Source organism: Lutjanus erythropterus, chromosome 17, assembly GCF_056507025.1.
Source record: "Lutjanus erythropterus isolate fLutEry1 chromosome 17, fLutEry1.hap2, whole genome shotgun sequence".
Classification (NCBI taxonomy): Eukaryota; Metazoa; Chordata; class Actinopteri; order Lutjaniformes; family Lutjanidae; genus Lutjanus; species Lutjanus erythropterus.
In genome coordinates, this window is record NC_139333.1 from 7,726,235 (window position 1) to 7,798,323 (window position 72,089).

Genomic DNA, 72,089 nt, shown 5'->3' on the forward strand with positions numbered 1-72,089 from the left:
GACATTTTTATTGACAATCAGCTGTAATACAACCATATAACTCACACTATGCACATGAAACCCCAAATCATGTGTCCCCTGTAGATCATTAGCTCCGGCGCTCCATGCGAACTCTTTCTCATAAACTATGTTATACTGAACAGATTTAAGACCAAGCTGCCAATACCCAGATACTCTGAGCTTGCAGGAAGTGATTATTCGGCCATGTGGGGTCAGCACAAACAAGCTGTAAACACAACACTGACATTTTATCCTCTTATAAAGTTGAAAAATTTAGCAAAGAGTTGGTTATTTACACATCCAGCAACACTGGCGTTCATGTTTCTGATCACTTGACTAAGAAGTCCAGCATTCACTCTACTTCACGTGTCAAACTGAAGGCCCATGGTACGAATCTGGCCCAGCGTCTCATTTTGTGCCACCATCAAGAGCTCGCAGAGAACATAATTTGTGCAACATAACTGTGTATTGAAGTACAGTGTCCATACAGTACAGTGTCCCTGCATGCATCCTGCACTAAAGGCATCTAGGTAAAGTATACACTATATACTTATATGCTATATACTATATATACACAGCACAGCAAGGATGCAGCAACATTCACCACTTTGTCAAAAACTGAATGGGCAAATAGTCCAACAGCTCAAGAAAAATGTTTCTAAACACACAAATTCAAGGAAGTCAAGGATTTCACCAACTACAATCCATAATATCATGAAATTTTTCAGAGAATCTGGAGAAATCTCTACACATAAGGGGAAAGGCTGAAAACCAACACTGAATGCCCATGACCTTTGACCCCTCAGATGGCACTGCATCAAAAGCTCACATAATTGTATAAAGGATACTACATGGGCTCAGGAACTCTTTGGAAAACCATTGTCAGTAAACACATTTTGTCGCCTTCCTGCAGTCTAGACATCTCCCAAACTGTGAGGTGCATTATGAAGTGCAAAATGCAACAGCAAAGATGCCAGACTGTTGAGCACTTGAAGTTGCACATCAAGCAAGAATGTGGACGAATTTCACTTTCAAAATTAGTGTCTTCAGTTCCCAAACACTTACTGAGTGCTATTACAAGAAAAGGTGATGTATCACAGTGGTAAACATGCCCTTGTCCCAACTTTCTTAGAACAAGTTCCAGGTATCAAATTCCAAATGAGTTTACAAAAAAGAATAAAGTTTGTCAGTTTGAACATTAAATATCTTGTCTTTTTACTGTATTCCACTGAATATAAGTCAAAAAGGTTTTGAAAATCATTGCATTCTGTACGTATTTGTTTTACACACTGTCCCAACTTTTTTGGAATTGTGGTTGTAAAAACTTACATATGCTGTTTTTTTATCAGCTAAAATCCAGTATTTTCAAGATTGTATGTTATTAATTATTATATGTTAAATATAATTACCTTTAAGACTTTGTCCATTTATGTTGGGAAATAAAATTTACAGACAGTGTAATGGAGCAGTAACAGAATAAACAATACAAAGAGCCATTTTTAGTTTCTAATCAGAAGTATATAGAGAGGGTGGGTGTATGTTGGATGGATTCATGACCTCATTCTGTTTACAATCCAGAATGAATATCATTTGAAGAGGAATCCACCACAGGAATAATACTGACCCATTTTAGTCTAAGCATAAATGGACAACACTCAGAAGTCCATAAAACTCCCATTTACACTAAACAAGCACAAAAATGACATTGTCATAGTGTTTGTGTATAATTTTCCTTTCTTTGCTTGTGGTTTGGCATTGAATATGCCTGCGCATATATTCCACTGAGGCAAACGGCTTAATTTGATGCCTGTGACAGATATTGTTTGAAAAAGAATCTACATAAACACTTTAATGGTGACCAAATGGCGACACATCAGCCGGCTGTCCTCGCCGTCTTTGATGATGCTTCTCACGGCTTTGTCCGTGTCATTAGCGCGCCGAGCCGGCGTAAAAGGCAACATCAGCGGCGAGGATTTGTGGCGAGGGGAGGAGGCGCCGTTAGTGAGGTGACAAGGGAGGGGACAAATGTATGGGCGATAGGAGAAGGACAGGAGGGGTTAAAAGAGTTGCTGTTAGTCGCTGGTCGAACTCCAGGGGCCCGGAGTGCATTTATAAAACGTGAGACAGACGCAGAGTCCGACAACTAAAGGCCACATTGTAAACACATGTACGTCATGCTAGAACTTGTGTCATGTCTGTGTGTGTCTGTGTGTTTGTGTGAAATGAAGTGAACAGGGAGCTGAGGACTGCAGCTCTCTGTAATGTTTGTTATTGTAGCACATTGTGTTTTTTTTTCCCTCCCCTCCTCCATCACTGTTCTCACTCTCTCTTGATGCTACATAATGAAATCCATCCATCCCAATTAGGAGGTGTCGCAGTCTATTGTGGTGTGAGGGCTCTGAGAATGGCACACACACACCCTGTGTGTGTGCCTATGTGTGTGTGTGTGAGGGTGGGTGTCAGTCTTTTGAACTGGAGCAATACACATGACAAACAACTGTACCAATGTGTATACAAAATGGATTCAAATCAGGACAAAAACCTTGTGTACAGTCATATACAGGGATGTATGTGCTGCACACACACACACATATACACACACACAGCCCAAGATCAATCACCCCCACACATGCTGCAGGAGAGTGTTTTTGTTTTGAGAGGAAGAGGGGTTAATTACTTGCATTCTTCAATCGGAAACATCTTTCCACCTTCCCCCTCTCAGAGCCTTTAGCTTCTCTTTCATTCTACACTCTAAAAACATGGGCTCCAGCTGGGTTCCACGCATGAAAAAGGAACATTAGAAACAGGTTCCTATAATACAAATCAACTCTTTTCAGGGTTTTCCCCTTTAACCAATCCATACTTTAAAACCTGGGTGTCAAATATATGGCCCATACACCAGAACCAGCCCACCAAAGGCTCCAAGCCAGCCCACTAGATGACTCTGCACTAGGGTTGGGTACCAATACAGAACCAATACTGGTACCTGCAATTTGGTACCTGGCAGGACCTTTTTTCGATACTTTACTCTCTCTGTAATATCATAAATTAATTGCTTTTGTAAAAAAAAAACAGTAAGTCTATTTATATATTTTGTTATTCACTTATTTATTATTTATAACACACAACACAAACTAAAATCCATCCCTCTCTCCTCTCAAACTCACCTCGTCTCGTCTCAACCTGCAGCTGTTGTTTATGTCACAGAGGAAACACGAGATATGCTTCCTGTTATGTTCTGGTTCTTGTTACCACTGCTGTGCTTACATACTGTAATATTTCCCCGTTAACAGTCAGCAATTCAAAAATATTCATACCAAGGTTTCGGACAAGTCAACCAAGACTAATAACTTATCCAACAACTAGTAATCACCTGAACATGTTGATGTCAACCTGAAGTTGTTGCTGTCAACCCACTTAAGGTTTTGTTGTCCATGGAGAGTTAATTTACACTGTTTAGATGCTGGCTGCAGGGTACCATTAGCTGCTGTAGGGTATTTACCTTTGAGGTTATGAAAACAGTTCATTCTTTAGTTTTGAGATATACTGCATCAAAATTTGGCGCCAACTGATTTAGTGTGAACTGTACCAAGCTGGTACCATTAAAAGTACAGAGTTCAGTACCAAACTCTGCTTGGCACAGTGTGAAAACTGCAGAGAAGTAATTAATTACAATAAAATAAAATGCACTTCCAAATAAGAGCAACAGGACCTATACTGGCTACAATATTCTGAATCCCATGTCTACATACAGGCCATATGATTACATATGACCCAACACTGCCTAGCGTTGCTGGTTGAAAATTTTCCAAGAAATATAGATCACTTCCTATTTCCTCCACAGAGGTCAATGAGAAGCCAGTGTGCTTGTTGTGTTCACAGTAACATTCAGTCACCAACAATATCTGGCACCACTATCAGCCTCATCATAGCGAAACATACAAGAACTGTCAAGGACAACTGAGAGCAGAGAAGATAAATGAACTGTTGGCAGGTTTGAGGAAACAGCAATCTGTTTTTAATTGTAACTGAGAGATCAGTGATGTAGGTGTGAAAACTGATCTTATTGCTAATGAAATAGCATCAGCATCAAAGTCTTAGCCTACTCTGAGGGTGAGATTGTGAAGAATGGCTGCAGAAATTAATAATTAATTGCAAATGTTTTCATGTACTTCTTTAAAGTAAAAGACAGGTAAACATTTGGAGGTATAGTTATTCATAGGGTTTTATGTAATGACTTTAATGGTGCAGCTCACTTGAGATCAAATTGGGTTGTATGTGTCCAATTAGTTTGACACCCCTGTTTGAAAAGACACAACACTCTAACATGTGGTGGTTAGTAATGAAGTTTCCATTCGAAGAGAAGACAAAAGGATGTTACGTGGTTATGTTGATGAACCAACTGTGGAAGAAATCTTAGGCTGATTTTGGTGGTTTCCTCACTCCTTTTTTGACTTTTTAGAGTGTAAACTACTTGTTAGGAGGGGAAAAAAGGGGGAGATGAAGAGGAGATGAGGGGGTTAAAAACCCAGGGAGACTCAATGGGGAACAGCTGCAGGGTACTGGGCAAAGGCCAGGGAACGTTCCGGATGGATAGAGAGAGGACGAGATACCCCCAGGAGGAGAGGAGAGGAGAGAAGAAATTATTGGAGATTAGATTTTTCTGTCTTTTTTTCTTTTTTTTTAAGGAGTAATACTGCAAAGATGAGAGAGGGGTAACACTACACAACTACATGAATTCATTCATGTAGCACTTCATGATCTATGTGATACATATGTACACATGTGCAAGAATTTGCAATTCAGTCAAAATATTATTTGCCAAATCATATATCCGTACTAAGAAATCATGATTACTGAAACATCTTTGTTGTTGCATTAATGAGCATATTGTTCTTGAATTAAGTCATGCATGATATCCTGTTCATTCTTGCACATTCCCCATAGTTCATGAAGTCCTACATGACAATTCATGCTTTTTCTTTTATAAAGTCATGTATGAATTTATAATAAATCATGTTCCCTCACCATGAAGAGACACAAACAGTCAAGAAATGTCAGAACGGGGGAAAATAAAATGAGAGAAACCAGATAAATTTAGAAAGGTAAAGACAGGATGCTCCCATAGCTCACTTGGTAGGGCATTTGCCCCCTGTACTGAGGCTGTTGGTCCTCTGCAGTGGTCGCTGGTTCAGTTCCCACCTGTGACCCATTTGCTGCATGTCATTCCCCCTCTCTCTGCCCACTTTCCTGTCATATCTTCAATTGTCCCTATCAAAATAAAGGTAAAAGCTACTGTAGAAATGTAGCAGCACAACACTGCAGCCACCATGGAAGAGGACCCGAACCCTCTGTAGTTATAAAGGGCTCATTCTAAATTAGCAGACAGAAGTTGCTCCGGTCCGGACTGGTTCTTCCATAGGAGAGTATGCTGGTTGTAGCATTGTTGTCAGAGCATGTTTCCTTCATTTCTGATGACAAATCATGTTCATTTTGTGACTTAGTACAGTAAATATATTACAGAAAACTATAAAGAAAACTCTGCTGGTTATAGTTATTTACAATTGCTTATGTGTTGTCTTTTCTTTTATGGCCACATACAAAACCTGGGGGTGACTGACTGACTGACTGTGTTAAATGAGCAAATGATATCTTCTCATAATGATCACAGACCCCTGAATCGAATCAAATTGAAATCATATCGTGGCAGACTCTTTAACAGAGAGTCAATATAATATAGTGTGATTTACACTGCTAATAAATACCCATCACCAAAAGGAGAGGCAGAAAGGTGCCAAAATATGATTCAGTCTCAAGTTTTCACATCAAGAGAGACCAGGCATGAGCAAATATTTTCAACATTGTCTAAGTGCTGGGTAGCCAGACTTTTAAAACTTGACAAAACCTGGCTAATCTCACATTTTTTTTTATTGTGTCAGTGTGAAGAGTGTCTCATAGTTGCAGGGAAGGATTGTGGGTTTCACGTGGACCATACTGGGGTCACAGGTTTCAGACAGAAAACAGCCCTGTGTTTACAAAATGCAGGAGGTCGTGTTGGTTTGGGTTCTTGTGAGGTAATGAATCATGATCCAGGAAGTCCAGTTTGAGAGATAAATTCATTTCATTTGACGCCCTATCATAGATTCAATCACTTCAGGAAGATGTGATGTTGCAATTGCAACAATTACCACAAAGGCAACCAATCCTTGTGAATTCTGCAGTCACTTGCACAAATGTCATCTATGTTCATCTCAATGAACTGACACAATGCTTCATTATTATTATTTATTTATTTTGCTTGTATCTTGTATCTTTATTCTCCTTGGAACAAGTTGTTTCACTTGCTCCTGCAATTTCCTTGCAAACACACTTGCTAAAACATTTCTACATGCATCACAAATTTTTGAAAACGCTGCCTTGAAATCAGGTATTTTATGCTACAAAAAAAAAAAAAAAAAAATCATCAATCCAAAAGCAATTTTCTTGAAATGTCTTCCAATTAAACGGAAGAAATATATCTGAATTACAAAGTAATCCGGCAGGAATGTGCCCTTGCACATTTCTGATTGAGTGATGCAGTGCCTTGCAACAGCTGCTGTACTGTTTAGCCTTGGAGTGAAGCACTTCGCCTCCTGCTGCTTCAGAGAAGCTGCCCAGGTGCCTGAGGGAAGAACTGCATCTTTATCTCGCACATTCCAGTGTGAGATGACAGCAGGAAGGTTTGAAGATGAAAAGTGAATGAAAGGGTAAAGATACTGAGAAAGGAAAACACTTAAGAGATTTGGTTTGGCAGCGATAACTAAATAAAGATATCTCTGAATCCATTATGTAAGAACAGACGAAATCAACAAACACATAAACATAAGCACAGCCTGTCATCGCTCACTTCCAACCAGTGGAACTTTGGCAGCGTGTTTTGAATAAAAGGATTGTGGTTATCTAAATAAACACCTACCATGTCGGTTCAACAAAGGCAGATTTATGCTGAGGGCACTTTATTTGTGGTTAGATTTATTACCTGTAGTGACAGATCAGCAAAAAACTACCTTTCATTAACAACCACACCTTCCCTGAGAGAGAGGACATCATTACCTGTCAAACTTGACTGAATGTAAAGTCTCAAGAACAGAGTTTTCTGTGTAAAATACAGTGTAGACAAGAAGTGAAGAGTTTCAGAGGCACTGGACAGATGAAAGAGAGCTGTCATAGCCTTGTCTCTTCGAGCTCTGATATGGGCTGAACGTGAGCTCAGTAGTCACCAGTATTGATTAACACTGTTGTTTTAGTGGAGCGTTGCTGCCACCATGTGCTGTGAATCTGGAAGTTTTTGTAAGGGGCAGCCTGAGTCAAATAATCTGAGAAGTCACTTACTATATGTGTATATTGTCAACTTAATATTTCTACTGACCACCACCCTTATTAAATGTATTTGGACCACTGTTTTTGTGAAGGTGACAAAAGTACACTTGGAGTTTTGTAAAACTTCTGGAAAAGAGGTGAGAAAACTCATTCAAGGGAACTGCATGAACTAGAATTTTGAGTTTTGAATCAAACTCAGCCTTTTAAGTTTTAATAAACTCTTGAACGAAAGTTTTGCAGAGCTGTAATACTTAGTTGACAAAATTAACTTTTCTTCTTTATATAAACTTGAATCTTTAAATTAAAAATTGTTCAGTGAGCTGTGAACCTGATTTGTCATTATTTGGGTGCTTAAAAATTTAATGGTTGACACTGCAAATATTAAATAACTGACCATTATTCACTTTCATTTCAATTAATTTTTAAAATACTAATTTATAACTCAAAGGTTCAAGTTTGTCTGAAGAAGGAACATTAATTTTCTCAAAAAAACATTAGTTGGTGAGACTTTTCCAAAACTCAATAATCTATCTATCTTTTATGTTTTGCCCACTTTTTAATATTTACAATGTAGAACAACCACAAAAAGGTGGGTTTGTGTTGGGCTGTTGAGGCTTATATAGCATTATATTGTGCAATAACAGTTCTGTGACCAGCAGAAACAAGCTGCAAACACAACACTGATGCCTTCTTTAAGTTCACACAGCTAACTTGTTAGCAAACAGTTGTCTAATTACACATCCAGCGCACAAATTGCAAAATTAGCATTCATCTGGAGTTGTGTTTCTGGCCACCTGATAAATGAATGTGAGTCCAATATTCATTTCCTTTTAGCTCTGTTTTCTCCGCCAACTCCTGGAGGAAAGATCTGACTCTAAAGGTTCTAAACGCCTAATTACATTTATGTTCACCGGCTAGTTGCTAACTTTGTCAGTCTGTTTGGTACTAAGCACTGCAGTTGAAAACAACACTATGGAAACAGTGAGAGTAAACCAAAGAATTAGATTTGCGGGCCAGAAAATTCAGACAATCAACTGAAAGATGCTGCAACACTGCTGTGGACTGCAGAGTCAGGTGATAATTGTGGGTTCTTCCTACAAGTGACCCCTTTTCTATTTCACATAGTTACATGATTCATTGGTAGTACAAAAAGTATAGATCATAGCTGCTTTAAAATTGTCTCTATAAATGCAGGTTGAGGGGCAACATGACAGTAGTGACACATGATGGAACCTGAGCCAAATAAATAAGACAGCATTAGTTAAGGAACCAGTGTGTAAGTTTTAGGGGGATCTATTGCCAGAATATGGCAGAAATGGAATAAAAATTTCATAAGCATAGTATGTTTTCATGGGTATAATCACCTGAAAAGAGGACTTGTTTTCACTATCTAGAGAGGGTGCAGGTCCTCTTCCACAGAGGCTGACATCTTACCCAGTAACCAAACGCTGCCTCTTGATACAGCCTGTTTTCTGCAGCCACTGTAGGTTCTCCTACACACCAGGACAATGATGCCAATCAATCCTACTCACCGGTCCGCCTGCTTTCTGCTTAAATTTGAAATGACAGCTCCGTGATACATTAATTAATTCATTCATTCATTCATTTTCTGTAACCGCTTAGTCCGTAAGGGTCGCGGGGCTGCTGGAGCCTATCCCAGCTGACATTGGGCGAGAGGCAGGGTACACCCTGGACAAGTCGCCAGTTCATCGCAGGGCTGACACATAGACAGACAACCACTCACACTCACATTCACATTCACACCTACGGGCAATTTAGAGTCACCAATTAACCTAGCATGCATGTCTTTGGACTGTGGGAGGAAGCCGGAGAACCCGGAGAGAACCCACGCAGACACGGGGAGAACATGCAAACTCCACACAGAAAGGCCCTGCTCCAGCTGGGGAGCTGGGGGGATCGAACTCAGGAGGCAGCAGTGCTAACCACTGCACCACCGTGCCACTGATACATTAATATGTAAAGTAAAAAGATCATCATCATTTGTGTGGACACATGAACAGCTGAATTTCAGGAAAAGTGGGAAATGCAATTACAGCAAATGAATGAATGAATGATCAACTCGTTGACAGAGGAAAGGAAACATTAACTAATCCTTCTGTACGCAAAACAGATCATTTTGCGGTGGCAGTATCATTAACCTGCTGGATTTATGTTGCAAAGGTTCAGTTGATGGGATCATTTTGTAAAGTAACAAGACATGGACAAGTTTCTGCACTGTAACCACCAGCCAAAAACTTTTAAAAACTAGGTGATAGTGCCATCTACTGGATAATTTCTGCATTACATCGGTAGGAATTAATTGAAAAAATTCAATTAAGAGTATTTAGACTGCCATTCCTCTTACTTCTGCTTATGCCTGAGGTAGACATTTTGTATCAAACCATGGCTGTTCATTTTTAGCTGGTGTTCTCTTTGTAAATCACATGATAGACCCTCAAGAGCCCCCCGATATCAGTGTTTTTCATCCCAATACACTCAAAATTTATGACAAGAGAGAGAGACACACCGAGGGGGGGAAAAGTTGTGTTTCTCAGGAAAATGTTACATGCTGCCTCCCTTGACAAAGGTATCAGGCTGTTTCTTTGAAAAGTGTTATGTGGGCAAGTTGGGCTGAGTGCCTTTCTGAAACAGCTCAAAGTGCATCTGAGAGACAAACAACCCACTCCGTCCTTACACCCTCTCTACGTCTGTCTGTTGCTATTTCAGCAAGTGAGAGATCTACTTATATCACCGACTGAGGCAAGACTCAGTTTCTGAGAACGCGCCCTCCAGAAATCTAAAGTGTGACGAAGGATGAATACCAAGATGCAACTATTTTTTGAGAAACACGGCAGGGAAGAAGCTTGAAAAACAGAGCAGAGTGAGAAACCAGAACCAGACAGATAAAAGCATGGGAGAGAAACTCAAAAATCATACCAGCTCATTTTAATCTTATTATTAACTTTATTATTATCCCTTCAAATATTTTGCAGGTTAAACTGTGAACACATTTTAATGGGTTCCAATGAAATATTAAGCTACTTAGAAAATATGCACCATCACATCAAATACAGTCACTCCAGATGTATTAGGTCTTATTTTAGACACATTAAAGGGGTTGCTCGTGGTGATAAACCTACTGAAAATGATTACCCACCTCTGCAGTTCCCATTTTTATGTCTTTTAGCTAACTGACCCTTTGCTAAGCGCGTTCTCTCAGCAGGAACTGTCCAACCATAGCTTTGCAACCATTACTAGGAACCGCAGGCCTGTCAAGGTTTGCATTTCTCTTGAAGCGGCGCGCATGGGGCTCTAAAAAGTGACTGTCTTAAGATTGAACCAGCCCATGAGTTTGGACAGTGGCATCTGGTCTGGCTGAGTAACTGTCTCAAGGTCCGCTGCAATTATTACGATCCCTGTGCTTCCTTTTCCAACATTAATGAGTGTATTTCTGTCATATATTTACCATAGTATTTCACCATCTGACCAGTGTTTGTTGGGATGCAGCTTTAGGTTCAGTCTTTTAACATTAACGTTATATCATGAATGCAGCTGTTAAGTGAATGTGTCAGACGAAAACATGAAAAAGTCAGCTGGAGAAAGACTTCTGGGTTGATTGAAGGAGAATAAGCATTAGCTTAGATTGGCTAGCTGCAATTATGAAATCTGCGAGAGAGAGTCATCATTAAGCTGATAAAATCCACAGTCGTGAGCTAGAAATGAGAAGCTGCTTTTGTTTACTTCACTGTGGAATCAAAGACCCAGTGTTTCAAAAATTACTGCTAATTTTGATATTAACTCTGTCACTGTCTGCCACAAAGTTTGTGACTAACTGGTGAACATACTGCGGGATTTATCTGCTAGAGATTTTCCCCAGGAATTGGTGGAGACCAAAAACAGAGCAAAAAGGCGAGTGATTATTCCACTGTATCAGTCAGGTGGCCAGAAGTCACCACATACATGACTGTAAATCAGTGGATGTATAACTAAGAAACACGTTAGCCATGTCAACTTCAGAAGCAAAATTACCTTTTAAGCAATTTTTATTATTTTTTTTTACTAATGTTTGGTTTGTGGAACACGCTTTAACAAGTTTGTACCTGCTGTTTCCATTCAGTTGATTGGTGTTGAATGAGCTGTCTGTTGTATGCAATAGCCAGTCTTGTTAAGTGTGCTAATTGGTTAAATCAGCTGCTGTAGATGTCTGTGAAGTTCAGAGACTTAGACATTTAGATTGGCAGCCCGGAATACTGACTTCCAATGGATTGCAGCTTAAGCCTCAAGATTGTAAGTAGAAATGAAATCTTCTGAAGTTTGACCAAAGCTTTTCGCACAATAAGTGTTCGACAAATTCACACATGGCCAGTCTGACTGAGTGAGTGATTGAGGTTAATTGAGAATAATAGTTTAATTTTGGCTGCAAATAGGGTTGGGTGATGTCTACCAAATCGGTGCATGGTGATGTCCACCATGAAAAGGTACAATTGCTGGGTCTAAATGGGTCTTTGTCTCTGTAATTTGTTGTGTTTGAAAAAGAAAAATAATAAACACAACATAAAGACATAATGCAGTGAACAGCATCAGCAGCCTCTTTTTATTTTCTCGGCACTTAGGCAACAAATCTATGACAACTCTATGGGGGCACACTATCTCAAATTCAGGCAGCCTTTAAATCACAATCTCTTACGATGTTAGAGGGCTCAGTGGTCGATGCCTGTCAGCCATCATGATGGATGATGGCACTGTCCCATTGGTCGAAACCTTGGTACAAAACCCATTTAGTTTTGTCTTTCTCAGGTTTACATTTGCCCCAATCATTTCTAGCGCATGCTGCTTAAAACTCATCTAACCCCAACCCCCTAACTGCTTTCCAAGACACCGTTAATAAAAGGACTTGACAATAAGAATTGGCAAGGTGACATTGGCTGAGCTGTGGGTTTCAAGCATGATTCAAAAAGCATAGCAGCGCTCAGCAAAATAAAATTACCATAAATAACAACCTCGCGCCAAAGCCAGTGAAGGCTTTATGTTTACTGAGATGGATTATGTCTCTAAGTGAAAGCTGTTTCTCAAACTGTGCGGGAATTAACAGTGGCTTCTGCTAAGACGAGAAAACCAAGCCCGTGTTCCTCCAACTACTGCTCTGAGCATTAAAACAATGTGAAGGGAAAAGAAGAAAGCAAGACATTTACACTGTGCAAAGGCAAATTACCCGTTACAACCAGGTAATTCTGTCCTAAGTCATCATTAACGAGGAGCAGGGACGCTGGAGACGCAGACGCAGAGCTTAGTGCTGACAGGCTGATTTCACACACTTCGCACCTTGTAATTGAAGATGACCTGGAAAAACACCAGATCACAGCTAACTACTAATCATCCCTCCGCCGTGCACAGCATGCTAATCAGCAAGAGATACGAGATGATGAGGACTGTACGCAGCTGAAACCAAGGGGATGTTGCTATGTCAAAATGAGTGCTGCAGTCTCTTATTAGGCCCAATAAACAGCACAAGACACGCTTCTCATCCAAGTTAAAGAAAATTGAGATAGACAGAGACATAACTACCACACACACAAACACAATGTTATGAAGATTATAATCTGTGTACATATACGTATAATTAGCAGGCTTAACTGATCCGATCTTACATGCAGTCATACAGTAAACAGGAGGTAAACAATCTGTTCTCACTTTCACATATTAAAGTGTTTACATGTGCACTTACATAATTTCATTTTCAAATTACTTTTCTTACACGCGTAGAAATCAAGGTGCTAACTAGAACTATTAAAGGGTTCTTCAACTTGTACCCATAGGAGAATGCTTTTTGGCTCCAGGTAGCACCGATTCGAAGGAAACCTTTCCAGGTGGGCTTTTTCCACCAACATGGAACCAGCCCCATTCAGGCTAACCTAATTTTGAACCATTCTGAGCATTTACTAAACATAAGTTAGTTTGGAACCTAAAAACCTAAAAAGGGATCAGAGCGTTCTACATCAAGGGTTATGCATATCACCATCTGTTCGAGGTTTTCACCCAGAAGAGGTTGTACAAAGAAGCTTACTGTGGTTTAATAGTTCTACCCAGAACTCTCCCTATGCCGTTTTCCACAAAAATATTTTTTTTCTTAAACTAGTTCCATTCTCAATGACCTGTAGAATATGACAAACCCATCTGGGTTCCCAAGGGTATTTTTTTTTGGTTCTAGCTGAGAACTAACTTGTCATTTTCCAACCCTTTTTATGTTTGGTGGAAACACTCTAAATGGTTCAAAATTAGGTACTTGAACCAGAACTGGGACAGTTCCATGTTGGCAGAAAAGGCCCACCTGATGGATCTACTCTGAACCTTTATATCTTCTACGGGTGCTAACAACAACCCACTAAGGGCATTCTACTGAGAATCTTTTCATATTCCAATGGTTTAAATGTAGAACCCACCCTTTTATGTTATGGTAAAAAATAAACCTTTAGAAGAGTTCTTCAAGGCTTGTTGAAATCCTTGAAGAACTCTTTGAAAAAATGTTTTTTTTGGATGAAAAGAACTCTTAAGGGATCCCTTAGTCTTCCAAAGTGCTCTTCCAATCAAACTTCTTTGAAAAAGAGTTTTTCCTTACCAAATGGTTTTGGGTTGAACATCAGCTCTTCAAGAAGAACCCTTTTGGAGCCTTTTTTTTCTAAGATTGTATGCTGTTACAGCTCGCTCATCCACACCCATTATAATATCAGGTCTAAATCGAAATACCTTTATGAGGTGAGCGTGAGTCATGTCGTTGGGCTTGGTGTTGGTGCACTCAGCTATGTTTGGGCACTAAATGTGAGCCAGCCCCTGGCTGTGATAGATAACTGCCATGTTTGGTTAGGTTTTGGTGGTGTGTGTGTGCCTGGGCTGAATGTGCTCAGGTTATCATCATTTCAGCTGGTAGTGGGCCACTGGATTTGGACCAGCATACTTGGGCCAATTCTTGGCCGTCTTCCTGCACCGACTGGCAATTAGTTTCGCAACCAGGTGGACACTGCATGTCCTTCCAAGAAAAATGACAGCATCAGTTGTTTTTGGCAAATGCCTAATAACCACATATGTTTCAGTTGGAGGATGTGCCTTACTTGGCACAAGTAATTCTGGCTCCATGGGTGCCCACCACCACCAACAGGTCAGTCTCTCAAAAGATAACATTAAGAATCATATTCTATTTAGATCATTTAGATGCTTCACATTTTGGACTATGTCAGGTGCAGGACTCTGAGTTCAACTTTGATTTCCAAGACACACAGACCAGAATACATCTGGACACAACTGGATAGACCTACAACCAATCAAAGCAACAAAACATGTGATGTAGCACTGAGCAACACATGCAAGTCTTCAACTAAAATGTGTTTCTGAAAACATTTGAGGAAAGAAATCGGAAATGCAGCAACAGAATCTTCCTCATTTCTTTGTAGTGGCTGTAGAGTTCAATTCCAGAATGCAGCCTTTGCTGCATATCATGCTTCTCTCTGCCTGTTTCCTGTCCTATCTTTAGCTATACTATAAAAATAAAGACTTAAAAAGGTCCCCAGAAAATGGGATTGGCTAAACCAGATCCAGGACATGTGGAAATCTGATTGAACCAAAGGGTGGCCAGACGGATCTGCCAGAACAAACAAAACATAAGCTTGCAGATTTGTCTGGTTTCCAGGCTAGTATCTCTGGTGCCAGAGGCTAAATTCCCATTTCTAGAAACTTAACCACGACTCCAAAAGTTCATTCCTTTTATGAAATGATGTGTGGTAGAAGCAGAAGATCATGCCTTGAGAAAATAGATACTAAAATCTGCAGCTTAAATTAATTATCTTTGGCTGTAGCTAGCAGACTAGCTGCCATTAGGTCAGCTGGCATGCAACTAGGGAGCATGTTCTGACTTGAGTCCGACTGGACCTGCAGAATATTTTGCATTTACATCACAGGCAATGGAACCAGGCTCAACAGCCTCTCAGTGAACACGACTGAACCAGGACCAATACAGCTTCTGAGACTGACGGGGGTCTTGACAGGGAATACAGTACTGAATTGATTGACAGCAGCTCCGACCAGGACTCTGATTCTGGAAGCGATGACAACTGTCTAATTCTTAACATTCTATTGATAATGTTATTTCAATTTTCATTTTTAAAAATTCTGGCAATATTTTACACATTGCTCCTTTCAGGGTATTGTTTAAAAAAAGAAATTGAAATTGAAATACAGAATGTGGAAAAACACTTCAGAACACGTCTCCCCTCCTACCCCGCAACTCCTTATTTTGGACACTGCTGTGGCCTGTCGACCAGTCCTGCGCAGGTCACCCAGTGCATACTGGGATCATACTGCAGTGATCCTGAACAACATAAAAGCTGGAAAACGGATGGAGGTTATTTTTAGTGCTTTTCTATTTCCAGAAGAAGAGAGAGTCAAAGGTTACAAAGAGCTTATGGAAAACAGTTAAAACAAAAGTAACAAACCATCCTTTAACAGAATAAGTTGTATTATTGATGTAATGGGCCTCTTTGCTAAATGGGCTACTTAATTTTTATCTCTATTATACATCACTTCGGTCCAAAATAGTAGTCATGACTTTAATTATGCAGCAAAGCCGCTCAGGCACCCACAGGGACACCTAATTAGGTTTGGTACCACTTAAGTGAATATTAAAGTAACAGTGTGTTCGTCACTTTGGATTTCATAGCCATTTTCACCCACTGTACTGAATAAACTGACAAAAACAAATGGACTGACAACACGCCATGTAGTTTTTCAGAGCTTTAAAGAGGAGTGGGCGGCTTGTTTGGAAAACCATCTCCTCATGCTATAATTTTCTTCTTTTATCAATACTGCATGTGTTGTGCATTGTAGTAATAGCGTGGATGAAGACAGCTGGATACAGATGGAGCCATCCATGCTGTCTGTAATAGACTGCTCCCGGCGAGTGTGACTCATCCTTCAACCTGCAGCCCCGTGCTCTTTCTTGTATCATTAGATTATTATCAGTAGTGATAAGTTGCTGTCACTCACTCTTTTAGACGCCACATTCTGGAGTTTCACTTGCACCTTCCCTCCGATGGCTTGGGTGGAACAAAATGCCAGCAGTCCAAATGGAAGAGCCTGAGAGTACTGAGGTACTTATTGATAGTCAGAGCATTACCTCTGGCTAATTACCAGTTTAAGTGTACGCTATATTTAGAATATTTTCACAGCTTTACCTTGCCATCAGACAGCCTTTTCTGATGGCAAAGTGCTGTTATACAAGTCAAATGTTGCTCTCTGCAAACCAACCAAACTCCATGGGTGAAATTAGTGATTTTACCTCGCAGAACACACTGGAGGGGCACTGGCCACCCCTGAAATCTGAAATAAAAACTACTTTTCAAGGTGAAAGGCTGAGGACAAATTTAAGAGTCTCACAGCCTGAGAATAGAGGAAGAATGGAGGCACAATTTCTTCTTGAGAACTAAGAGAATAAAGTGTGGAAGATTTATATTATATTTTAATTGTGTCACTCGGTGGTATGACTATTTATCTTTTAAATGAAAATTTTATACTAAGGAATGTAGAAATTAATGCTTTTGCTTGCGTTTTGTACGCTCGATCAGAGTAGGTGGAGTTTTTTTAAGTGGCTAAAATATCTTTATTTGCTGATCCCAGTAGTACCTCATTCAATCCCACATTAAATAATCAAAACTATTAATTTAGAGAGATAAACTGTTTTGACATTGTAAAGTCAGTTTAGATGCAGAGCTTTTATGAATGCCTCTGTGACAGGCAGCAGCAGTGACTGAATGTGGGGTTTTCTGGGAATTTTCAATTGTTCTCCTCTTTGCTTTGCCAGCCAAGGACGTGTTTGTTGGCAATCTATTCTGATTCCTATTGATCTTCTGTCCCTCTGTGGTTTGTTAAAATATGTTTCACAGAAGACCCTTCAACACAGAATAACAAACAGTTTTTCTCTCTGATGCTACACAAAGTGTGTAATACAATATACTGATGTTGATTTTCTGTTCCATTGTGTCAATTAATTGTTTAGAACTATAATGAATTTCTTCTTTCTCTGCTCTCTGAAAATTAATGTTGTCATTTAGCATTCTGATTAGTTGCCAGGAGCTCTTTAGAATCACGTCCACACAGTTCAGTGAGTGTGTCGTGTCGGTAGCCAGCAGGTTTACAGCCTCATTGCCCGAGGGCACCTCAGCTCTAAATGTTGCTCAGCCACATCTTTCAAGCCGAGGACCTTTCGACCGAACACCCACTAACTGTATCTGCATGCCCACACAGACACACACGCCCACACTCACCCTCACACTGTCGAGATCCAAGTTGAAGATTCACTTTATTTCAAGTTTACCTTCGACACCAGCAAGTGGCGCTGTTCTCTTTCTATTTCCCCTGCCAGCTGCATGCTTTATGATTATATCATATACTGTTTGAGATCATTACATCAGATTACATTGAGCCAAACAGAAGCATCAATGGGCATGCCCCTGGATATTTGTATTCATACGTAGCAAAGGTCCGTATACAACATGGTTATGTATAATGTTATATAAAACCAGGGCCAGTGTGTTCATGTGTAGTGCTTTGACGTAGCCAGGAGCTATTTTTATTCTGATGATACTGTGCAACAACATTAACCTTCCTCCCTTTTGGAGGGAGGGTGTTTCTTGGTTTAGTTTGTCTTAATGTGATTAATCCATTAGCCACAATTACTGTTTTAGTTAACATCCATTTGTTATTAAATTGTTACTTAACTTAATTTGATCTTAATTTAATTTGAATCTCATTTATTATATTAAGAAAAAGAACCGTTCTTTGAACATTTGTCTCAGTTTCCTTCCTTCCTTTTTCCCCTGGTCGCTTTTAATTGTTATAACACACCTCAACCCCTAGCCAACCCTTGGGGTCATAACACTGTTGCCCTATCTATTATTAGCTCCTCCTCAGGTTATGCAGCAGCAACTAGGCTTCTTACTGGTTTTAACAGACTGGCTTCCCGCCACTGGCTTCCATTGCGTTTTAGAATTGACTTTGAGATTTTACCAATCACTTTCTGCCTGGCCCCTAATTACATAGCTGAAATGTTAACCCTTTATGAGCCAGTATGCAGCCTTAGATCCTTGTGCGGGGCTCTCCCAGCTGTTCCAAAGTCAAGGCTTAAATCTAAAAGTGACAGCGCTTTCTGCATGAGGGTCCCTTGCCTTTAGAACGACCTGCCCGAGGAGATAAGGCTTGCAGGATCAGTGACATCTTCTAAATGACCTCTTAAGATCCATTTTATACACTTGCTTTCATGTGATGCCGTTGTCTCTTTTTAATTCAATCAATTTTATTCTTTAATTTGTACTTATTCATACTGACATTACATGATGTTGTCTCATTCCATCCTTTATTTATATCAACTTGACAACATCATGTTATGTCTCTGTAATCTCCGCTCTCTTTATTTTAATTTATTATTAGTGTCTCGTTTTCCTAGTTTTGCTGTTCTTATCTGTTTTGTATTGTTTGACTATGTTTTTTGTGTGTCTTTTGTTTGTGTTTTATTTTACTTCAATTTTTGCTTGTTCCTGTTTAGTCTTGCTCCTGTGTATCCTGCTCTTGTGCTCTTTTGTTTTGTCTGTCAAAGCACTTTGTAAACTCAGTTTTTAAAGGCGCTATATAACTAAAATTGTTATTATAGTTATTATAATTATTAAAGTGCTGCAATTGATAGAAATTTTATTAAAATTACAATATGGCCTACTACAATTTTACAATTACAGGAGGCATAATGAGAGGCAAAATGTGTGTGAAAGTACCATTTTAAGTGAAATATTCTGCTGTAGAAATGTTCTGGCCTACCTACAAAATTATAAAACCAAATTAATGACTAGCTGGTGAACATACTGGAGCAGAAGAAACATATTTCCCTCCGAAGTTGGTGGAGACCAAAAATAGAGCTAAAAGGAGAGTGTATATTGGACTTGCTTTCACTGGATGCGCAGAAACATGACATCATTGACATCATTGTTTTGACAGATTTTTTTCTTGCTACTCCAATGTAAAATGTACATGTTGTGTAATTACATTCATAGCTTTATTACACATAATTAAAGCCACTGCAAACCCAAATCCACAACAGCCTTCTGTATAATGTCTTATTTACATGATAGAAAGCATCTAAAAAGTTTTTAAATTTTAAATACTGTCATGTAAGTTTTGGTACACTCTCCTTATACTCAGTTTCTACTGGGTTCTATTACTGGGACATTTATTACAGAAAATTCGACAAACCAACCATAAAAAAAAAATCCACTTCAGTTGTCCCACTCAGAAAAGTGCAACAAAACGTCAGTGCTCCTGCTTCATTTGCCACCAAGAGTCTGAGTCAACTCAACAGGGACCTGAAGCATTTATATCACTCCAAACTCCCTTTAACAGCAAGTCCCGTATTCTGCAAGGTTAAATTCAGGGCCACAGCTGGTCATTTGGATGACCTAAGCGTAATTGCTGTGTCACACTATGACACCAAGACCTTGTGAGAACATAGTAAAATTCATGCTGAGATTTGGTATCGGAACCATTTTTTTACACTTTGGATGGCAAGCACTTATGTGCTCCCCTTATTGTCAATATATCGAGGGAAGCCATGCATGCTCTGAATGTTCTAGGTCTCTAGTCTGTGGTTGTAAAGTTTCAAGAGGGTTAGGGTTATACACGGGGAGATCAAGTCTAAAAAATGGTCTCATTACAATGAAATATCTACTATGGGGACTAACATCAGGACAAACAAATACAGTTGGACTTCTTTGAGTCCACAACAGTCTCAGGTTTCCAGTCAGACCAAAATTTATGATCTTCCAACAGTGTGCAGATAATACAGAACTACTGAAAAAGAATAGACAAAATAACACATTTATACTGCGAGAAAAGAACTGCATAGTTTTTGCGTTTAACGTGGGTGTGTCTGTAAAGGGGAGACTCATGTATATATACACCCATTTTCATTCAGATATGTTGATGTGAGAGGTCAAGGGACCCCAAAATGGTCATGCCAGTTTTTTACCACACCAAAATTAAGCTTCCCGACAAGCTAGCGTGAGTTGGCACCAATGGATTCCTTACATCAGGGATACTCGACTTGCTTTTCCTGAGGGCCACTTCTGCAAAATGACTAGAGATGAGGGACCAGTTAATAAAGATTAATTGAGTCGGATTAGCATAATAATCGGTGGGTAGGTTGAGAGAAGGCCATAGAGTTCTTTTACTGTAAGTACAAGAGGAATGTTGTGAAAAAGCCCTCTCTTAGCGAAGGTATGAGTCATAAAAAAGTCTTAATATACAAAGTCTCAGTCCCCTAATAGCTTAGGTTTTGGTTGTCAGACAGTATAGTAGTTCTAAGCTCCACAAATTAGGAGGTCTAATAAGGCAGATAAGTTATATCAGGCTGTTGTGGCTGTGACACTCCCTGCCCATACACTGCTTGTGATGTTTGTGATTCAGATAATGAAGCTCACTCTGCCGCTGCACTGTGTGAAAGTGTCAGCTAAAAAGCCTAAAATAGAAAAAAATAAAAAAGACAGACAACCCAGCCAATTAGTCCAAAGCACAAGCAGCAGCAGCATTCAGGCGATGATGGCCTCAGCATCACTTACTCACAGGCTGTCTGACCCTAGTGTGACCAAAGGTGTGTGTGTGTGTGGGACATATCTTTGTGAATGTGTGTGTGTGTGTGTGTGTGTGTGTGTGTGTGTGTGTGTGTGTGTGTGTGTGTGTGTGTGTGCCTGCTGCAGGCTTCTCCCTAAGTCGTGACCATTCGTCTTTTTAAAATTTAGAGTATTAGATGAGTCATAGTGAGCGTGTGTGTGTGTGTGTGTGTGTGTGTGTGTGTGTGTGTGTGTGTGTGTGTGTGTCAGTGTTCATCAGCGTGTAAGTGACAAGAGAGAAACGGAGATGGACTAACTCCATTGGGGACTATGTGTCTGTCAGTGTGTGTAGTATGTGTGTGCTTTGTTTACTTTGCTCGAGCCTCATATAAGTCCACTGATTCTCATTTCCCAGAGTCTACGAGATAACACATAATGGAACAATAAGTGAGCCTTTAATTAAATGAAGCCAGCAGAACCAATCCATAATTGCCTTCTGGCTCAGACATTGAATACTGATGATAACTGTGTAGAATTTTTAGTGCGTCCATCCAAAGAAGACTGACCTTTCAAACATCGAGAGAGGCAACACTAATTGACAGGGATCTATAAAAGGCCTGTACATTCATATATTTAAAAACGTCATTACTGTAACCAGGTAACGCTGAGTTTTTTTTTTTCCCTTTTTGTCCACATAAAGAAATCCCTGCCAAATGTCATTTTCTATCTTACTTTTCTAGTCTACCATATTGTACACATCTGCTGTGAAATTCATACTGTATATCGGACCAAGTTCTCCTCAATATTTGGGGTCAGTTTGCATCAAATTAACCATGTGCTCATCAAACAGCGTCTGCACCTGACCTCTTTTAGTTGGGTTGCACCAACAAGGATTCATTTATAAACTCAATTAAATGAAGGTTTAAGTTGCACCAAGCCTTTAAACTAGTTTAGAATTAAGAAAGATTCATTTTAAACCTCTAAACATAGATTGAATTGAATAAAAAGTTAGACAGGCTCAATACAAGAGTATTATGATGCGTCTTTATTTTCTTTCACTCCAGGTTTTTCTCAAAAGACATGAGGAAATCTGTTTTAAGAGACACGAGACGTCCTTTCCTCTGACGCATCATGTGAAGCAGTGACTGTTTGTGATGGTAGCAGCCGATCACAGCCGGATCAGCTGTCAATCAGCTTTAACAGCTGTTGAGACTTCTGATGGAGCTTGCCTCCGCACACGTGTGCTGTGTTGATACTAATAAAGACTCACAGTTATCAGCGTTTTCTCGCTGTGTGAACCTGTTACATTTCCAGCAGACAGTTGCACATGAAGAACGGCCTGCAGTCTGTATTTATACTATGAACTGTGTCCTCATGCAGAAAGCATTTGTATTATTTATTCATCACTTGCATCTACAATTAACAGATTTTTAGAGTGATACACTTTAGTTTAATCAGTTATTTGTCTTCACTCTGGTATAAAACTCCAGTAATGTTGTGATATATCATAGCACTCTGATCAGATTCAGTGTCCAAACAGTATATGATGTCAAATAAGCTGGTGTGTTGACCAGTTCTGGTTCAAGCAAAGATCAAGGAACAAGGAAACGACAAATAAGAGACTTGGGAGGTACCCTATAATGTTTTAACTAGCTAGCAAACAATGCAATGTTTTGTTAAGGGATACAGAGCAGAATGCAGAGCATTTTTCCTCATTTTCTTTTAATTACTAGGTCTGCACTAGCTGACACTGATTAGCTTTTATAGGTCAAAGGTCACTGTGACCTCATCAATGTTTTTAGCCATAACTCAAGGATTCATAGACTTATTTTTATGTTTCACACAAACGTCTAACAGGATAAAATGATAATCAATAGATCAAAGGTCAATTTTACTGTGACATAATATTCTGCTCTCTATCAGTCCTCCTCTGTAAAAATACTCTCCAAGTGAGGACAGCATACATATCACTGGAATCACACATCAATATGGTGATAGGTTCCATTTTGCAAAGAAAATACACTTAACACATTTTATTGAATTCAAAGTCTTCACTACATACATTATGTGAGTTGACAGATATGGATGTAAACTGCAGTTTGACTGGCTGGTGGGGAATACAACGGCGAGGCAGTAATTTTAATTATTAATTCATTTTAATTTGGGTAAGAATGCATCTGCATATTGGTTTGGCTTATATCACTAAACCTGGATTTACTTAACTGAGATTAGTGTTTTATTATTGTACAGGAGAGCTCTGCTTAGTTTTAAAACTGGATTTACTCATTTTAAACCTAGTTTTGCTAAACTCAAATCTTAGGTTAAGTTAATCTTTGTTGGTGCCATCCACTCTTTGTCACTTTCTGAAACCAACACTTGAACAAGCACAGCTACTTCATATATAAAACTGTTCATGCATACAGAGCAGGATTTGAGCTTCTCTCTCGAGCTCTATTTTTTCCATTCTTTACTCAACTCCATCATTTTTTCCCGGTGTCCAACCAAGCACAGCGCCACAAATGCTTTCAAAGAGACACTCTGCTAAAGTGTGCTAAATTATTCCCATTCGTACGATCAGTGTGAATTGCTCCTCTCTGTGATGACAGGCTGGTGCCTCGACTTCAAGTGTAGGGTTCAGACGTGGTCAGACAACACTTTTTAAAAAACAGTTTCAAGCATACCCCACTTATCAGCCTTTTTTTTTATCAGTGCAAGTGTGAATAATTACATTAATTAATTATAGAAGATAATCTAATCATTGTCACTATCATGTCATCATAATTTTCCATTTACAGAATGTATAATTTAATTGTTGTTAAGCGTTGGTCAGTGTAAAAAACACAGGGTGTGATGCAAATAGATGATGCAGATCCCTGTGTGTGGGGGGGTTGTTTGTGCATTGATCTATAGGTCATCCCTGTGAGCTCCAGTAGGGGGGATCACACTCCTTTCCCTCAATCAATAAGAGACAAGAGAAGGTGACAGCTGTGAGCTATTTTCTTCATCCCTCTGCCCTCACTTTTTGTTCTCTAAGGTCATTACCACCTGAGGTAGTTTCACATGGACACACTTCTCCACTGTACAGGTGTTTATTTTAGCACTGTTGGTTAGTTAAGTCTGATAAATTTTAAATAGATTTTATAAGACTTTTATATTATATAACATGGTAAAAGGTAATTTTGTTAAAAAGATAATTTAATTAGTCGTTAATTATGTGTCAGTCCCACAGACACTGTCCTGCTGCTTTAAATATTTATCAGCGCTAAAGTCCATGGTTAAAAATAGTTACAGAAAAAAACTTTTTTTAAAAAAAATTACAAAGCAGAATATAGTCCGTATTCGTGACTTGTTCTTAAACATCTTCAGCTCAAACACATGGGAGCTGAGGAAGGAAGTGTGAAAGTATTAAACACAAAGACTAATGTAATAACAAGTGGGAATAACTTCGCTTATATACTGACCACTGAGCTCATCATTACAGCAGAGTGGGCGGTTGCCTACATAACCAGATCTGTGCAACCGACAGTTATTTATGGGATCAGATGAGTCTCCATATGAATGAATGCACACAGAAGGATTTTAAAATGTATTTCCTTAATATTTATCAGAAATATTTATTGTTATATGTCAGTGGAAGACCATATACTAAAACAGAGTTCACAATCACATTGTATTGCTGCAAACATTAAATTATTTTTGATGTTATGTCACTACGTTGCATTATGCCAATGGTTTATGTCTTTTGGGGGGGTTTCTCTGCAGTGAAATGTGTTCTGTAAATAAAGTTGTCGTGCCTTACAACAACAGCACTGTGGTTATGGTTAGGGAAAGATTGTAATTTTAGTTAGGTTTAGGCAACAAAAGCACTTTGTTTGAGGTTGGAGTTGTATAGTTTGTGCTCTTTCCTTAACTGATCAATCAACAATTTATCAATAATCAATGAATCATTATGATTAATAAGATTAAAAAATACATCTTTTTCTCTGTTTAAGTTTTATTCAAACAATGTTGGAAACTTCCACTCTTGTCCGCCTGTCTTTATTCAACTTTATTGCACAGAAAAGTATTTTTAAAAAAAGAAAAAAACTCATATTTTATGCACATGGTGTGTTTTTTATACAACTATTTTCCTAAAATTAGATTTTAAAAAATAGCTATATATCACCTTGTTATATATTGATTTATTACCTCTGTATCTTGATACAAAATCTTGCCAATTCAAAGCCCTAGATCTCAGTAAAATCTGTCTTTTGAATAATGATGTACTCACTGTAATGGACAACGTATTGCAAGACTGGCTATTTTGGCGGGGGAAAAAAATAAATAAGTTTTCGGCAAACATTTTACTAGTTCAGTATCAACATTTTTGCAACTTGTGAGATATGTTAACTGGCAATATTTACTGATTATGTTAAAAGAAACATATTTCAGTCAGTATTGTTTCCCTCAGAAACCGTCCTTTGCAGGGCTGATTTCTGATGCATACAGAAATATTTTTTACGGGCATGGGCAAAATGCTCTGCTTGTGAAACGGTCCTGGTTGAGCCTGCAGCTGTGTGGAAGGACTTATTGCTCACCACTACATTTCCTGTCAACTCCATTTTGTTGCAAAAATAGTCATTGTCCATGTAAAGTAACAAAAAATGTGTGTTCTGAGTTTGTAACACAATTAAATACATCAACAAGTATTGAACATTAGGTCTCAAAATCATGAAAAAAATTCTAGTTGTCTCTGGGGGCGTGTCCGTTCTGCTGTCTCAGTGTCAAACACTACTATGACCTGAAAATGATCTGAAATATGGATGCTCTGTCTTGCGACTTTATTGGACATGTCCAGACAAGTTTAAGAGTGAGAAGACAGTGATAGGATGGTACTTCTTTTTTTTTCTTCAGTGTCCAGTTGTTGGAAGTGACTGGGGGTGGATGGGGGTTGGTGGAGGCGGTGTCATATGCGAGTCGATTCGCAGGGCTTAGACTATATGAACACTTCCCACCCTAACATCTCCCTAGAAGCCCATCCACCGCTTGTGTATCCACCTTAAATCATACACGTTTTGACTCAAAACAATTACATCTTGACAACTGCAATCAGAGTTTATGAACAGCGTGCAGGCGAAAAGATGAGAGACAACTTTGAAAGTGCTTGGGGAAAAAAAAACTTTAATTTCTAAAACCATTACAGGAAAATTACTAGACGACTTAAAAAAAAAAAAACAATCAAAATCTTAATTGCTTTTGATTTGTTGAACAGGAAGCGTTTGGTAGATGCGGTGTTGGCACTTCCATATATATCATCTTTAATATGATGGTCGCCTTGAACACCTGATTCTGAAGGAACGTGTTCCACTGACGTAGCTGGCGAAACTGCGTCTCTCACCAGTTTCACGTGGATTTATAAATAGATTCAAACTAATTGAAACTTCTTTTTTTCTCCTCTTGCCCCTAGTAACACAACACCCACAAACACCCACACACGGTTGTCATTCTTATCTTTTTCTCTCCCTGCAGATACACACTGACAACTGAACACACTCTTACTAACAACAGCCTCCCTGTCATTACTCTTTACTGCATCTGGGTTATTTCATGTCAAGTTTATTGTAATTCATTTGCTTCTTTATTTTGTCTTTTGTGTGATCATGTTCTCTGTTCTGAGCATTGTAATTTTCTCTCTGTGCCAACATTTATGTCTAATTATTTGTTATTGCGTTGAGTCTTTTTATACGCCTCCTAGGGTTTCTTTGCCTCCCCCTTACGGCTTAAAATTCTTATCATTTTTTTTTTCCTTTTTTAGAAATTTTTGTCTTACAAGTAAAGCATTCCAGTTGGAGGTATTGATGTGGAGTGCGGAGGTGGGGGGAATCTCAAGCTTACAAATGGAAGGACAGTAACTTCAGAGAATTGTTCCCCCGTGTGCAAGGGTGGGCGACAAGGAGAGGCGGGTTCAGACAAAGTTTAAAGAGGTAATCCACAGACTTTGTTTTCTTCATCATCTTTAGTGCCATGGCATCTATGGACTTCAAACTAGAACAGTGGGGGTGTGCTGTGCTGTGCTGCTCTTTTCTTTGGATTTATGGGAAAAGTTTGAGCTTCTGTAGGTGGCACTCACCACATTACAGAGCCTAACAATTTGGAGGATAATTGTGTATGATTATGTAAATGTGAATTTCTAATCTAACATGACCGGGTGAAGTTTTGTCTCACTTTGGTTTGCTATTTCTGGTAAGCTTAAAGGGCAAGTTCACCCTAATTATGTAAAAAGTACTTATGTCTACCCTCAAATAGGTTTTTTTTTTCCTCTGTGCTCAAAGCATCTATGTGGCTAGATACACGGCCACAGCTACGATTTTAGAAATAATGAGACTTTAAGTCCAAGTGTCCCCCAGTGTAAGCCCCATTTTAGTTTTATTTTCTGTAAATTTCATTTTTTGGATGCTGAGTGTGCTGGATGGACATCCTTGTTTGCTAGTGGAAAGCTCTGGCTTAACAGCCAGGAGTTGGCAGAGACCAAATCAGAGCTAAAAGAATGGAGTTGCAAAATATATTTCAGTTTTATTAGCAATAAAGTTGCATCGTATCGTATCCTGAATATTGGTCTTAGATTTTTGAGGTGACTAGAAACAGGTGGATGCTAATGTTGCCCTGGCTTTGTTGGATCTGTAAATACAACATTTTCAAATCCATCATATGTTGTGTTTAGAGCTTGTTCGGATGCCCCCAAAAGTATAATAAATAATTCAGTTTCAAATATAGTGAGTCTAAAGTTACTGGAATCAAATTGCAAAATACCCATCATGTGTAAGTTTTGCTTAAACCTCCAAATTCCCTGGAAAATACCAAAGACATGACCTCAGTGTCCTCATATAGCTCTGGCTAGATATTGCTCAGTTAGTGAAAAAATATGTTGTTCAAGGATTTGGCTGGACTGAACTAAAAAAAAAAGGTAAACTTCATTAACAATCTGAGATATTAACAGACTAGTTACTTTTAAACCTTATGCCAGCGACAAGATTGGCGTTACATTACTGAAAAGGGACTGGAGATGATTACATGGACTGAAAGGGAGAAGAAGGGGAATTTGGAGAGGCTGCACCTTCATAGTGTCCATGAGGATGTGGGTGGCAGCATAAGCGAGGCTGACAGGACGTGATTTGGCACTGGCCACTGCCAGATGGGCTTGACAGCATGAACCTCAAGGCAATAGTCAACCCGCCAAGGCCCATCTCAGCAGCACCGCCACTGCACCAATATACTGGTTGTTTGTTTATTTAGCTCCCCATTAGCTACTGTAACAACACAGTAGTTACTCTTCTTAGATGGGAGAAAGGAGTCTAATGGAGTGATTAGTGTCTTTTCACTGTGACAGTGAGGACAGTCACAGCGAGGCAGAATAAATCCCATAAACCAGTTTGAGAGGCAGCTCTGAACGTAAATTTTACCAGACTACAGTCGTCACACTGAAACCACGCATTATTGGTCATAATGAGATACTGGATTTCCTAAAGAAATTAAGAATGATTCATATTTTCCATTTGTGAAGAGAATTAGATTAAGTGCAATATGGAGTAGAGTGGAAGTAATTAAGACCTCAAAGTGCTCAGAAAATTGTTAACAATTCAGGCACACAACTGGGCAACTCCTTCAACTATGAAAAATGAGTGTGTGATATGAAGGAAAGCTCCAGAATATCTACCACTGGACCTTATGTTGAGACTGTTTTACCACAGTAGTTTGACATTATATTTAGTCAAAATACAGTGTAACGAATGGATGTGATGTGTAAAGATATGTCAAATTAGTATAGCATAGATTCCCACCAGGCAACGGATGAAGCATCTACTGCAATGCCACCACAACTGCCAGATGTGACCAGATTTGCAAACATCTGCCAATAATTGTATGACGTTGTGTGTAGCTGAAACAACTGATCAACAACTGAACCAGCTGTTGATCACTTAAGAAGAGCAGAAAGTCAGCTGTCGATAGTCGTATAAAACAGAGCAGTCAAAAACCAGAATTACGTCTCCACCAACCAGTGAAAATGCAGTTTACATCCATGTCAATGTCATCATCTCATCATTTTATCCTGTTAGATATTTGTGTGTAATTTTGTCATAACTCACATATGAATTCTTGATTTATGGCCAAAAATGTGTCACTGTGACCACACAAATCTAAACAGTTCATTCTTAAGTCCAAGTGGTCATTTGTACAAAGTTTGAAGAAATTCCCTTAGGGTATTCTTGAGATATCGCATTCACAAGAATGTGAAAACATAATGTAAATTTAAAAATTAAACCCCTGTGGAGGAAATGTATGTTGCAATGACTAAGGTCATGCAAAAGGTAATCCTGGAGCTCAAGGAGGGGCATCAACATGTCAAAGCTTTGGATGACTCTTCTAATGTTGTGAAAGCAGATAAACAGGCAGAATGACAATTTATAACAGGAGATTCAGGAGCTCTTGAATGAAGAAGATTTGCATAAAATAAATGAGGAAAATGACAATGACAAAATAGGCTGTGAGCCACCGAAATCACGCCCTGTGGCAGGAACTCTCTACAAGGAGATTGAAAATGTAAAGAACTGGAGCATCCTTGGCAGGGAAAAGATGGACCGCAAGGATGTTTGAGGAGATAAAACATCAGTTTGCAATAGCAAATTCAGGTAATCAAGGGACAGCTCCAGGTTAGAAAAACTGTAATAGCTAAATATGAACTGGAAGCTGAGGAGAAAGTCATGCTGACATAAAGTAGAGTACTGATTAAAACACATACTGAGATCTACATTACACTTCGAAATGATGAAAGCTAGAGGTACAATTATGACTCACACAAAGAAGAAATTCACATTTCCAACAAGAACCTCAGAAATCAAAATAACAGTCTACAAGAAGAACTGGAGGAACAGCTCTCAGAGGAACAAGCTTTACACTACAATAGTATTGTCATAAAAGCAGAGAACAAAGCCCTGAGCCAAGGCAGCTGTGCTCTGCAACTCAAGGTTCAGGAGTGCCACAACACACACCAAGGTGAAAAGGTTTTGGGCATCATGTATTTCCAAGGTGGAAAAAGACAGGGTCACTACTATGTTCCCATGGTTCTATATTCCCCACTTCTACATAGGTCTATGTGCTCCCAAGGTCCTATATTGACCAACAGGGTGTAGGAGTAGGGTTAAAGGTTAGCTAGGATCCCACTGGCTATTAACTGACGACAATTTAGCCTCTGAGGTGGCCTATGGTTCTTGGCTTCAGTTGTATGGAGGCCAAATGGAGTTGGAGGTTAATCTCTATGAACATATATCTGCATATGAATGCACATACATTTTTAAAAAGTTTATAAAAAACAAAAAAAACAAAAAAAAAACAATAGCTGATGGGATCTAAAGTTGTGACAGTAATGAAGGTAAAGAAAGAGGACATCAGCAGACAACCTAAACAGTGATTCCCAAAGTGTGGGCTGCAGCCCACTTGTAGGTCGGCCTGTTTGTGTTGATCAGAGTTGTGATAAAAGGTTTGGGTGGGCTGCAGAAGATTTTCAGATTTCAAATTGGCCTGTGGCATTCTAAAGTTTGGAAATGGATGCCCTAAAAGAAGAAACCAGCTTCTGAAAAGCTCTGGAAAGACAGAATATTATAGTGCTGCATCATATTTCAGCTTTTTAGAGAGACTGATGCAAAAAAGGTGCTCTGGGTCACACAGTATGAAAATTCACAATTCGATTCTGTGGCTTTTTTCTTTACTCTTTATTCTTACCATGTTCATATGGGTACACAACTAGGACCAGGTGTCATAAGCTATGACAGCATTTATACAAAAACGTTTTATAACACTGATAATCTGTTTTTTTCCTGCAAAAACTGAAAACAGATCTTTCAATAACTAAAGCTGGAACTGACACATTAGTAATCAAGACTGTTGATGTTGCATAACGTTCCCTCAACCTCTCCAATTTTCCAGCCACACTCAGTAATCTCTTCTTTGAGGACATTTAGCTGCAGTTGCAGTTTAACTGTCACCACGCTTATTATATATCGCTGCGCTCATTTCCTCTCTAATCACAGTGTGAATCAGAGAAAGCAACTCTTGATGAATGTCCTCTTTACCTGTAATATCTGTGGTGTTTACCTGATCAGCAAGACTAAGGCTGTAATCTATCCGCTCTCATCTTCCTTGGCAGCAAAACACAATCATTAAAATTTCCTCGACTTTCTTCAGTGATTGATACTGCCAAATCACTATTCTAGCCACATTTCAAACTACTTTTTCATTCTCAGGTCGTGTTCAGCTCTGACGCATTCTGTCCTTCAAACAGGTGTCCTGGACGGCCCTGAGCTGCACAGGAGCCACGCTACAGGTACAATCATTTTTATGTCGTGATGGTTGGTTTGGTTGCTTGGACAGACGGTGCGCTGGCTCATTCCCAACAGAGCGGGAGAAGAGACATGAGCGGAAAGCTGCTGATCTGGGCGTGACAAACACACGCACACATACACCCACACGGTGTACACACATTAACACGCATGCCTCCTTCACCACCTAATCATCTTCCGATGCTCTTCATTATAACATTAATAGGCAGGATGTATCTGACACAACATCCCATACCCACTAAACGCAATTCAGTGTGCTTTACATCAATAAAACTGTAAACTACATCAATTTAACAAATGTAATTAAAGGTATAGTTTAGATTATTTAATGTGGGGTTGTATAATAGAGAGGAGTGGACATGGTCAGCAGAACCGGCAAAACGTATTTTGCCATTTAAAAAAAGGTTCAACTAAAAAAAAAAAAAAATCAGTATCAGTTTAAGTGTACGCTATATTTTCAATATTTTCCACAGCTTTACCCTACCATCAAACAGCCTGTTCTGACCAGAAATTGACATTACATAAGTCAAATATTGCTCTCTCCAATTAACCAAACTCCATGTGTGAAATCAGTCATCTCACCTCGCATAACACAGGAGTTACTGGCTTATTACTGCCTGAGTTTGTTACTTTGTGTTATTGTGTAATGTATGTAACATACACTTATAGTGGCATTGATTTTTGTTTTTTGTGGACATTTTTTAGTTCCTAAACCACCTATTCTTGCTGGCCCGTCCATAACAGTACATTGCTTTTCTTCCATGCTGGTACCCCTCTCTGCTTCTCCATACTGTGGACATGCCAACCAGGATCTACTGTAGGTAATAGACTGACTATCAGTGCAAGTACCTCATACAATCACACGTTAAAAAATCCAAATTATTCCTTTAAAATAACTGCCTCAGGTAACTATGGACTAAAAGATTGTTCTATAATCAGTCAATTGATGTTCCATACAGCCCTATTCTTTCGTCTTTCCAATTACTTATCCCATATGAAGGCTACAGTTTTGTTCTGTATTTTGATTTAGCACGCTCAATAAAAAGGTAGCATAGCTAGCTGTGGCTTGAGAAGAAAAAATGTTGCATGGGGTGACAGCTTAGGCTCTACTGTTAGAGCATAAAGCAAAAGCCCCCTTTTTAATTTACTATCAAACCTTTTTCTCCCTATTAGCCTGCAGGCTACATCAAATCCTTTCAGAGAGAAATTTTGTGCCTCATGTTAAGACCATATTAAAGAATAAACACCTTATTTGGAATAATACCATAATCTGTATTCAGAGTACCTGAGTTGCCTTTGTGCATGTAAACATACTGATTAGGAGGTAATGTCATTCCCATCACAGCAGTATTCTGCTAAGGCTGCTGCACATGAAAAACAGATTTTTATAAGAGCTATTTCTGTTCAACTCTGATCATTCGTACTGTTCTACCACAGCTGTTTCTTACATAATTTATTTTATTTTTGTTGCTCCTGCTGTTGACACAATTATGAGTCATTCATTTTCTGACTCCAAATTTAAATAATAAGCCTGACCGATATCAGTCGAGATAGATATATCGGCTCGATATTGGCCTGTCACAACTATATCAGTCTAGAGCAGTATCAGTAACAGCATCATCAGACTTGTCATATTTGCAAGCTTTATAGACAGCATTTTACGTGTATCTGATCCTTTATTTTAATTCAGGTTTAATTTTGTTAGTATTTTTCTCATAATTATTAACGTTTAGTGAGGTCACAGTGGCCTTTGACTACATCCAACGATCACACAAGCACGCACACTAAATATATTTATAAAATTCTCTGTATTATATTCTGTATAAGTAAATATAGTTGCCTATATATATTGATATCCAAATTGTTTTACTCCCTAATGTCAGAATTGGACCCAGAAATCCAATTTCGGTCAGGACTGAGAACATATGTAAGAATATTGCATAATCTGCAACAATACACATGTCAAAAATCAGTAAAAATTACTGTACATTGCTGCTGTCAGTCATGCACATACATCACATTACAAGTGTAATTTCCTCAACTCAACTTGCTTTGTTCATTTCACCTGCTGACAAACAATCAGCAGCTCCACTGACCCTCTGTGTCTGTGTGTATTGTGGGTGGTTCTGCTGTATGTGTGTGTGTGGGTATGTGTTTTTGTTCATGCCTCTCTCCGACACAAAGCTCCTCATTGTTAGCGTGTGTAAACGGGTGATGGCAGCACAGCGGGCAGTTGCGTGTAAGATCTTTCTATAACTCTCTCATCCATTCCTCCTCTACCGCCTCCTCCTCCTCCTCCTCCTCCTCCTCCCCCTCCACATTTTTTTCCCACCGTGTGTGTTGAAACACACACACTATCCATTATTGAAGGCTGCTATCTGTTATTAGAATGACCTTCCTCCACAAATGGACACACACACACACAACCTGAACTATGGAATAAGCCTCTCTGCTCCGCCAAGGTAACGACACAATATCACCTACACTGCCTGTGCTTTCTCAAGTGATTAGGTCTCCAGATTAAGAGGGTTATCTTAGCCTTTGCTCTCCTACTTGAAGGCTCCTTTGTGGCTGTGACAGAAAAACACATTACGTTATAGCATCAGAGGGCATTCAGCATAGCAGACAGCACCGTGATGTAAACAGTTCTTCCATGGAAAAGGGTTCTAGGGCATTTCAGGACATTTACAGTGTTACCAGTGAAACCAGAAATATGAGCCAAATATGCATCTAGAGACACACCACACCACACTACCATGATCTTTTTTTCCCTTGATGTTTAGTAGTAGTCGTCGTCATCGTAGTAGTAGAAGGTGAGGCAGAAACTGAACTTCAGTCTGGAAAGTTTGTTTAGTTTGTGTTGTAATTTGTGTAATCGCCTCCATCAACTATTGTGATGCACTGTAGGATTCTGGCTTGTGACATTCACATATGCAGCTGATAGGCTGCTAGACGACCCTTATTTGCATAATTCCCCAGAGAGTTTAAGTTTGCCATTTTATGTTGCAAAATGCAAATATTTGTGTTTGTAATGCACTGGTCATGCATTTGCAAAGTGTTTGTAATATGTTCATCCAAAACGTGCTGGTTTATGTTGGCAACTGTCATTTTTTGGGTTAGTTTATTGTTACACCATGGGCCTTTGGACCAGCTATATTGTAGCGTAATAATAATAAAGTTAAAAACTCTATCCATGTTACAGTTTGCACTGCTTAGCACAGTTTTTATCCGATACCCCATGATTGATTTATGTCAATATTGAACCCCAATAGTAATATTAATTCACAATTTTATCCAAAGTGATGTACATCTGAGAGCTGATATTAAGTCGGTCACATCAAGTCAGTTACATCTCTAAATGCCTCAGATAAGACCCACGGCTGCAGATTAGCAGCATTTGCCCCCTGCTCCTTCAACACTCTTTGAGGCTGCCTGGCCTCAGCTTCAGGCCAGATGAGTGGCCACCAAAAGGGTCAACATACCCTTTATAACCAGGAAAATATCAGGTATGAAAATATTCCAACAGTGTCATCATTTTAATAGTCTTATTCAAGACACCCATTTTTCAAACCAAATTCAAGAATTAGATTACAGTCATATTACACCATAATGGCTCAACTACTAGCAAGATTTCCAATTAATGTGCAAACACAATAAAACCAGCAATCAAAAATGAGCAACCCAGACTGCAGTAATAACACTGGGGACTGCTAATGCTTTGATTACCACGACCAAACTCAGAACGCAAAAATAAAATGACTCACGGCTCTGAAATTAAGCATACGCCACAGTACTTGATATTATGACGCACAAGACAACAACAAAAACGACATAATGAGCAGAACTGCAGAGAAATTGTTTTCTTACCTTCAGATGAGGTTGAATGCTTTTAATCCAACATTAGGTGATATTGGCAAGGCCTCACACAATGTCAGACATGTTATAAATCAGTATGAGATATGGTGGTACCCAAGAACCACCTAGAGTAGGCTGCACTTGATAGGCACTGTGCTTTTTTGCTTCATTAGCTGCATATTGTTAATTAACACTGAGGCAATGACATATTAACCTGGCACTAAAACACATAAGACTACCATCATTTGATATCTAACCGAATCAAACTGTAAAATGAGCATTTTAGCTTTGAAAACAGAAATATTGTTACCAGAATATCGATTGCAGGCCTCTGTCACTGTGAACATTTTGACTTATAGTAGCAGGAAAAGCACAGGTGTAGCTAACGATGGTTCCAATCATCAGCAGGTGTGCCAGCATGTCTGGGAAACAGCACACCAGAACAGACTGCAGCCTTTATTGAAGCCATCAGTCAAAATGTCCACCTTACCGGGTATATTCTGGCTATTTTAAGTGAATTCAGATTTTTAGACAGAGCTGAGCAGGACTTTTCAGGCTGTCCACACCAAGAACAAGCAATTTAACTACAAAAATATTATTTTAAAAATCGTTTCAACTCAAGTGGATGGCAGAGTCCCTACCGCAGCTTTATAATTGTCATGTGTGTAACAATTTGGTGCCTCAATGTAGTTAACTTCTGTTAGTAGTTTTGCTGGCCACTGAGAAACCCTCCTTAATCTAGATCAGAGATTTCCCTTTGGTTTTGGGGAAGTAACTGTACTTTTACTTGAGTATAACATTTTAGTACTCTACCCACCACTGTAAACATGGGCAATCGATCACCACTATTAGCAAAAATAGGAACACACCCCAAACTAAAATTATTATTACATGCACCATTATATTTAGCAAAGCTACTCACAAGCACTGTTGAGTATTTAAACAAGAGTAGTGACTCAGTTACAGATCAAAAGATAATTATGTGATTATGTGACTCCTGAAATTAACGAGTAATTCAAGCTTGATTTGGCAACAGCAGGCCTTTTGAACTGCAAACAATTTGACAGGTCAAAGCAGAGAAGAAGGTGTAATTAATTATACATTATTAAGGGCAGCATTTCATTTGACGTGCCAGTTTTTGTGGCCCTGTATTGTTCACACTGACAAGGCACACTGGGATGTTTCATCAATCATTATTGCTATCAATCACACCTGTGCCTTTCCTGCTATGACAAGTCAAAATGCAGTGAAAGAGGACTGTTGGCAGCGCTGATTGAAAACAGCTGAGAAGTTGATAAGTCTCTTGCTTACAAAAGGATTTCTAGCATTTTTTTTTGTTTGAGGAACAATAGCTCAAGGCCAGGAAAAAAATCTCATCTGTACCTGTATTTTCTCATGTCTAGGACAACTCCCATTCAACAGATTGTACGGTATTGAGCAACTGACCCTTCATAAGTCCCGTCTCTTTTTACTCCAACAATAGCTGAGCAAACTTGGTACTTCAATCAACTTTCTCCTTTCCTGTTCCTTGTACTTAGATATGCAATGTGCTAAGATCATCAGTGTTGAAAAGAAATCAAACTTTTAAAAAAACTTAAAGATTAAAAAAAGATTTTGCTGGTTGATCTGTCAAAGTAGCATATATTCACATCTTAAGTTGGCTCATGTTCACAAAACGCTAACTAGCTAATCTCCCTACTAACACAGTCATTGCAGGAACATTGTTGCAACGTAACTTTTACAACATAAGACATTAAAGCAACCTACAAAGTGTAATTCCACAGTGTGCCATGTTTCAGCAACATATTAGTAAGGTCATTATCTGAAGTTGAACAGACAACAGATATCAATCATTAGCTAACTAGCTTGCTAATCTAGATCAGTAATTAGCTAGCTAGCGTTTTGCTAACTAACTTAAGATGTGAACAAATGTGACAGGAGTGGGACGTCGGAAGGGTCAATTGTGGCTTGCAGTCTAAAATGTGACGAGTGACAAATCAAATAATATTTTCAACTACTCTGAAAACCATAAACAGCTTTGAGGTACAACAAATGTCAATGTGCATTTCTTACATGTTTCACTCAAGAAATACGATTACAGCCCTTTGTGTGGTGGTTTGTCGTCATTTAGGGAGCAGCAGTAAACCACTTCCAGGATTAAAAATTTGGACCCCTTTGCCATTTTCACAGGGTTTCAGTAATAGAAAACTGTGTGTCTCTGTGGCTCAAACAATGTGATTACTGCTGCCTCCAGAGCGGCTGTGCCTGCGATTTATCAGCCAAAATCAGACATGGGATAATTACAACAGATCTTGTGGATTGAGAAATTCCATCATCTCAAGAAAGAAGAAAAATATGGAAATTGTAGACCACCTCACACGCACGCACGCCGGCACGTACATACACACGATGCACCTAATGCTCTATTACCCGTGATACGAGCCGTCCCCAGGGATGCCTGCCGATGGCTCATGTGTCTCAATGTCATTGTCTGAGAGGAGAAGGGGGAGCGTGAACAATATGAGGACATATAGGGGGACAGTGTGATGAGCACGTGGACCATGACGAGGCTAAGTGTCACACTTTCGTCCAGGGTAGCATGGATGATGCACATGGTATGGGACAATGGGAAGACAGGGAGAAGACATGGAATTATTTGTGATTACTTGTGCAAGTATTGTGATTTTATCTGTATTTTTCCTGTATTTTTGTCATGTTTGTTTTAAAGAGACAGATTGGAATATTTGAAGTGAGGTTCTATGACTTCAAATATGATTTACTGATAGCCCTGTGTATTTCTTACAATAAATAATGGTTGGCGTGGCCTCAGTTTGGAGAAGCAGAGGGGAATACCGGCACAGAAGCAAAGACAGCCTTTTCTGATGGGAAACCACTGTTGTATATAAGCTAAATATTGCTCTCTCTCTCTGTAAACCAGACTCCATTGGTGAGATCAGTAATTTCACCTCGCAGAACACAGGAGTTGCTGGTCTACTGGTGTCTCAATCAGGTAGTTCAGTTGTGTTATTGTGTGACTTTGGTTAATTAAATGGTTACTTCCGATTCATTGAAGTCACACAATATAAGTATAGTATAAGTAAACTAACACAATTGAGGCAGTGGTAGACCAGTAACTCCTATGTTTATAAAAAGGTAAAATGACTGATTTCCCTAATGGAGTTTGACTGAGTGAGAGACAGGAATATTTTGTTTATATAATGGTGGAAATGGCTGTCTGATGGCATGGTAGAGCAGTGAAAATATTCTAAATATAGTGTACACTTAAACTGATGTTGATTTTTATGTGGCTAAAATATCAATACACACCTCATACAACCCTCCTTCAAATAATCTGAACTATCCCTTTAAGTTGTAGAGCCTGGTGTGGAGAATTAATATCGTGTTCCAGAATGTTTTCAATAAATTTCAATAAAGAGAGGGGAGAGCTGTGTTTCAATTAATGTGGTGTGGGTGTTTTCTCTAAAATCTTAAATTACATACCACTGTTGCCATGTGAAGCCCCTTAATACTGATTTGGGTGCTTTTTTAATCATCACAAATTAGATGTCATGCTTCTCTAGGAGCTTAGAAAATTTGTCAACCCTTAGGCTGTGAGAGTTACAGTGAATGATCTAAAATATTTAGTCGTCAGGCTGAGGACAAGCCTTGTTTTTGCAATGAGAAGGTGACACTTTGATGATACAAGGTTTCCACCTAACAATAATGATATTCCAGCATCGCCCCGAGGTGGAGATCTTGCACAGCCTTGTAAGTAATCTGGGGATATTGGCGATTTTCTCAAAGTAACAATGTGTGTGAGTGTGGCAGCAAATGGCAAAAGACGTGTAGAATGTGCTGCACATACATTTTGTGCAGGTACAGCCAAACCAGGGACGACTGCTGATAGCATGCTTTGATAAAAAACTGCACTGATGTCATTTATACATAGTATGTAACACTGCATTTTTTTCTGTTTTTGCGAAACCATTTTGACTCTGCAGCCTACAGCAGACCCTGAAGAGGGAACCTTTGGGACATCTCAAATTCCTCGTCACACTAAATAATGAATTAATATCAGTGAATGAGACCGCTGAACAGTTAACCTCACACCCACCCCTCCTCCCCTGAAATCAGTCTGCTAAAGGGAGCCAATCGGAGCATCGCCTACTGTCTACGGCTTCCCGTAGGCCCCTCCTCCCCCCTCTGATTATATAGTCTACGGACATCGGCATCACAACACACACACACCGTCTGCTGCTGCTGCTGCCACGAGCAGCTACGGAGACGAGGCTGCACTGAAATCATTCACCCATTGATGGACAATGAAAACACAAGGTGAGTACATCCTGTTTCCAGCTGTCTGTGTGTGTGAGTGAGACTAAAAATAAAACACTCACATCTTGAGTTCTGTTCTCTTTCACCTCTATTTTTACCATTTTCTTTCTGAATGTTTAATCTGTAGCCAAGATAAAATGTTTCCCCAGTTCTGTCTTCCTGGTCGTGTGCTATTTTTCTTTCCATCTCCTACTCTCTCTTTTTTTCAGCGCTCTTCTCTCTCCTTCTCTGTAATTGCAGGCACATGCTGGCAAGTATTGAGAGCAACAACAACAGCAGCAACCTCACTGGCATTAACAGCACTAGAAGCAGCTTCAGAGAACCCCCGTGTAGCATCATAAGCGCCTGTAGCAATCAACGACTGCACGCTGAGAGGACCGCCGCCGCCGGGCAGCCTTTCGCGCATCATTTCCCAAGGACAGCAGCTCTGACATGGGCTGCTCCTCAGGCCGCCAGCCCCCTGCCCCAGTCCTTCACCCTGACCTGGACTGCGGTAACAGCAGCGAGGCCAACACCTTACCCCAGGACTCTGAGAACCAGAACCAGGATCTGAATGGCTGCGGGGAAGGAGGAGACGGGGAAGGAAGCGTTGGGAGAGACCCAGCCAAACCTCCTCCAGAGTCTCTCCCCACGCTGGAGAGGCTTGCCCAGGCAACAGGTGGGACGGAAAAGTCCTGGTACCGCTGCGTGTTCCCGTTCGGCGTGATTTCCCTAGTGATCGGCATGGCGGGCACCGGGGTGACTTTCACATTCAACACGCTGCTCCAGACCAAAGTGGTGTCAGTGGCACTGCTGTGCGCTGGCGTGGTGATGCTGCTTGTGGCGGCTGTTTGCTGGAGGGCCCACAGACTGAGGAGGAGGAAAAAGAAGGAAGGGGGATTCTTCACGGCTGATCAGGGCACTTTGTGACAGAGGGTGCACTCGTTGTCTTGTCAGGATGGAGAACTTGGACTTTTTGCTTGAGAAAGACAACTGAACAAGATGTAGGCACATCCATGCTTTTCCTCTATGCACCATGACAGAGTTAAGAGGGTAGAGGAGTTGTATATTGGCAATATTGTGCCAGGGAAACTTTTTGACAGTGTTGACTCAGAAAAGGACAGTTTAGCGTAGGCATCATCACCATCCTGAGTAGGTATACAGGGTAAAGTATGCGCCACACTAAAAACTCCCCCTATCCTCTTCTGTTGTTTTCTATTACAGATTTACCTGGGGATTAAGTGGAGCACAGAGCCCAGAGCGCACTATAGATCATTGCTCCAAGGCTAGTCTCCTGTGTCGGGGAAATGTATGAGCGATAGGCACCTCAGGAATAGTTACCTAACACACACGGATCTTCTATCTGCAGCTTGGCAGTGCACAGCCTCCCTAAAGAGGTGTGTCTATATGGGTCAGGAGGTGTTATCTATAAACAGATTTGCCAGGAGCATCTGGATCAGCATTTTAGATGTGATCAGAGCAACAGTCTCAGAGATATTCTCAGAAGGACACACTTTTCCTACCAAAGGAATCGTAATAGTTAGAGGAGCTCAGGGCCACAAGTGTGCCACTTGCTGAGGTAAATGGAACATAAATTTTCCCCTCCCTGTAGAACCACTGTTGTGGCGCACAAACACCACTTAGTCCCTGACTGCTCCAGTGCGATCGCTCATTAGGCAAAAGTAGTGGTCCGCAGTGAGGGGTCGAATCTGAAAAGGGAATCAGGCAAATTCATGCAAAAGAAGCAAGCATGCTTAGCAAATTTTCCCACATGCACTCTTTCTTTAATGTTTCTCATGTTTCTCTCCACACTCCAATTTGCGCTAGGTGAACTCTTTTCCTACCTGCCACCAGTCTTTGTGGTGGAAAACCACAACCCAGCTGTAGTGGATTGATAGAAATCACCACTCTGTGAGGTATTGGGGTTTGGACATAATGGGCTGCATTGTCAGTCCCCACAGATGAAATTGCTTTCCCTAAGCACTCTTGGACTTGTCATAGATGACTTGTACACTGTATGACAAGGAAATCCCATTACAGACACGCTTGAGTGAACACAAGCCAACAAAGACAAAGCGCGTAATGGCCTCGTCCCTGCCTGACTGATTCCTCTGATCCTTGCCTCCTGCTGAACACAACAAAGGCAACAACATCACTGAACATTTAGGTGTGAGCCTTGAAGGGAAATCAATGTTTTTCCTTCTTTGTACCTTCCATTCTCCCACTCTCCAAGGAAGGACATAAAATTGATAAAATTGTTTATATAGGCGACTGAACACAAGAACGTTAACTCTTCCCTGGATGCAGGTTTAACAAGATTTAATTCATCATTCCTCGTGGATCAGGTTAGCTTCATAATAGAGCGGTAGCTATTGTGAAAACGTCTTGATGCATTTGTCCTGGATATTGTCCTTTCTTGCACTCCATACGCAAGAATGAAAAGTATTATCAGATGGCCCTTTGTAAATTGTTCCTTGAAAGAAGAGCAAAATCTTAGCGGTGGAGCCAAAATGTAGCAGTATGTTTTGATAGTGTGTGGTCTTTAGCAGCAGGTGATGTGGTTTCGAGGAAGACCCAGCAGCTTCTCGTCAGCTGTAGCGACGTTATCGTATTCAATTGATATTTGGTTCTATCTCTTTGATAAAATGTTTACTGGGCATCACATGTGGTCCAATTTTTTTTGCATGGAGTTCCTGTTATCATGTGGAGCAGCAGCCGTAGAAATGTGTGCTGTATGTGTGTGTGCGCACACCAAAGCTACACTTCAATCTATTTCCCCTGGTTCCCTTGCTTTATCCTCTGTGCTGCCTATCCGGTTTCACAGGGTCCTTTCACAGTCTGCTCGTAAAACCCAAGATGATCTAAGATGATCCCTCACAGTATTGATGTGTTCATCCGTGTGTGCACACAACTGTCCTGAAATACTGTGTATTCTTTGAAACGACATATCATAAATGCTGTAGGCACTAAGAGTGTAGAGTGTAGCCACATTTCTAAATGTACCTCCAACAGTGAGTGTCTTATGTATATGCTTGTACAGATTGTAAAGACTATTTATGTATCTTCTATTTTGAGTAGACAGAGCAGATTTAGACATACAATACAGTATGTATCTATTTAAGGCAGCTGCCTACACTATTGTTTTTATTTCTGTTTCAACAGCTCTCTGGTTGTAATGATTTCAAGTGTGTTGCTGTGCCTGTTAATTGTGATCGTTTCATTCCAAAATGAGACATGTGCCATTTGAAGGAACTGACACAGAAAAATTGAAAATTCACATGAAGTGAAGCACATTATGGGTTATAATTATGATTATTTTTAAGGACAGAAATGTGTTTTGTTTTTTTAACAGTCACAAGTAAATTTCAGATTGTATTTTTTTAAGACAAACTTGATAAATATGGTTTTGGAATGAAATCATTCAGTTGCTTAAGTGATTGTGGTCAGTTTGCTTTGAGTTTAATGGCATGGCCCAGCTTTTCTCTGAGTGCCTTTTACTTGCAACATCAATATTTCTCTGTAATGTGCACTTAATGTAAGCTGTGCAGGCCTACTGGTGCCGGTAGTAAAGTAGCCCAAGAGAGGCAGAAATGTTTCAGTTGATTTCAGTCCAGTTAGTCTGTGTGAGTGTTACGGTGTGCATGAAAATCCCTGAAGTCACACTTTGATACGGTTTCTTTAGTAAATGATGAGAAATACCAAATATATTTATCGAGAAGTTTATTTTTTGTCTCTCTTAAGTGTGTGCATTTTTTGTTGTTTACTGTACACTGCTGAAGCGCTGGATTAAATGCAACAGTCTGTTTTGGAAACAAGCTCTATGGTTATTCATTTTTTTTCACCATGTTGGGAAAGTGCTGCTGAAATGCATTTAGTGGCATTAGTGAATCATTCATGCACATCATTTGGAGAGCGGTTAGCAGTCGTTCTGAGTGATACGATCACCATTTCCCCCTTCACTGACCTTTTTACTCACTCTGTAGTAACCATTACAGCCAGAGAGAACCACAGATGGGGCCATCATCTTCTATTACAGCACTACTTCTGACTTTTACCATACATGACATTGGCTAGTACACAAATCTGTAAAACTGACAATACATGTCTACACTTTCACACACACTGAAAAATACCACTTAAAGATCCCTCAGACTGGCTTCTCTCCTTTTGAACTGTTATTTTCAGTAACACCTTAAATGCAGTGCCCTTATTCTTTCCTTTAATATCACTTGTCTGACATGGCATTTGAAATGACATTTAATAGTAAAAAAAAATGCAAGGTGGCCACAGTCAATCTGGCCTAAACCCATCTTGTCTGAAATATTTTAGCTGTAATTATAGAAAACTACAATAAGCTATTTCTATTAGGGATGTCCTGATCACATATTTTTGCCCCCGAGTCCGAGTCATTTGATTTTGAGTATCTGCTGATACAGAGTCCCTACTTCAGCAATGCATTGATAAGAAGAAGAAAAAAAGAGAACACATCCACATTTCCACCACACTAAATGCCCAGTTTGCACACATTACAAGTGGCTCTTGCACTGCCTTCGCTGTCCAGTTTAAAATACCTCCAAACTGCAAACATTTTCGCTGTCCCGAGGTGATACGTTTGCCCTGCGTTCGCCTTCTAACTACCAGCTCACTACTATGTTGTCTGAATTCCCCGCCTGCCGTAAATTGTGACGTTTACAGTGTTGTTTCCATCTGTGCAACAATGAATATTGATGTTGTGGAACTTATTAAAATTAAAACTAAGCCATTATTCCATTTGACAATCTCTTTGTACCACAGGATGAATTTAAAACGTGAAGATGGCCTTGCTTGTTGTTTTGTAAGGTTAAATCTGATCATTTCCACCCGATTCCAATCATGTGATCAGATCTGGACATCCCTAATTTCTATTGTAATTTCTATTGTCATTCTAAATCACACAGGCTGACTGAAGTTGCAGTCTACATTTACACTGATGTAAGTTTGAGCTGATTTACCTTTTCCAAGTCCAGTCAATTTTATTTGTAAAGCTCAGTATCACAAATTTGTCTGAGGGGACATCTGTTTGTCATCTCAATAAGTAGAGTGTAAAGATATGCTTATGAGTCTTTGTTGCTGTACTTTGGCACAGACTGTAGTGTAGAGTCATATTGGAGTCACAAATTTGATACCAAAAATAAATTCATTCACATGCAAACTCTAGACACTGGTCAACAAAAAAAATATGTAAAACATGCAGGTCAAAAAAAAATTATAGATGGAGACGCAACAACTTCCAACTTTGTCAAACATTTGAAGTTGCACAAAAAACGGTAAGTCAAGGTTAATACTAACATAGCGAGGTAATGCTTAGCTAAAGGCAACTTAACAGCTAAGTAACTTTGTAAATCAATGAGGCTGGAAATTCATTATTGCATAATGTCTTATGTAGGACTCAAAACTCAAAGTTTAGGACTTTGGACTTGACTCGGGAGATATTTGTCTTGATGTTGAAACACGTGGAAAGATTTGTTAAGATCTGAGACTTCCTTGTGACTTGCAAACAATGACTTAGTCCCACAGTGGTGCTTTGAGCTAAATGTTACCAGCAGGAGCCCAACATGCTCACATAACTAACCTGATGTTTAGCAGGTATCATTTTACTATGTTCGGCTTAGTTAGTGTGTTTAATATTTAAAACAGCTGTTCAGTCGACTCTGAGGGAAATGGATCAGTTTTGCTGTAATATAACAGATTAAAACTTTAACCTGATGATGGAACAAGATAAATAACCAGTGGTGGACGAAGCACTCAACCTCAGTACTTAATACAAAGTATAGATACTCTCAGTCAAATAATACTCAACTACAAGTTAAAGTTGCTGTATTGTTTTCACAATGCATTTACAAAAGGTTGTAACTCTCTGAAACCACCTAATGATGCACTGACTTGTTTGTAGAACCATGATGCTACACAAAGCCTATAAAAACACCTATAAAAACTTTACCATAGAAATACAATCAAAAACAAAAAGGACAGCTGTTGTCATTCTCTGATGTAACTGTATTAAAATTACTGCATAAAATTAGATTGAAGCTAACTGTAAGGAGTTCTCCAAGTCTGTTCAATAACAGATTTCTTTCTGTCTTCAGGGGCAGTATATACATGAATTATGTGGTATTTTTCACCCCAATAAAAACAATCCAACATTAAAAGTCTACCTGGAATCATTTCTCATTTTCTAATTTTATATTATAAATTTTCTTATTATAATAACCTTGAGATTTAATTTCGTCTTTCTCCTGCCATCGCCATTACCGAGTTCTGTTTGAATGAAAGAGGGAGAGCTTGTGTGCGCTTATTACAGAGCGCCTGGATGACATATTTCCGCTTTTACATCAATCCCAGTTGAGAGCGGGTACTGTGATTGGTTTCCTTCTGTGAGGAACCAAGCGTGTGGCCAAGTGCATTTTAGAAAAGAAAAAACAGCAACAGTTGACTTCAAAGCTATGCTTCGCCTAAAAGTAACGAGTAATGACAACCTCCCTAGAAATGTAGTGAAGTCAAAAGTACAATATTTGTCTTTGAAATGTAGTGGAGTGAAAGTCATAAGCTTCCAAAAAAACAAATAGTCAAGTAAATGTATTTCGTTACTGTACACCACTGTAAATAATTAAGGGATCACCAAAGTCATTACAATGAGAGACGCACAATAAATTATTAGCCAATACTGACATCTCTAACTATATCGATTTAAATTGTTGTTAGTGTATATTAGCTGATAAATATCGACAATACTAATAATAATGATTTTTTTCAAAAATCCTCATTTTCAATTCACTTAAAACCACAAATGTCAAGCTCAGGGTGCTGCTATGGGAAAAGTCAGAGGATACATCCTCTGGGTACCATGAATATCTGTGCCACATTTCTGTTTTGTCAGTGCATCCAATCCATGTCAAGATTACTGGAGAAAAGTGGTGGAGAGACCATCCATTTCCACCTGTCAGAACCATATTACCAGCACTGAAAATCTTGACACAGGCTCAGGATGTCTCAGGATGTTTGGAGAGCAGACAGCCTCAGAGCTGGCTTTTGGCATGAGAAATTATACTGCAGGAAAAGCTTGGAATAAGTAACACTGATTCTTAGAGAGTGTGAGATTACGGAAACCATAGAGCTGAGAACATGCAATACGGTTATTCAGAACAAACACGTAAAATCTCCTTTCTGCTGCATGTCACGAAACATCTCTCTCTTTTGTTGTCATTGCTCCATCACATTAGCATGTCCCACATAACTTGTAATTAGTATGCTCCACTTACTAGTCAAGCCTATCATCCAATGCTCTCAGTGGCAGAGGCCTCTATTGATTTTCACCAATGCCTACGTGCTCATGGCCGTCTCAGCACCTTTGTGAACACAGCTGCTTCTATGAATATTCAAATGAGCACCCATCCCGAATGCGCCCACGCATTCTCCTCTTCCTCCTCCGCCTCCTCCTCTCATCCACTCATTTATAAGGGATTGTGTCACTCTCTCTCTCTCCCCCTGGACGGAGCTAAAAATAACCCAGGCTGATGTCGAAAGCAAAGGAAACAGCGAGAGGGGTGGGCTGCTGGTTGAGAGAATAGTGAGTAAGAGTGAAAGTCAGAGAGCAATCCAATCGCACCTGATAATTTTCTCTGACTGACACGGAACGAATTGAGATGCAACCAATTAGTGTTGCAGAGCCACGTCAAACTATATGTTACAAATAAGTATCCATTTATTTTGACTTCCTGACTTTTGGTTTTACTGTTTAGGTCAATTCTCACTGCTGTTATCAATCATTTTCAGCCACAGCAGGGCAGCTATTTTCATCAAAATAGCTCTAAAAATCCACTGTGCGCTACCCATCCTGCACCGAAAATGTATGTTAGTGAGTAGCAGGTGAGCACTTAGCAGCTACAGGGCAGATTTCTTTTTCTCATCAGGAGTTGGTGGAGACCAAACAAATGACACTGATTTTTGGACATTCATTTGTTGGAAATGAAGTGAAGGGACACTAGGACCCAGATGCAATTTGGCCAATCAGGGTGAGAGCACCTTAGTTGTTCAGAGCCCCATGAAGCACAGGTGTCGTCATTCATGTGCACACGATTCTCCAGTAAGACAAACGATTTCAGTTTTATTTAAGATTATGTGATTGTAGGGTAATATAGGGGAGTAAATGCACCCTGAGGTAATGTTTCTTCTATAAATATTGAATTTCTCAGAAAATAAGTGTCCAGAAATAGTGGCAGTTCTATGTTTAACATTAAGCATTGATTTAACATGTGTTCAGGTAAATTTTTGCCTGTCGGCTGTCTACAGTGTGCTTTTTATAATGCTCATTTTATATTTTATTTCTTGAGTTTTACTGTTCGATCATGTTGCATGTGCTGCAGCTGGTGTTGGCCTCCAGTCACAGGAGTGGCTGGTGCAGTGGGAGTTCACCTGCTGGATTGTGGTGCTATCATTTAAGGTTTGCTGTGGCACTGATAGCAGTTTTGGCGTTTTCTGTTTCATTAAAAGCGAGTTTATTTTGTTTGTAGTTTTGGTTATAGCATTCTTCCTGTACAATGGCCTGTCGACTGGGGCACCAACCCTGCAGCAAGGCGTTCAGTTTTTTAACTTTTATAATTGATGTTAGTCACCCTTATTTTATTAAAACAGCCTTTTATGATATTTTGACCCATAATTTCTATTTTACGTTTATTTACCCAGGCAAGTCATCAAGAACAAATTCGTATTTATAATGGCGGCCCACGCTAACTGTTGGCTCTGTTACAGAAATTCACCTGTACATATATGTTAAAGTTTAGTTGGGTGTTAGAGCAACATTAGCGTTTATTTGTAGCTGTGTTTTGTTTCTGTCTGCTGGATGTGTAAATCCAGCCCATCCTCTTCAGTCTGCATACAAATGAAACTATTGAACTCAGTTCAGTGAATACGCCAAGATACAATTTTGTATGCTAAGGACACAACAATTTCTCCAATGAAAAAAATGTCGGATGGAGGTGGCGGAGTATAAGAAGCAAGTCTGTATGGAAGAATGGGAAGGACTGGCATTTTCACCGGCATAAAAAAAATTAGACTTTTAAGTTAAGTACTTCACGCAGTTTCAAAGTGTAAAGTCACATTTTTTGTACACAGATTGAAGAGGCCAGTTTGGTAAATCATCAACTGTTTGCCAACAAGTTTACCATATCAACAATATGTGTTGTGCTTAGCTTGTTTTTGCTGCCCTCAATTGCCATATTAAAAGACTAGTTCAACATTTTGGAAGACTGGATAAGTCCAGGGTGAAAAAAATATGTTGACCAACAGCAATGATGCTAACTACAACAAACTGTCTGGTTTATTTAACCCATGTTAGCAAGATAATTAAGACAACTTTAGAGGACTTAACAGACATGCGTGAGACTGACAGTCATATTTCTTTCTCATTCATGAAACAGCAAGTTAAAACCTTTGACAAATGAATGTCTTAAATTAAAATTAGATTTGCAGGTGTATTTTTTCTTACTGTCAGGCCTAATTAGTGTGAAAATTAATCAGAGTATTACAAGTTCTTATGGGAGAGTGAGTTTGTTCAGTGCCATTTACTTAGATAACTCAGCTACCTACACATGATTTCCACCTGTGTTTGAGCAGACCACCGGGGGTGAAGCTTCAGTAAATTAGCTCTAATCACCTTTAAATATCACTCTCCGTGTTGCCATGCTGATTGCTTCTCCCCCTCCATCACATCTTATCATTTTCTCTTCTGTGGTTACAGCCAGCAACATGGACAAATCATCTCATTAGCATGTTCTGTTAATTAGCCTGCCATGCATTCCTTCTGCTTAGCTGCGACTTATTCATGGCAGGTCCAGTGTCAAAGGTTACTAATTATCACCAAGTGAAGTCGCCTCGCATGGTCTGATCTGTCTGCATCATCCCTCATCCCCTCTGCCTTCTAGCCTCCTGTTTCTGCTTTCACTTTAGCTGCCCATTTCATTTATTTAGAGTGGGAACATGAAAATAGCAGGTGTTATCATTATAAAAGGTGAGCGCTTCCTCTCATTTTCAAAGCAAGCTCTTGAAAAGAAACTGTAATTACCCACGCAAGCCAAACGGCACTACTCCGCACAAGCTCAACAAAGCGCTAGGGCGGAGGTATGAAGGGCTGTGTAATCATATACCTGTGAATGTCTGCATCACAAGTCCTCAGTTCATTCTTCAGTTATTTCTCATGAGCAATGAAGCAGTAACACCTAAGAAATTCAAGACTGTAGAGATATATATGTAATATTTCTGTTGTAAAATGACTAAAACCACTTTCCATTGAAATAATGGATTCAATCATTTCTACATTTTATCCAGTAAAGACAAAGATCCAGTAAAAATAAAAGCCTCACTGTAAAAGGATAATGCACTATCTGAAAAAAAAAGTGGCTTTGCTATGCGAGTGGGCAGAAGTGCAAAAGAAACATTAAAACTGCCGGGAGCTCTCAGGTAGATAGGTCATGGATAGTATACATTCCATTTATAGCTGTATGCAGCTTCTTCAAAACAATGTTTTGACACTGAATTTTTAAAAATGAAATGCAAAAGCTTGTTAACCAGCCTCCTGGTCAGAAATCTCCTCATTAAATTCCTGCTCATTAGTCTGGCATCATGCCTGATAACTACAGTGCCACAATAGGCTTTGGCAGTGAGATGGTCTGGCAGTAGGAGAAAACCAGGACAACAAAAAGGAATTTTATCCATCAATTTAATCTGTTACTTTCTTTTTATTCACCACCTCTTGTTTCAGACCTATCTCTCACCTCACCTGCAGTCACTCACTGACCCCACTGACATGCAATATGATCTGAATGACAAAAATAAAAACAAAACGAATGTTAATGTCAGGTGTAAATACATTGTGACTGAAATGCAGTGAGAAGGCCAGACCACATATGGGCCCGGGCCACATCTGGTGCCTGGTGTAAATGCAATCTACACATTGCATCCAGACGCAGTGAAAAGAAAAATACTTTTTCCAAAATGTGATCCTCCGTCCTCTGCAGTTTCATATATCTTTACAGGTCCATATCTTTCTTCCAGCTGTGTATCAAGCTGTGTTCACAAGCCACATAAAGTTTTGAGCAATCAAATCACATCTTTAGTAGGGTTGTTCTGATACCCATATTAGTATGCCTCCAATGCCTCCAATGTATATAGCTCTTTAGGTCAAATTCCCAAGCAAGACATGGGAATGTACAATCCATTAGACATGCAAAATTGTTTGCCACTGCTGCTTTGATAACATAGTTTGCGGTTTTGTTTTGCTCACATTGTTTGCTCAGTTTAAATGTGTGTTAAGCTGAATTTTTATGCTTGTGGAGTGTATTTTCATCAAACTTTATATTCAACCTAGTAGGATTTTATCATCAGCACTGCCTCAATCTTTCATTAAATGTAAAACTGCATTGAAACTGTGTCATTGGTGACCCTCACAGTGCCCACTTTCAGCAGAATGAGTCATTTAATTTTTAGAAAAAAACATGTCATGTTTATTTTGTTAAAGTCAATAAAAACCCTATTCAAACAATTTTGTAGAATTTCCATATTCACATCAGTAGAGCAGAAAATATTACCCAAGACTACAATTTAAAACAATCTTATGATTAAAATAAAATAATTCAAGTGGAGCAATAGATGTAGGTCACTCACATATTTAGAATTGCCACAAATTATTGAAGTTTTGGAAAATTATACATGAAGCTATACAAAAGATACAAGGGTATGATTTCTCTATGAGCTACATGGTACTGTAATTTTGTCAATTTTAGCCTTACTGAAGAGAATATTAGAATAAGGGATAGCTATTTGATCAAAATGCTGTAAGAAAGCTATCACAAAGAAATGGGGTAAAGTGGATCCTCATTGTCAGGAACAGTGGATGGCGACAGTAGAGGAAATCCACACAACAGAAAAACTGACACATCGCCTGAGACTACAAGAAACAGCTGGAAGAAAAGTGGGAGAAATAGACATTATTCAAAACCCAAAACAGTGACAAAGGCAGCGAACAGGACCACCTGATTTAGTTGAAGATGCTAAGAGAAAGAATAAACTGCTAAAAATGACTTTTCTTTGTTGTATTATTTTGTTTTGGGGTTGATTGTTTGCATTTTATATGTATGTTGAAATTATCCATATAGATTAATAAAGTTTTCTTTCCATACTTTGTTTTTACACACTTTAATAATCTAATAAGGTGAAATTAAGTCTTTCACATCTTCTGAACTTTCTACACTTTCTGAGGTGGATGCTTGGTTCTCACAGTGCAACAAATGCAACAAATACATCTTGGAAGTGGACATTTTTTGGACAGTTACAGGCCTGTAGGATCAAGGACTGCAAGGGATGCTGGCTGACCTTCCATTTCAAATATTTTATCACTTGCCTAAGGGTTTTTTGATATCTAATAAACTCAAAATAAACTTGTTTTTAACTCCATTAACTGGGCCTTGACACGGCCTCTCCACACCTGTCACAGAACTTATTACAGTGTGGGCAGAATGAAGATAACGGGAACTCTTACTAATTGCAAGTGTAAAAGCAAAGTCCATGAATTAAATGTCAATATCCAGAACATAATTAATAATATTCAGATACAGATCACATGTTGACACCATAAGAAAGTGGGGCCAGTGTGTTCCTGCCTCAGTCTATCACCAGACTTCCTGCCTGCACATCTGCCCCACATTGCCTCATTAGCCCCACTATATAACAGCTTCACTGCATGTGTATGCTAGTTCTGACAGACAGTCTTCACACTTCCACATGTAAGCCTCAACAAAGGCCAAGTAAAGACACTTTTATCCCTCTCTGCCGGGTCTGCTCAAACTCATTTTGCCCGGTGTGTTGCACCTGTGCTCGTACGTCCCCTCTCCGCGACACTTTTATATCCGAGTCGGATCTGTGCCGACAGGAGCTGACCACATATCACCGCAGCCACCGCACTAACTGTCAAAGTTGTAAGGTCAGTTTCGCCACATGACTCTATTTTAATAGAGTGTAAAGCAAAGGTCCCCTCTCAGATCCTCTCACGCCGTTCCATCTCATCAATCTGGATGACTCACTGTGCTCCAGGTGGATTTTCTGATGAAATGCTGTATTTTTTTTTCCTGGACTCATTCTCCCCTCTTCATTGCTAGTGATTTACTACATTTCCCGAAATGCTTTACCGACTCAACATGAAAGAACAAGCATGAATTGTTACTTCTAATCAGTTCTTCTCAGTACCTCTAATCTAATAAAGTCAGCTGAGGTCTCTCTCTACCTGCAGTTCTTTTATACAGTACAGGAATTATATTATATTAATAATATTACAACATTGCTGTTTCTTTTCCAGCCAGACCTTTTATTGTCCAATCAGGTCAGCTGACCCTTTTAAGAGACTGGAACATCTTTGACAGAAGGAAGCCTAATTAGGTGAAAGGAAAGCAGGGTTAACGTTAAGATAATTAGAATTTTGAGAGCAGTGCACAAGTGTAAAATCTGAGTCGTGCGCTGCTCCCAAGGGGAGGCTGATGCCGCTCTAAGTGCCATTGTTCTCTCTACAGAAATAGAATAACTCAAGTTGGCAAAAACCAATTCAGCTGGTAATCATGTGTAGACCGCTTCAGTGTCACGCATGCCATAGATTAAAAAATGAAAAAAAAAACACTATTTCTCTGTTCAGAATTGCTATGACATGTTTTTAATTATACTGTGACTACAGAAAATGCTTGTTCAAGGCTGACAGGCGTCCATTGCAGGCAGAGGTGGCAAAAGTAAACACATTCTTCACTCCAGTAGAAGTACACATTCTTGTGCAAAAAATAAAAAATAAATGAGCTCAAAGTATAAAATTTAAAGAATAGCACTCTGGTAGGATTTTTTCCTACCAGCTGTTTCTGTGCAAAGCTAAACTGAACCTTTTATTGACATTCAAGTCTCCCTCTCTTTTCTGTTTCATCTCATCTTTTATGATGTTTTTGTCTTGCTATGTCATTTTCACCTTGTAACGTCTTTTACATTGTTTTTGTCTTGTACTGTCATCTTCATCTTGTCGTGTCTGACATCTTTTTTTGCCTCATTATGTCTTTTACATTTTTGTCTTGTTGCATAATTTTTGTCTCATCACATCTTTGTTGTTTTTGTCTTGTTGCATCCTCTTGTTTGCATCCTTGTGTTGTGTCTTTTACATCATTTTTGTCTTGTTACATCTTTGCCATCGATTTTTGCCTTGTGTCATTTTCGTCTTGTTACGTCTTTTATGTCGTTTTTGTCTTGTTGTACCTTTCAACATTTTTGTCTTGTTATGCCTTTTTATAGATTTTTAAGATGGATGGATGGATTTGATGGATAAACAGCACTACAGGCCAGAGGAAAAATATTTGGTTTTCATTTTGGGATGAACTGTCCCTTTAAAGAGAAGTAGAAACATGTTCGACACCAGCACACTCTTAGCTGCAATTTGAATATTTTTTATAGTGATCTAAGCTAACGTAACTAAGGTAACTGGTGACAGGCAGCACTGTGTATCTTTCTTGTCTATTTCTGGCCCTGTCTGTTATCTTTATAGTCCTGAGGATTTCCTGCCTGCTCTCGGCTGTTTTTATGCAGGTCTCTTCTCCTTCGTCTTCTGCTGAATTTGTGTTTCACAAGCGAGTCGAGAGCATTTGTTTCCCTCTCAGATGAATCAGCCATGACTGACAGGAGAGTAAATTAGATCTCTTATCTGCTTCTTTATCTCAACCTGTCTCTCTCTTTTGTGTTTGTGTGTGTGTGTGTGTGTGTGTGTGTGTGCGCGCGCATGTGTTACATTTGCGTAGGAAAAGCTAATAAAAGCTTGACCATACCATGTGAGAGCAGCTAAGACTGAACCACTAATCAATGAACGTGCCTGCAGACTTCTATGCACACTTCAATTACACACACAAACACGCGCACACACACACACACACACACACACACACAGCGCCATTCAATTACACACACACACACACATTCAGTCACACACTGGACAGTTCAATTACAGGGCGTCTTTGCTTTATCGCTGCCCACAATTGATGCTATTTCTTCCCTGGCTGGGACACCGCAACACCGTGCAGATGGCCACACAGATGTATAAAAATGCACACAGGGACAGAAAAACAATAACATTATGTAAAGTAATGCAATTATGTGCAATGGCCCTTCAACTAATGGGCTCCTAATTTTGTTAAGAACAACTCTGTGGTCATTTGAGGCTGTGGTTTGTGCTCTTTATGCACTGGATTTCATTTTGTTGTAAGGTGTATTTTGTCCCACTGGGTCAATGAATCTTCTTTCCATTTTCTCCACTGTATGAAACTCTAAAGAAAGATTAAAGGTTAGGGTTTTTTTCATGGGCCCGGCTCAGTCCACTTTTGCTGCACTGTGCAAGGGATTAATATTTTTTCCTGAAAATTAGACGTTTTCAATCCCAGGGGAAGAAGCACATTATCCCGGAAAATCCCATGACATTGGTCATATTTCAAGTAATACTATATGTAACAAGGAGAAATATGGGTTCAAAACCTGACTGATTTAGTGTGTTATCTGGTGGTATTTGCAGGTACTGAGGCAGAGGACAGTCATAAAACAAGTCATTCGGTGTTTTCAAAGTCATGATATTGAATTGAGACGGTCAATATTCTGTTCGTGTTCAGAGGCTGCAGCCCAACTCGAGCAGAAGGTTGGAACCGTGTACACCACTGCATCAGACATTGTCGCATAAATAAAGTCAGTGATTGCTCAAAGTTAAAAAGCAAAGCCATAAAACACTAACTCACTTGGTGTGAGATTTTGGATGGATTCTTCTGGAGGTTTTGGCTCTCTTTCTTAAGTGAGAAGCACATTTCGCCACAGTCATGTCTTGAAAGAAAATCATTTACATGATGTCATCTCTTAGTGTTTCGCCAAGTATGAATCCAGAGTTCCTGCAGGCTATTTTGCTTTCACTTGAGAGTTTTGTTTGTGATTTGAAATGTCACAGCAAACTGCTTGTGCAGTGCACACTTTGCTCTTCACTCTTTTCCCCGGTTTCCCATTTTCTATTTCCCGGGAAACCGGAAATAGTTTGGAAGGACATTCCTGGGAAACATTTTCTGAGAATATACATTTCCACTTAAGCCTCAGAGCAGGTGCTGCTGTGGTCCTGCTTGGCAGCAGGAGTTAAGTTTCACTTTTGTGTTCCTGTTTGTACTTTAAGTTACCAGCCTTGTTTTTACTGATTGCTTTCGGCTTTATTGAAGCTGTATTAATTCACTGCTGATACAAACTGAACATTAAAAGTTTTACACTGATGGACCAATGGGGCGCTTTTCACTGTGAAGAAGATAAGCAGAGCTTCACTGGTGTTGCCATTCTTCAGTTAAAACAGTCCTGGACATATTCTGCACTACTTGATAAGCAGATCAACTTCAATGCTGCTGGGAAAAATAATACAGATAGAAACAATCACAGTGGGCTGAAAAGGGCTGCAGACAACCGTCTCTTAAAGCGATTTGCGACACAGTAGCACACTTTCAACACCTCATTAAGGTAAAAATCTTAACCTGTGGTGTGCAGTGGGAAAACACTTGCAGCAAACCTGCACAGCTCAACAGCCGTTCATGCATAGCGCTATGCAACTATTAGGCCTAATGCTAACTAAGTTAATGAAAGCATAATTGTTTTAGCAAAGCAAAACCATGTCAATACTTTTAGTAAATTTAAAAATTTACACTGAAATTTGCACATTTTGCATGACTTAGAAGGATGGAATTGTCAACACATAACAGACTAATTATAAACCTGAATAATTACTTCCAAGCTGTAAACACAACTCTGACATATTATTTCCGTGAGCTGTAACAGCTACTGTATTAGCAAACAGTGACCTTCCTGCACATTTACATTCACTCTGAGTGATGCATCTTCCCTATGTATCTGGCGCACATGACAAAGTCTAATATTCACCCTCCTTTTAGCTCTGTTTTGGTCTCCACCAACTACAATACTACTAATATCTGTCTATATGTGCTGTATGTTCATCTGCTAGTTGCTGACCTGCTGGTAGTATACACCGGGTTTAACAGCTTTTTCAGTGAGTACAACTGCTTTCTGCAGCTGGAAATCACATTGATGAGAGCAGTCTAAGTGAACCACAACAGTAAAGTTGTGGGCCACAAAACACCACAAAAAATAGCTCAAAGAGGCTGTAAACCTCGGCACAGCTGAGGGAAACTACAGAGTTAGGTGCTGGTTTGTTATCAAGATTGACCTCAATAGAGAAAATCAAAGGATTTTCACAGTCTTCTGTTTGCTTTTAAGGTGTTATCTCTATGTAAATTACAAAATGCACCTAAAAGCAGATTGGAACTTTATGTAATGAGCTGCAGCTGCAGAGCTTTCAACAGCCAAATCAGATATTTTTCACTGGTGTTGGCTTTCATAACATCACTTCATGTACACAAGTTAGGCAAGCGCAGTGCTAATTAGGACTTTTACTGAATTAAGTAAAAGGAAAACACTGCTAGAAGAAAAGTTATTTGTTGTTCTACTTTTAAAGAGTTAGCTTACTGTAGAAGTTACAGTTATAACAGTCAGTAAGTAAAAAACCTTCAAAAACTTTTCAAACACATTATATCAAACACATCCACAACCACCTCTGCTCTCTGCCAAAAAGGAAGCACTTCTCCAAAATTCAGTCGCAGCCATCTTTTAACCACCATAATCCCATCTAATAAGTGACATTTTTCCTGTTCGCTGTCCTGAACCTGAATGATCGCACAGCATCTGTGCACAGCACGACTCAATTTTATGTGCCAGGGAACGCAATGCATTTTGCTTGTCACAGACCTACATTATTTTTTTGCGCTCCAGTGTAGAAAAAAAATACACAATTTTTTATATTGCAAGGAAATGATGGGGGGAGAGAAAATCCGGCACCATCTGCTGTTATTACAGATCTGTCTTCTTTTTCGGGAGACCAGACAGTTATCACATCTGTCACTGTTGGGTAGAGTGTGAGCCAATAGGGTTTTTCTTTTAGCAGTTTCCACTTACATGATTTGTCTTTGTTGTTTTTTAACAAATGTGCAATAAAAATGACCATGGTCAGGGAAACTATAAAACTCCTGCAACAATCTAAAGCTAAAAACATGTGAAATGTAAGTGAGTCATTAGCTATACACTTTAAAATGAAATGTACAGGCCAAAACACACTAAAGGCATCTGACGCTCATGTTTTGAAGGGCACGCATTGTTCTAAATGGCAGAACACGCACTGAAAGCATCTCGATGTTTGTCAAATTGCCTTGATGCTTTCACTCGGAATTTGTTTTGATTTTGGAGCCTCACATGAGGACCAGAGCTTTTTTTTTTCTGCAGCTGCACTGTGTGTTTGGGGAGAGCTAAATGGAATAAAAAAGGCACGAACATGAGCGAGTGCTGATGGAGCTATAGCTCCTCCTGAAATCAGGTAAGAGGAAAAAAAGCTGGCCTGCAGCAGAGAGGGAGGGAGAGGGAAAGAGCTGTGCCGACTATAAAAGTTTTTATGATCAAATAAATCAATCATAACTATGGGGGAGGAAAGAAAGGCAAGAGAGAGAGGGAGAGAGTGGAAGCATGTGTGACGTGCCAACCGATATAAAAACTTTTTTGATCATGAATCCTCATGTTGTACCAGTTCTGTGGTTTATACACTGCAGACTGAAATATGTGTCTCTATAAAGGCCAGATAGAGAGATGCTCATCTCCTCCACAAAATGCTTGCCACTGCGCTGCATTAATGTAAGTCATGATGAAGTGTCCAGGCATTGTCTCTCCCTCTTCATCTCTTCGGTGTGTGTCAGTGTGCAGTTTGCTGTCTGTCATGATCTCAAACATCCTCACTGATATAAACTGTCAGAGTGAAACTGATGTAAATGATCCTGCTGCCTTAATACAAAAACATGAATATCATACTGTTTAGTCAGAGGACAATATTTTATTAAAGAAATAATCTATTATTAACAATAATAATACAAAAGAAATAAGCGTATGCATACGAATGGCAATTTAAAAATAAAATACTGCTGGTTCTGGATTTTTAAATCTGAAGCCTGCAATGCGCCAGAGAAGCTTGAATTGATGCGCGTCTATTGAGGCTTTCATGCGTTTTGGCCTTAAGAGTTAAAGCCTGCCAATTACTTGCTTTACAGTGTTTATTCATGACCCAGTATAGGAATACAGAACAATAAAGTTCTCATGAAGTCAAAAACTATGTTTAAATGTTTTTTTATCACGTATGTATACATCACCTGTATTCCAGTATCTGGCCAAACAATGACAAAAAAGTTGTTGATGTATTCTTGGGTATTTTTAAATGGTATTTCAGAATTTGCTTTTTACTGGAGAGTAAGCTAATAGGACCACTCTCTTTCCTACTGTTAATCCATGAAGTGCCTTAGCTGCATGGTGGATGGTGTAACATGCAGCACTATTGGCCACTTTAAATGCCAATCAGTGTGTGCGATAGGTCCCTCCCTAGCTGCCACATAAGCAATAAGAACACCGCTTAACAGCAAATAATAACAAAATGTAGTAGACTCAATTAATTCCAAAAGAATCACAACAATTAGAGGCCTCTCGCAGTGGTGAAGTTCAACTCTGATGAACTTTGATCCTCAAATCGCCAGCACTGACCACTAGCAAGCTGTCATCATGCTTGAGGGGATGGAGAGCCAGCAAAGTTTGTTTGCTGTGTTGTGCAGATCCAGTTTCATTTAAGCCTCTAAGTCTTAGTCTAAACTGCTCCACAAAATAATAGAATGGTTTGCAGACAGTTAATGGTATAAACATAATCAAATATAATCAAATGGTTTTGATTAAACCATGTGAACTCATTATACCTTATTATAAGTTGCCTTTAACAAGCTTGCTAACTGACAGTTGGCAGGTTCATCAGCTCAGAGAAATTTTTGTCCCCTATTCATGTACGATCCCAAATACAAAATGCCACAGGCTGAAGTACAGGGAGCTACTCTGAATGAGCTAGCTTGTCCTACCTCAAGAATGTCAAGCGTGCCCCATGGCCCTGCAGTTTTCATGACCATGGAATTGACATATCGGATGCCCTCACTACACTGTCAAGATGCCTGCAATGTGAAGGCATGGTATGACTGATTTTACTACCTTGCTGATTTTCTCCGGGTTAAATGGATGTAAAACAACTGCCTTTCCTTGAATTAAATGTCAAAACTTCCCCGGCTGAATCAATATCAATTTTATTTTATCTCATTCCTTAAATAGTTTCGCTGAAGTTACCAAATTAGAAATGGATTAGCTGTGTTAGCTCTGGCAAACAAAGTAAGTGCTTAGCAATGATAAAACTATCATCAAGTATATCACCGCATGACATTCTGTGGCATTTGTTTTTGCAAATAACGAGGCTGCTGTGCATATTAAATCATATACTGTTTTCCAACAGTGGAACACATTCATGATGAGGTTTAAAGGTTTAACCTTTCTGCTGCTTGTGCTGGCACCTGAAATGAACTTCCACCTTTCAGAGCTGCCATCCTTGTCAGTGATGTCAAGCCAACACAGGAGGTGGTGGTGCTCACACACTGCAATCTTGTTACCAATTCTTTATTTTCTCCATGAACATGACAGCCTTAACCTGAAGTGGCTGACATGCCATCATGCAAAGAATTACTGGGGACTGGGATAAAAAAAAAAAAACAGGCGAAGGATAGTTTTCTTTTTTTGTGGATTGTTACCAGGCACTCACAAAGAATTTATAGATGTGCATGTAACTCTTGATTATTGCCTGACTTCACCAAATGGACTGGCAAGTCAAAATAATGAGCCGAATGTCGCTTAAAGCTGCAAAGTGCTGCAGACTTTGATGTTGATTCTAAGTGGAAATGGTAGTACTAGTAAGAAGGCTTACAAGGAGTCATTATTCTTTTAAAAAAAACATCCTAATAATATTGCTACGTGGAGCTTTACTGCACAAATTTTTGATACTGTATATGTTTGATGCTGTATATTGCAATTGTACATAGTGTTCCTCTGTTACTTGTGTTCTTTTCTCTTTATTTCTCCTGGTACCTTTATTTTTCTTGCATTTTGTGCTGGAAAACTTGTTTTTAGGAAATAAACACTTGGGCTTCAAGTTAACTTAATTTTAATGTTGCTTATGTTTTCATGAAAATGTAGTATAAATCATATACTGAGCCTGTACGATGCTTTTCATGACTTGTAGTGTGTCAGTCTCAATGTTCAGGATTGCACAAAAAATATCAAACAATACTAACAACACATTTTAGTCTGAAAGGCATTGTTAGTTGGAGTGTAAGAGTAAGAGTATCATATGTCCAAGTTTTGGAGCAACATATGCTGCCATCCAGACAACATCTTATTCAGAGACATCCCTGCTTATTTCAGTAAGACACTGCCAAGACACGTGATACAACAGAGTGGCCCTGTTGTAAAAGAGTTTTGTGCATTATGAGGCACAAAATACAACAGAGACTCTGAACTGTTGAGCACCTGAAGTCATGTATCAAGCATCAATGATAAAGAAAGCTTCAACAATTAGTATCCTCGGTTCCTAAACGCTTCCTGAGTGTTGCTAAAAGAAGAGGTGATGCAACACAGCAGTAAACATGGCCCTGTGCCAACTTTATTGTAACGTGTTGCAAGCATCAAATTCAGAGTAAGTGTATACTTACGATAAAGTTTAACAGTTTGAACATTAGATATCGTGGCCTTGGGTAGGCCAGTTGGAAAGGCGAGGCCAGGTGAGGAAGAGTGATCGTCAAAAAAAGTTATCACCACCTTTAATCATAAAAAAAAGATGCAAAATTTGGTTTCAGTCATGAAAGTGACTGTAAGGAGCTCCGATGTTACACATCCAACTTATTTGCCCTGTTTTCATTTGATGAAAAGTTACAAGTCCATTTTTTTCTTTTATTTATTTGTGGATGTTAAAAGTAATCAGTGAAAGTATCCTCCTTTTAAGGCCTCATTCAGTAGTAGTTTTTCCAGAAAATTTATTGGTGCAAAGCAGTGCCATTCCCCTCCCCAACTGATGAGTTTAAGGATATGAATAAGCACGCTCCTAGCAACTGGCCTCCCTCATGAAGACGATGACGATGACGTAATTTCACACTGACGAAAGAAATTTAGAAATACAACTGCCTGCTTGTGTCAGATACTATTCCTATGTAGACCATCTGCTGCCATTCTGTTTGAGGAGCTGTTCAAAAGGCTGAAATGGGAAGGTTGCCATGGATCCTTCAGGCTGAAGATAGTGTGTGTATATCCAGACTTCTTTTTCTCCATTGACATCTTCCTCTGATTCACAAAAGCATCTCACTGCCTGGCTGGGAGGGTTTTTCACTTCCTCTTCCCCTTTCTTCCTGTTTTCCTGCTACACTTCTCTGCTCTCCTCTGCTGTGTCCTTCCTCTGTCTTCCAGTTCCAACTTCTGCTCCGGATATGACAGTTTACCCAGGAGAAGGCCACTGGGGTCTGTGCCTGGGAGCTGGCATCTGTGTTGTGTGACACATACACACACACATCTTCACGCACATCTTGGCATATGGGCGGAGTGTGGTTCTGACAGTGTATTGTCTTTTAGGCTGGCCAGTCTGCAAATAACACACCTGATGCATTCATAACTAGCTGTGGATTAAAAGGAGAGATAATCTCACAAGCATGCCAATGTAGTTATTGTTTCAAAGTCAAACTGAAGTTAAAATACTGCAGCCAGGCACCAGGGGGCGATCAAGATGTTTTGGCTTCACTGGGGAGCGGTCATATCTTCCATCTTTATATGTAGTTGGCATTTTTTTTTTTATTAAGATGGTAATGGCATGTCCAGCCTAATCTGCCACTGACTGGCTTACCCACTTATTATTGCCCCAGCCCTACCAATCTCACTCCTCATGTCTAAACCAACCAACCCAAACCAACAAAGACAATACAACAAGTATTAGCCAGAGACCAAATAGGGCAGGTCATGACTTGTTTCCATGCTGTGAAAAAAAAATTAGCAGCAAGGACAATATGTCAGTAGTATAATTTGATTGGTAGACTACAATATCTGTATAGGTGGGCACTAAAAAAGTTGTTAATATCAGTTCAGTTCCATGTATTTAATATGGAGTGCTGAGATAACAAGACTACTCATTGGATCTGGAGTTTTGACAATCAGCCTGGTCACTGGCTGTCACTTTAACAGGACAAACACATTACTGAGTGTTCACTGTGTTAATGACTCAGCAGGTGTTGAAATAACATGAACGGAAGGTAATATGAAATCAGTGGGAACATTAGCAAGCTAAGATAACTAGCTTCTACTCTTCAAGTGAAATACAAAGTCAACAACACAATGGTCCTACCCAATGCTGAATGTTGTATAGGGACAGATGTCTCAAAATGCTAAAAGTAAATGTGTGTTTGAGACCGTTGTTGCATTTGTTAGACATTAGATTTGTTTTGGGTTACTCATTTTCCCCTCACTGGATTAGTTTGTTTTTGGACTGTTGTTTTTGGAATGTCACACACTTCTAACTGCATTTTAGGTCACTGGAAACAGAGCTTTTGTGAAACCCCTGCCAGGGTGGACTCAACACTGACTCAATTTTCAGTGTTTTTGTGTCCAATATGTACATAAGTATGTCCACTAAAGGTTTTATCCACCTTTAAAAGGTGGATAAAGAATTGGAAAGGTGATCATTAGCTGCATTATCATTATAGCTTGTTTTCTTACATAAAAAGTGAGAAATCTAATTTCAGTTTGACTTTAAAAGTTGTCAAAACTAAACTATCTGCTGCACCATTGGTAAAACTTTCTCTGGCGAATGATTCACTGTGTTGCACGTCAGTCCCTGCAGGCTTGCCAGCATCACTCATGGGGGGCAGGGGGCGACCTGTCACTGTTCTTAAATTTGATTGAATGAGAAGATGAACAGGAAACAGAAGAAACACCCAAAATCTCCTTTTCAGTCCGTATGTTTAGAGAGGTCAGTGTTAATTGGGAGTGGGTGGCAGCTCTCCATTCTCAAACAGATGTTCACTGCTTTGTTTTGCTCACAAAGACGTCTGTTTACAGTCATCATCCATTTTAATGTTAAGAGGGTTTGGATTTATCTTATCCAGTTTAATTATGGGCAGTTTGTCAAAACTCCCAGTGCTGCATATCTCATGATGGCTCATATGACAAAAGGAGGCAAAACAGACATTTTATATCGTTGAAAATGTCACTCTGACTTACTTTAATTGCACTTTTGCTTTGCCGTAGATCCCCTTGCACACTCAAGCTGGTGTGTGGGTGTGTTGGATGTGCATTCCTGGATTGTCTAGGAAAATGTCACAGGAGACAGAAAGAGAAAAGGAGAGGAGGAAACAGCGCTGGGGTTGACATTGATCTTCCTTTTATACTGATGCATATTGTATGAATCACTCGTTTGCAACGGGGGGTGTGTGTTGCGAGTGTGGGTGTGCACACGTCTGCGTGTCCTGAGGTGTGTGGTCTCGTATGTTTCTTTGGGCACCCGTAGCGCATATGCGGGAGCCAGTGTTTAACCTTATTTGTCACGTACGTATCCAATTTGCTAAGAGACGCTTGTTTAAATCATCTCAAGTGTCTCCCGTGAGCTTATGCTGTATGTGTGCTCAATCTTCTGCGGAAATTGGCTTACCTACAAGGCCAGCTATCTTTTTCACTTTCAGTCGGCCTTGTGGGTACTGAAAGTAAAACTAAAATAAATGGACACAGGTGATCCTAATGTTTGCGAGGAATAAAGAAGACAAAAGTCAATGGTCTCTAAATCAGTCTGGAAATTACTGGTGGACACAGGTGGTGCCCTCACGTTAAAAAAAAAACAATGCAAAAGTGCTCTCATACTGTGCCCTCTTGGACACCCTCCCAGTGAAGAAAATACAATCATCAACATCAGCCCTACCAGTGGGCAAAACAAGATAAATACCCTCTAGAGTGGCTCACTGTCCAAGACTAAAATGCTCTCTTGAGTGCCCTTCCAGTGGACAAAACATGATAAATGTCCACAGTGGCCCAGTGTCTGGAACAACATCACAAACTGCCCTTTAGGGTGCTCTACCAGCAGACAAAATGATCAATATCAACTGCATCACGACTTTCAGCATGTTGGTGCCCTACCGCCTACAGCTGGTGCCCTTTTTGTCTGGAACGCACGAAAAATGTCAGTGAGCTTCTTCTCACATGCACAGTCTCACTGAATCCTTCCATACATAGATCTGGAAAGCGAGAACTGTACAGGTACTTAGCTTCCCAGAAAAATAAACCACCCTTGGTTATTAACACGACAGAGTTTGTGTAGGCACTGTCTAATGTGTGTACATGTGCGGAGGAAGGTGCTGTGAGAGTTGTGTAATGAGATCACTTTAAAAAAAAAAAAAAAAAAAAAAGTCAAGCAGACCAAATCTCGTCCTTTCTTCGTTTGTCATCAAGTACCCTTCTCTCTTTTTTTGCACCTACACTCTCTGCATCATCTCATGTGGCTCCCCTCGTGGTCCTACAGCTTCTTCAGCGGCCCGCCCACAGCCACTGAGAGCAAGGTGTGAATTAACATCAACAGTCATTACCACTCTCGTCCTATTCTGCCTGGCCAGCATATGTGTCAGATGGTGCCTCCATATGCAGAGTGAGAGCAAACTGGGTGGAAAAGTGGCTTGTGAGACATGGTAGGTAGTGATGATGGACGTGGGATCTGCAGTTTGAAAAGTTGCTTTTCTGAGACCTTTGTTAACTTGTCCTCAACCCAAGTTTACAGATTTTGGTTACAAGGTAAGTATAAATAAATTCTAATATATCATAAAAAATTTAAGATAGTTCGGAGTCAGGCTGGATCAAAGGGAAATGTGAATATAAGGCATTTAAAATATTTACGTCTAGATTTCCCTTAGAAGTTATTTTGAGCTATCATGTCACCAAATAGAACAAATAACGTCTTAGCTCTACAACTGAGACTAAGAAAAGATTTCAGAGTGATACCCAACTGTTGACGGATAAACTGTTTCAATCCAAAATACAACAAATATTTCAAAGAAAGCAAGTACTAGATTTTTTTATGTTATTTACAGATTAATCTCAATTTATGAATTGTTGATTCACTGATAACTGATTGCTTTCCCTGCATGTTTTTTTAACCAAAAAAATAATTTTCTTTTCTGACTGGAGACACCCTGAACGAGTGCATCATGATCAAGAGAAAAGCCACAAGCGCTCTACTTGCACGCTGGCATTGCATCTGGCACTGGAAGTGGGACTGTGAACAATAAACTAGACCAACAGCTGGAGGGAGAGAAGCAGTACTGGCGAGAGGTGAGGAGGAGATAGTCAGACACGCACACACACACACAAACACACACAGACAGAGGAAGACAGTCTCTGGAGACAGATTTAGTCATTATGAAAAAGCAAAAAAGGCTCTGGCTGCTATAGTTTCCATTTAATATCAGATACTTCAAGGCTTTAAGTCAAGTGTAATTGTAATTGTTCCTTTCAATGGTTACTTTTCATTTTCCGTTGAGGGACAGTGCTCTTCATGAATTAGAACTATTCTGTATATCCAGGGTTGGGTTGCGGTGGCTATACAGAAAAAAATTCAAAAGAAATATCCACAACCTGACCCCACATACGTGAAAGAAAGCTGATGGGTGGATGGATATTCCACACTTACTCTGTACGTCTGATTCATCAAACAAAAAAGAAGCCTGACCAACAAATCAAGTTGGCTAGGTCTCCATCACACATTTGCACGCAGGGGTCTGTTGCTTGAGGATTCAGGCCCGGTAAAGAGTTATGTATCTCATCATATTTTCTGTTGACTAACAGTAAATAGGTCCCACCTTATTATACAGAGGTAACATGTCATATTTTGTATCAAATTAGACAAAAACTATAAATAATGTTCTTTATAGGGTTGTAGTAGACTCTTTATTATGAGAGAGACACACTATAACAGAACTGTTCTGTAAACTAAAGTGAAATCACATAATTGCTCCCAATTTGAAAACAATATGTAAACCAGATCTACCAAGTAAAGGCAAAATTAGAGTTGAGAGGAATATTTTATCAATTTGTGACTGCAATCATACTATATACTGTTGGTAGATATTGTGATTTGATGAAGGAAGAAGGCATCAGTCTTGACTTCTCTTCCAATTGTTTAGGACCAGCCAAAGATTGAGGTGTGTCTCAAGTAGCAGATATGTGATGTCACTTTAGTTTATGGTACGGTTGTGTTGTAATGTGCCCAAATTTACACTCTAATAAAGTCTAATAAGGGTCTAACAGAGGGATAATACACTTTAGTTTACATTACAATTCTGTTATAACATGTCCCTGAGAAACAACGCATGCACATGCAGGAGCTCCACTTCAGTCTTGAGAAGTTGCATCTTTTATCTTTTACTCACTGACAAACTAAAATCTAAACTGTAGATTTACATGGCGGTCTCTGTGCATATAATGCCAGAATGACAACTTCACTGCTCACCTTTCCCTTCACTCAGCAACACTCACTGTAACTCTGTCACCAGCAATTAGTCTGCTCCTCGCCATCTGTAATGCTCGCTAAAGTCACACAGTCACAATGAAACGCTTCTCTCTCCAGTCAGGGGTCTGCATGTTAGTTAGCTTACCCTTATCATCAGGGGGTGAATCCAACATAGTCCTGAACAGGAGCGGATGCATTTTTCCTGTTTTAATTAGTTAGACCTGTAACTTTATTCCCAAAAGGTTATGTTTCTTCTTCACATGACAGCTATGTTTGTCTGCTCAGCTGCGCTGCCACCCAGAGATTGACCCCTGATGGTATAACCTGCACACTACAATACAGCATCTCAGTATCAGTTTAACAGAAAGATGAGCATTTGCATTAATGACAGTATTGAAAATCATACTGTCAGTATTTCTTAATACTATCCAAGCCTATCAGACAGCTCTGCTTCAGTGCTGATTTTGACCCTTTCACCTGTATTTATTCAAGGACTGGTATTATGTATACACACGGTCTTTCAGTAACTACAGCAGGCATTAATGCTGTTCAGTTTAACCTTTTGCAATCTACTCCTGACAAGTGGCTTCCAGCTACCATCTCCCTCTCATGTACCGGCATTCTCCCCACCTACTGCCTCTGTTTATGAGAGATACTTGAGGTATGACAAAGAACAGTGTAAGGAAGGATCACTTTTTTAAATGGTAAAGAGAGGTGTGGGAGGTGACCCATGGGAGGATATTGAAACATTCTTTGAGTGGTTCCATGACATTCATTGCTGAATCATATCTCTTACTCAGCCATAAATTGCTTTCACTGTCTCTCTCCATTCAGGCAGCTAGGATTCAAAGGTTCCTGTGTACCATTTAATGGACACTTTTAACCGGTGTGACTTATTGTATGATGTTTACAAGATGTCAACAAGAGGCACTGCTGATAACATAGGCCTACTACCTTCACTATTTAGTTATAGATTGGTGCGTTATTCATGATTTTAACAAGCGTTTGCATGGAAGTTCTTCCAATATTGCATAATGGGGTTGGGCGCTTGGACAAATATATTGTCTGTCAACGATGGGCAGTGCAAGTGAGAAACTTCAATTTAGAGTGTGTGCGGTTGTATTTAAAAAGGAAAATAAGTGTGAGAATATTTAATTTCTTAACACTTTGTAAGTTTATTTTGTTTATTGGGCATAGTGAACATACACAGCGTGCGTAACGTAGTAAATTTGCCACTTGCGCACAGCTCCCAGCTCAGACCCAAGAGGACGAGAGGGGGGACGAAGATATTGCCAATGGCCGATTGATGGCCTGACGATGGTCAAAAATTTTAGTATATTCCCAAACTCTAGTATATAATGCCTCCTTTTTTTTATAAGGCAGGGATGTTGCATGACATATTACCTATTAAGAGGAAAATTAGAGGTGTCACAATACCAGAATGTTAAACTTTGCTAGAATACTAGCATAAAAAAAAAAAAAAACGACTCTTGATACCTCAGTCCTTGATATGGCAAAAAGGAAAAAAGTCCAAAAGAAAACAAAATAAAATTAACAATCTGCACGCAGTGCTGGGACCAAAAACAAAGCAAACACCGCCTGGTTTTGCAGTAAGCCAAATTTCAAGCTGAACAATAAAGACTGAACTGAACTGAAGTATTGAATGAGCACTTACATCATTTTTATTTGGCTTTGGTACTTTTGATACTATGAAATGTTAGTATAGTGTTGTTCACGTGGTATAGCACATGGTATCAATACTCTGATACTATTGACAACCTTAATGGAAATTAGGATATACATTTATCTGGGAATTACTTTTACCTTTAGTAGCTTCTTTTCTCGGAAGAGTTAATAGCACAAAGATGACTTTCTCGGAAAACAACAGGGCAAATAGAAACTGGCAAACAAGTCCTTGGACTTTTTCAAAGAGAGTTCAACCCAAAATCAAAAATACATATTTTCCCCCTGGCCTGCAGTGCTATTTCTCCATCTAGATATTTTTTGGTGTTGGATGTAGAGTTTTGGAGATATAGGTAATATAGATGTCTGTCTTCTCTCCTGTATAATGGCACTCAGCTTCCTGTGCTCAAAGGACCAACAAATACATCTGAAAATTTCAAAACCAATGTCTCCTTCCAAAAATTATGACTCAGGATAATCTGCACACCTTGTTGTGAGCAGTTTCATATGAAATACTACTCACAGCAAGGTCTGTGAATTATCTTGAGTAACAGGGTCATGATTTTTGGAAGGAGACACTGCTGTTGATTTTTTCAAATGTATTTTCTGGTGCTTTGAGCACCACAAGCTTATCGTAATTTAGTCCCATTACATTTGAGAGAAGGCAGACATCTTTATAGCCAATATCTCCACAACTCTGTAACTCACACTGAAACTATCTAGATGGATAAACAGCACCACACATAAGATATGTGGTTTTGATTTTGAGGTGAACTGTCCCTGAACACCGTCTGGTTTTGCTGCAAGCCACATTTCACGCAGAACAATAAACACCGAACTGAACTAAGGTCTTGATCGAGCAATTAGGTCATGTTTTTTTAGTTTCGGTACATTCAATACTTTCATCAATGCTTTAGATGAGATTTAGATTGTTAAAAATTTGGTGGCCAAAAAAGACAGAGGGAGCTCTCACAAAATGCAAGCAGCAAAATTGATTCTGCTGCAAGATCTAATTTACCCACATAACAAAGGCGTACATGAACATTAGATCAAGAACACCGCAAGCATCATCACGTGAGAAAGAGGATGAGTGAGACAAACGGAGCTGCAGCAGCAAAAGAAGAATGTATTAACAGTGTGTCACTTTACCACACATCAGAACGAATATGACTGAAATGACAGTCAACAAGTCTATCAGCTGCTGTATGAGCTACTGATTGCAGCATAAATGAAATAGCTAATGCAGACCTGTTGAAGCAAACTTCAGTATTCTACCTGAGCTAATGCAATACTCTGTTAGTGTGTTTGGTAAAAAAAATTACATTAGCAATGTTAAAATGTTCTTGATGTAGGCCTAAATGTTGAGAACGTGCCCTCAGGGGGTATTTAACATGGAAGTATCTCCTATTTTGGGGGGTTTAATTCTGAATAACACAAGACCTGCAACCATAAGGTTCTTCTGGCATTCCAGGTGAGGGTGAAAGAGAGAAAGAGAAAGCGGGCGGCCTTGTTAATCACACCTCCCTGTCAGTAAGAGGGATGCATATGCAGCCAGGCACAGCAACTGTTCTGGCTGCTTCTCCTCTCTCCATCATCTCCAGCCCACTGCTGTCTGCAGCACCAGCTCTAGCTCTCTCTCTCTCTCTCCCCACCTGCTCTCATGTTTCATCCATGAGTGGTACGACCCACTTTCACACTCGAGGTCATCATCGACCCAGGCTCTCACACGTCGGGAGACACGCGCAACACAGCTTTGTGTTACTACACTTATGAGGACTTTTGTTGACTCAGTTACCTCTAATAGCCACAGAAATACAAACGCTAACTAGCTACGTTGACTTCAGAGGAGGAGAGCTGCAGAGTCAGGTGGGAGTTGGAGTCAGGATGTTTAGTCTAGGCCAGTGGTTCCCAAACTTTCTCTGCTGGGCCCCCCTTTGGTTGATAAGAAAATTTTCGCGCCCCCCTAAACCTGACACACATACACATATTTTGTTTTCAGACTCCATTGCAGTTTATTTCACACATTGTAATTAATACAAACCTCATAAACTCTAATACAACCCTCATAAACTACAGGTTGCAATAAACTACAACCTCTTTTGGAATAAGAAATAAATAACGAAATAACAAACCACCTTAACAGTGTAATTATGTTCAGTGTAACAGGTTTCTTTTTTTTTTTTTTTTTTTTTACTGTGTAACAATACTCAACATTGCTATCAATGCATTTTTCAAAAATTGCAATTGGCTTGTGTGTCTGACTTCCTGCCCACTCGACTAGCTATGTGTCAATTGACGCGCCATCCGTCGGAAATAGACTCGCTGCGTATTCTCCGCGGAGCAGAGCGCTGAGCCACTTCTGGTATAAATTACAGCTCCGCGGAGAATACTCAGCGAGTCTATTTCCGACGGATGGCGCGTCAATTGACACATAGCTAGTCGAGTGGGCAGGAAGTCAGGCACGGAAAACAGGGGAGAATCCGGTTGATTTTCAAAATAAAAGACCCCGTGCAGACTCGCGATCATAAAGACAGACAGAAAATAAACAATTTAACTATGTAGCCTGCTTATCCATGGTAGAAGCGGGCAACACGCTCCGCTGCTGAGACGCTTCTGAAACGCTGCTGATCTTAATTGAAGTCGCGTGCATGACGGAGCAAAACCGCAGCGCAGCCGCGCCTGGTGTCAATACCGGGTAAGCCTTACCGCGCCCCCCCTGCAATGGCACCGCGCCCCCCCCACTTTGGGAACCACTGGTCTAGGCTATCATGAACAGGAAACAGCGAGAAATAGCTAGAAAGAGTGAATAAATATGCCACATTAGCAAAAAAAATGCTAGTTAAAAATCCTGTTAGCATACATAACAGCTGTGTTTCTGGCCACCATTAACTCTCTTTAGTCCCTATTTTGGTCCCAACTAAATTCTGAGAAAAGTATCTGGCTCTTCAGCTGCTACAGTCACTAACTTTATCACTATGCTGTGTGGTGCTGAGCAGGTGTACAATGGGTTTACCAGAGCTTTTTCCACCAAAAAAAGTTGCTTCCTGTGGCTGAAAACATTGTGGAGGTGCAGGCCAGAAAACCAAAATAATGGACCTCATATTTCCATTTTTTTTTAGCGTTTATTTACAGAACTTCTACAGAACAAACACCCTCTGAGGCAAACCCTGGCACCTTGCAGCCAATATCTCCAGGCATGGACACAGGTCCTGTTCAACTACGCCACGTCTCTCCACAGATGCTGTCTAGTGTCCAGACAACCACAGACGCTTGCACGGATAGCCTCGACAGTGGCCAAGATCTCTGAGACAC

The 72,089-nt window shown here is 39.6% G+C and overlaps 1 protein-coding gene and 1 pseudogene across 1 annotated transcript; both read left to right on the forward strand.

The window, feature by feature from the left end:
• Nucleotides 1-29,332: 29,332 nt before the first annotated feature.
• On the forward strand, nucleotides 29,333-31,376 carry LOC146311655 (uncharacterized; annotated as a pseudogene).
• An 8,059-nt stretch (nucleotides 31,377-39,435) lies between these two features.
• On the forward strand, nucleotides 39,436-41,302 carry LOC146311656 (uncharacterized). Its single transcript, XM_084740920.1, has 2 exons — nucleotides 39,436-39,559; nucleotides 39,800-41,302. The coding sequence occupies exon 2, from the start codon at nucleotides 39,992-39,994 to the stop codon at nucleotides 40,466-40,468; it is 477 nt and encodes a 158-aa protein (XP_084597046.1). The 5' UTR covers nucleotides 39,436-39,559; nucleotides 39,800-39,991; the 3' UTR covers nucleotides 40,469-41,302.
• The last annotated feature ends 30,787 nt before the right edge of the window (nucleotides 41,303-72,089 follow it).

Bases quoted from the DNA above. Each gene is read 5' to 3' on its own strand.
- LOC146311656 (XM_084740920.1), top strand. From the start codon at position 39,992: ATGGGCTGCTCCTCAGGCCGCCAGCCCCCTGCCCCAGTCCTTCACCCT.